General features: G+C 35.5%; 3 protein-coding genes across 3 annotated transcripts in view; 1 reads left to right on the forward strand and 2 right to left on the reverse strand.

Moving 5' to 3' along the window:
* LOC110450311 (chitinase-like protein PB1E7.04c) overlaps window positions 1–2,227 on the reverse strand; it is a 7,786-nt gene extending 5,559 nt beyond the window's left edge. Inside the window, exon 1 of the mRNA XM_021497773.1 lies at window positions 2,218–2,227. Coding sequence (XP_021353448.1) covers window positions 2,218–2,227 — 10 coding nt within the window. The remainder of the gene's footprint in view (window positions 1–2,217) is intronic.
* Window positions 2,228–15,128: 12,901 nt separating this feature from the next.
* On the reverse strand, window positions 15,129–42,000 carry LOC110450309 (neuralized-like protein 4). Its single transcript, XM_021497770.1, has 26 exons — window positions 41,830–42,000; window positions 40,544–40,916; window positions 39,797–40,080; window positions 39,412–39,523; window positions 38,461–38,549; window positions 38,035–38,290; window positions 35,244–35,340; window positions 34,617–34,884; window positions 33,838–34,000; window positions 31,141–31,383; window positions 30,502–30,580; window positions 28,519–28,688; window positions 27,433–27,567; window positions 25,830–25,969; window positions 25,300–25,512; window positions 24,852–24,950; window positions 23,102–23,236; window positions 21,349–21,522; window positions 20,552–20,710; window positions 20,024–20,203; window positions 18,590–18,671; window positions 18,166–18,270; window positions 17,939–18,077; window positions 17,509–17,624; window positions 17,041–17,188; window positions 15,129–16,495 (listed from the first exon to the last, which is right to left on the reverse strand). The coding sequence occupies exons 1-26, from the start codon at window positions 41,998–42,000 to the stop codon at window positions 16,291–16,293; spliced, it is 4,335 nt and encodes a 1,444-aa protein (XP_021353445.1). The 3' UTR covers window positions 15,129–16,290.
* Window positions 42,001–42,464: 464 nt separating this feature from the next.
* On the forward strand, window positions 42,465–55,642 carry LOC110450310 (inhibitor of growth protein 5-like). Its single transcript, XM_021497771.1, has 7 exons — window positions 42,465–42,543; window positions 46,687–46,758; window positions 46,888–47,054; window positions 48,495–48,606; window positions 48,980–49,067; window positions 49,781–49,943; window positions 51,697–55,642. The coding sequence occupies exons 1-7, from the start codon at window positions 42,507–42,509 to the stop codon at window positions 51,796–51,798; spliced, it is 741 nt and encodes a 246-aa protein (XP_021353446.1). The 5' UTR covers window positions 42,465–42,506; the 3' UTR covers window positions 51,799–55,642.
* The last annotated feature ends 6,361 nt before the right edge of the window (window positions 55,643–62,003 follow it).

Genomic DNA, 62,003 nt, shown 5'->3' on the forward strand with positions numbered 1-62,003 from the left:
TACCAATAGAACAGCTAACACTAAAGAGAAAAACCCTTCGTATTACACAAAGAAATCGTTTATTGCTAATGAGATCCTGATTCCCAACCCTACGGTATTTACATATCGCAGTTCATTCGGTATCCAAAAGCTTGCTCCGATTATCATGACCTCCGTGATAGATGTCGACTGCTGACGGACAGACTTACATCACAGGGTTTCCATGATAGATGTCGACTGCTGACGGACGGACTTGCATCACAGGGTTTCCATGATAGATGTTGACTGCTGACGGACGGACTTGCATCACAGGGTTGATAGAAGACTTAGCACTGGTTTTATGGTCAAAGTCATGTTCTGATGGGTATTTCTTTGTGTGATATAAAGGTTGGTGTCTTTTATTGTGGTGTTAGTGTCACTGCCAGAGTTCTCTGCTTAAGGTTGTGACATTACTTGGGTTTTACCTACTTACAAGGTTAGTGTTTAGTCGATGCAACATAACACGCTTAAATATCGGGAAAAATTCTTATTATATTCTTTGCACTTTTTCAAAATTTTCCTTTTATATTTTGCCCTTGTTCCAATGATTTTGTGTTCAAATGATCGTTTCATTGATACTTCGGTATTCTCCTTGGGTTTTTTCCATACAGAATATGCTTTATTTGTTCATCCTTCTTGCGGGAAAACAAGGGACTTAATGAAATTTATTAAAGATAAAATTGGGTTTATGATTTAATTCCTAGTTGACAGCATCTGTGTTGAGATCGGCGACAAGATTTTCCAGCAGAAAAAGTTACATAACAGGGCTTCAAGAAATGCAGCTTCATGAATTTTTATGGTCAATTTTTTATGATTTCTTTTGGAATTTATGTTTCCTTCTATGATATGAAGGTCAATATCTTTGACTATTCTCATCAGTATGTCTTGTGAATACATTTTCACTACTTCGGATCTCGCTGTGAAAACATTACAAATTTTGATTAGGCCTAAATTCACATGGCCGACGTTGTCGATGAGTAAGAACGTATAATGGTCGCCAGTTATTTCTACTGAACATACTTTGTCATGTTTCACAGAGATTTAGTTTACACTACAGTATTCTCTCCTCCTTGTGACACAAATGACCTTATTTGTCCTGTAAATTTCGAATGAACTTGTATGGCTATTTAATACTATAGCTTGTGGACTTTTTGACCGTGTAATGCGATTTTAGCAAAAAAGCTGGCTGGACATCAAAATGCATGCTTGAGCATGAGAACAGTTTCAGGAATACAGGTCAAGATCGCTCACACAAACTGCTGAAAAATAACACGTGTGTAGAATAATGTTTATCTTAGTTTTTAATTCTTTTCAAAGGTAAAATGGATTCCAACAAAATCCAAATAATCAAAATTATCACATGATCTGACAATAGCCAATTAAATTATTTAACACAACAATGATCATGAAGCTGTGCCACTTGACTCAAGCTCAATAATAAACACACTATCATTCATAGCGTTGTATGTCAATACAGCAGACGTACTCACATTCCTAGGCACATATCTCAATACTTTACATGTAGTCATTTCTTATGGTTGAAAATTGTATAGAAAAAATAATCTCTTATTTGATGAAATTAGGTCACTGCATTTAACTGATGGTAAATTGATTAGTTCAGTATTTCTATGGCACATCAATGCTTGAATAACGTAATAATAATAATTTTACTAGAACAAGATTTAACCTTAATGGAGACATGTTTACTATCGTAGAAATGAATTTATTATTGCTAAACAGAGCCATATCTTTATTAAGCAGTTTTATTTAAGATAATTTGTTTTCATCAAGTTTTCTCCATCTACTAACAGATTATTTTAATTTGTGCTTCATTTCTTTGTAATTGTAAAAAACAAATCTGACACAGAAAAATACTAAAAGATCAATTATGTACAAAAAGTGTAAGTGCGAGAAATGTGTCAGGGACTGCTTGATTAATTAAATAGAGAAGAAGGAATTGTAAAGGTCTGCTGTATAGATACACATGGAACTCAAACATACTCTATAATCTACTAGGCTTTTAACCACACAAGCACACAAATTATATGGAATATTGGCACACATATATAGCATCTTACAAAATATTACCATGGCAACGCACAAACTGTTAACATCAACAAATACAGTGTGTGTGTGTGTTGAGTATTGTCTATTGAAAGTCAATCATTATAACTTAAAAGTCAAACTACATATATCTACCTTTAATCATTCCAACTACTTACATGTACTCAACATTCCTTCATCTTTGCTTTTACAGCTTCTGTAAATGATATTTTTTTCAATAACATATTCCTGTGGATCTGGACTCACAAAAGGAACAACAGCTACCCTGAGTTCCTTTTTTGTGTCTGAATAAACAAGATATCTAACCTCACACTCTATGCTCCTTATGAATAAAGAGCAATATAAATGTACGGAGAATATAAGTAATACTGAAAATTGTTCAAGAGGAATTGAAAATTCCAGTTGTTGCAATTCATGCATACAATAACAGGAAATCTGGTAATGTCTGCCTATGTATGAAAACGATGACCAGATCATTCAGAACAAGATTCATTAGTTTGGTATGAATAATTATCGCTAAGTTTGTTTTTAACACAAACAGGAATTGAAAACCTATTTTAGCTAAATAATAAATGTGCAAGTTTTCAATTCCTGTTTTTGTTAAAAAAAACTTAGCTTTTATAATGACCAGACTAATATATGATTTTCATTGGCCATGAGCTGAATATCAGGTGTGATCAGATATCATCTAGTTCGTTGACAGGTATGACCTGCATATAAAGATAAGACAGGTTTTCTCTGAAATCAATTAAATACAAAATAAATGGACCATTTGAAAATTTAAGACAAACAAGATACTTTAAACATACTTATTTTAGCGCACTAAAATTTTAGCTTATTATCGAATTTAAACAGATTTGCGCATTGATGAAATGGCTCACCCTCAATACATTCAACAGAAAAATAACATACAAAATGTCAATGAGGGCAGCCATATCTTAGCTCAATAATAAAAGCTCAAAAACACAACTAAAATAAGATAAACGCTAACATTTGTAGACTTACAGTAGATATTTTAATGACACGTACGTTAGAACCTGATGATGTTGAGTTGCTTACCATTTAAAGCAGGCTGGAATAGCTGAACATATCACATAAATAAAGCACTTATTTACAAATGCATGTGTTGAGTTCTCTAAGCATCATACTTTGAAACTGAGCTAGAAAACTTTCATTTAAACATTGAGAAAAAATACCCAAGTTCATAAATCTGACTGTCCTACAAATTCAGGTAAATTATTATTTCTTTAGACTCTGGAGCATAACGTTAAAACCCAATTGTAAGTTTTGAAAAATGTTGTTGAGTTTTAGGCTTTCCTAATACATTGGCCCTCCTGACACATAGAGGGGGTGGACCATACTGAAGACAAAGGAGACGAACATCTTGTAATATCTCTTTACATAATAATTATCATTTTCAGTTATCTCTAATCAATACTATGTTATTCAAAAAATCTTTTTGGTATAATTACCAAACACATAATTTCAAACTAAAGGTAGCTAGAACACTGACAGGTCAGTAAGGGCCCCGTCTTGTGGCAATATATTCCCCATAATCATCAAGAAGCAATCTGCCCATAAAGCTGAGCTTGACGTTTGACATTTGGACTTCAAAAAGGAATCCCAAGGAAGCAAAATATACATTTTACATGAATTATGATGTGAGTCTTGTTTCCTTTCTTGACTTTTGGACCCAAATGACTTTGACCTTTAACCCAGATCTTTGGTCAGTTGATTTATTCTTTAATTCCAACCAACTTTGCTTCATAATATCATAACAAATGTTCATCAGTGAAAAATACAAAACTTGACCCTGACCTTGAACTTTTGGACCACATAAGTTGGACCTTTGGTCAGTTGACTCTGTGTTAAGTTCTGAACAACTTTGCTTCATAATAACATAAAAAAAAATGTTCATCATTAAAAAGATACAAAATTTGACCTTGACCTTTGACCCAGTGACCTTGACCTTTGGTCAATTGACTCCTAGTTTAATTATGAGCAACATTGCTTCATAGTGTCATAACGAAATGTTTACCAGTGAAAAGATACAAAATTTGACCTTGGCCTTTGACCCAGTGATCTTGACCTTTGGTCAGTTGACTCTTTGTTTAATTCTGACCAACACTGCTTCATAGTGTCATAACAAAATGTTTACCAGTGAAAAGATACAAAATTTGACCTTGACCTTTGACCTAGTGATCTTGACCTTTGGTCAGTTGACTCTTTGTTTAAATCTGACCAACTTTGCTTCATAATGTCAGAAAATGCTCATTAGTGAAAAAGATACAAAATTTGACCTTGTACTTTGGCCCAGTGACCTTGACCTTTGGTCAGTTGACTCTTTTTTTAATTCTGATCAACTTTGCTTCATCATGTCATAACAAAAGGTTCATCTGTGAAAAGATACAAAATTTGACCTTGACTTTTGAACCTAATGACTTGACATTTGACCTTGACTTTTTACCTCAGTGTATCTCTTTGTTTAATTCCGACCGACTTTGCTTCATAATGTCATAAAATGCTCATTAGTGAAAAACTACAAAATTTGACCCTGATCTCTGACCTGATGACCTTGACCTTGGGTTAGTTGACTCCTTGTTTAATTCTGATCAAGTTTGCTCCATCATGTCATAACAAAATGTTATTCAGTGAAAAAGATGCAAAAGTTGACCTTGAACATTGAACCTAATGACCTTGACTTTTTACCTCACTGTGTATTTTTGCAAACTGAACATCTTGACCAAGTTTCATGTAAATCAGTCAATAAATACCAAAGTTATCAGCCAGGAACAAAGTTTATGGACGGACAGACAAACAGACAGAAGGACCGACAGACAGTGATTACTATCGACCACATGTATTGGAAATAATAACATAAACATATTGTTAATAGCACTACTTGTACAGGTGACCCTATCATAACAAAATATTATGATAATTTATTTAGCAGTACACAATTAATTTCGCCTTTCACATTCAATGAATATGTCCTTGATGTCGTTAACTAAAGTTTGCTGTTATGATAAATTCGCCTAATTCCAGAGGACGAACAAGGCGAAAATCAAACTGGAGGGACAATTTCCTGGTATACAGTATATATTGTCTGTCTTCTACTGTCAAGATATGTTTAGGAAGTATTCTGCACTATTCCTTGTAAGTCACAGTGTAAAAATGAGTAAGATGCTTGGAAAATAATTCCAAGGATAGGAGAGATATTTTCTAACAACTTGAGCTGTGATATACACACAGACTCAGCTTATGGAGAAATGCTGACATTATTGTATAAAAGTTAGATACATGGCAAAAATACATTAGCATCGTTTCAAAGCACAACACTGTTCTAACACATCATTGGACAGAAACGATCACATAACAGATATCATAAATGCAAATTACACAATAAAAGTATGGTATTTCTTTAAAATAACATGTATTAAACATTTATGTAACACTTAACTAATTTTGAAGTATTGAAATTTATAAGGTCAGTTGTAACATTATTTCATTTAATCTTCTTGAAATACAGGTTGCATTTATGGGTGGAAATATTTGATAGGTATTGCCTTGTATGTATATTTCAAATGAATGAAATAGGGTTTTACTTTGTACATATATTGTAACTGTTTGAAATATTAAATAGGTTTTACTTTGTGTGTATATGTTATTGGGTAAAAAGTTCAAAAGGTACAACTGTATTAACTTGTGTGTACATTGATAAAAAATACTTTGTGCCAATATTGTAAAGTGTGAAATGTCTGATATGAATTACATTGTGAGTATATTGTAAGTGTGTAAAATCTTTAATAGACATTGTATTGTGTACATTGTGGGTATATTGTAAGTGTGTAAAATCTTTAATAGACATTGTTTTGTGTACATTGTAATTGTCCAAATTGCTTGATAGGAATTACTTTGCATGTGTAATGTAACTGTATAGCAGGTTGTAAAATTTTTACTTTAATACATGACTTAATTAAATTCAGAATTGTGAGTCAAAACACTATCACCCGAGAGCCCATAACTGCAACATTTGCAGTAAAATTGTGGAGGGTTGAGGAGGGGGAGGGGGTATTTAACCCCTCAGTCTCTGGAGGGTTGAGGAGGGGGAGGGGGTATTTAACCCCTCAGTCTCTGGAGGGTTGAGGAGGGGGAGGGGGTATTTCACCCCTCAGTCTCTGGAGGGTTGAGGAGGGGGAGGGGGTATTTAACCCCTCAGTCTCTGGAGGGTTGAGGAGGGGGAGGGGGTATTTAACCCCTCAGTCTCTGTATAATAAAGTGTATGGCAGATGGACAACCAACAGGTGCATGATTCAGATTATTTCAAACTATTTTATTGGAAACTGTTAAGAGTTTGACACTTCACTCCTATGTAACCTTACAGACTCTACCGTGAATTTATCTAGATGAGTCCATTACGGTCTACATTGGTGAAAGGATCAAAAGTTATTCCACAGAGAATTATACTTGAAGAGTACAAGTCCATTCATTACAAATGTTAGTTCTAGATGGCAAATACTCTACTTCCCCATAAACATTAAATGTTTTGGATGTTATGAAAGGCAAAAATTACTGTGTACGGATTGATTAAAATGTAATAATACAATTTTTTACAAAATGTGACTTTATATAAAAGCTGGTGAATACATTAGACAGTTGAATTTTGTCAAACAAAATGTTCCTCATTTTGTTTCTAAAGCTATGTGATCAAGTTATAGAAGATATAAATCAGTTCCCCTCCCTCCCAGAGAACAGAGACTTTCTGATTGAGTAATTGCCATTTTGTGGTCAATCGTATTTAACACTGCCATAGACTTGTAAAAAGACTGGAACAGCATTGACAGTTAAACATTTAATGCTATTAGTAAGTGATTCATATTCTTTTCCCTGATCATAGCAGCTCATAATGGTACCACTCTTTATTGGGTATTCTGTGATTGAAAGATAATATCAAGAAAAAAGCAGTTTTAAAGTAATGCCTACAAAACTGAGCATCATCTCGTCGCCATCAAAACTGATCCTGAATACATAGAGGAACTGGGTTTCAAAACCCAAACCTGTGGAGGTATGTCATTCTTAGCCAATGAAAACTGTTGTTACATCTATATACAGCTGCTTCACTGTAAGGTGTCTGTATCTCATACAAAACCCAAACCTGTGGAGGTATGTCATTCTTAGCCAATGAAAACTCGTTACATCTATATACAGCTGCTTTCACTGTAAGGTGTCTGTATCTTATACAAAACCCAAACTTGTGGAGGTATGTCATTCTTAGCCAATGAAAACTGTCAGTATGTCCTTCTTAGCCAATGAAAACTGTCGTTACATCTATATACATCTGCTTCATAATAATAATTGGGTTTGTTTTGTGTAAATGGAACCAATCATGCCAACGTTTGATCCCCTTGATGTACAAACGAACACAGTGGAATTTTACAGTTAGACATCTTGATGGCTTTGGCAGAGTCAATTATCGGAGATGTTTCTGACTGCCTATAGTACAGAATACATTATGTATCGGTCATGTTTCTGACTGCCTATAGTACAGAATACATTATGTATTGGCGATGTTTCTGACTGCCTATAGTACAGAATACATTATGTATCGGTCATGTTTCTGACTGCCTTTAGTACAGAATACATTATGTATTGGCGATGTTTCTGACTGCCTATAGTACAGAATACATTATGTATCGGTCATGTTTCTGACTGCCTTTAGTACAGAATACATTATGTATTGGCGATGTTTCTGACTGCCTATAGTACAGAATACATTATGTATCGGTCATGTTTCTGACTGCCTTTAGTACAGAATACATTATGTATTGGCGATGTTTCTGACTGCCTATAGTACAGAATACATTATGTATCGGTCATGTTTCTGACTGCCTTTAGTACAGAATACATTATGTATTGGCGATGTTTCTGACTGCCTATAGTACAGAATACATTATGTATCGGTTATGTTTCTGACTGCCTATAATACAGAATACATTGATTATTGGCGATGTTTCTGACTGCCTATAGTACAGAATACATTATGTATCGGTCATGTTTCTGACTGCCTAAAGTACAGAATACATTATGTATCGGTGATGTTTTTGACTGCATATAGTACAGAATACATTATGTATTGGTGATGTTTCTGACTTCCTTTATAGTACAGAATACATTATGTATTGGCGATGTTTCTGACTGCCAATAGTACAGAATACATAATGTATCGGTTATGTTTCTGACTGCCTATAGTACAGAATACATCATCTATTGGTGATGTTTCTGACTACCTGTAGTACAAAATACATTATGTATCGGTTATGTTTCTGACTTCCTATATCGTACAGAATACATTATGTAGCAGTGATGTTTCTTACTGCCTAAAGTACAGAATAAATTATGTATCGGTGATGCTTCTGACTGCCTATAGTACAGAATACATTACGTATTGGTGATGTTTCTTACTGCCTAAAGTACAGAATCCATTATGTATTGGTAATGTTTCTGACTGCCTACAGTACAGAATACATTATGGATTGGTGATGTTTCTGAGTGCCTAAAGTACAGAATAAATTATGTATTGGTTATGTTTCTGCCTGCCTATAGTACAGAATTCATTATGTATCGGTGATGTGTCTGACTGCCTATAGTATAGAATGCATTATTATGTATTGGTGATGATTCTGAATTCCTTTATAGTACAGAATACATGATGTATTGGCGATGTTTCTGTCTGCCAATAGTACAGAATTCATAATGTATCGGTTATGTTTCTGACTTCCTATATCGTACAGAATACATTATGGATTGGTGATGTTTCTGAGTGCCTAAAGTACAGAATAAATTATGTATCGGTGATGTGTCTGACTGCCTATAGTATAGAATGCATTATTATGTATTGGTGATGCTTCTGACTGCCTATAGTATAGTATAACCCTAACCCTGTGTGGCGATATTGTCACACAAAGTATCTCAGAATACATTATGTATTGGTAATGTTTCTGACTGCCTAAAGTACAGAATACGTTATGTATCGGTGATGTTTCTGCCTGACTAGAGTACAGAATACATTAAGTATTGGTGATGTTTCTGACTCCCTTTATAGTACAGAATACATCATCTATTGGTGATGTTTCTGGCTGCCTATAATACAGAATACATGGATTATTGGCGATTTTTCTGGCTGCCTATAGTACAGAATTCATTATGTATCGGTGATGCTTCTGACTGCCTATAATACGGAATACATTGATTATTGGCGATTTTTCTGGCTGCCTATAGTACAGAATGCATTATGTATCGGTCATACTGCCTTTAGTACAGAATACATTACGTATTGGTGATGTTTCTTACTGCCTAAAGTACAGAATGCATTATGTATCGGTCATGTTTCTGACTGCCTAAAGGACAGAATGCATTATGTCTTGGTGATGTTTCTGACTGACTATAGTACAGAATACATAATGTATCGGTTATGCTTCTGACTGCCTATAATCCAGAATACATTATGTATTAGTGATGTTTCTGACTGCATATAATACAGAATACATGGATTATTGGCGATTTTTCTGGCTGCCTATAGTACAGAATGCATTATGTATCGGTGATGTGTCTGACTGCCTATAGTATAGTATAACCCTAACCCTGTGTGGCGATATTGTCACACAAAGTATCTCAGAATACATTATGTATTGGTGAGGTTTCTGACTGACTAGAGAACAGAATACATTAATTATCGGTGATTTTTCTGACTGCCTATAATACGGAATACATTGATTATTGGCGATTTTTCTGGCTGCCTATAGTACAGAATTCATTATGTATCGGTGATATTTCTGACTGCCTATAGGACAGAATACATTATGTATCGGTTATGTTTATGACTGCCTATAATACATAATACATTATGTATTGGTTATGTTTCTGCCTGCCTATAATACAGAATGAATTGATTATTGGGGCTTTTTCTGACTGCCTATAATCCAGAATACATTATGTATCGGTTATGTCTGGTGATGTTTCTGACTACCTGTAGTACAAAATACATTATGTATCGGTCATGTTTCTGACTGCCTTTAGTACAGAATACATTATATATTGGCGATGTTTCTGTCTGCCAATAGTACAGAATACATAATGTATCGGTTATGCTTCTGACTGCCTATAGTATAGTATAACCCTAACCCTGTGTGGCGATATTGTCACACAAAGTATCTCAGAATACATTATGTATTGGTAATGTTTCTGACTGCCTAAAGGACAGAATGCATTATGTCTTGGTGATGTTTCTGACTACCTGTAGTACAAAATACATTATGTATCGGTTATGTCTGGTGATGTTTCTGACTAACTATAGTATAGAATAGTATAGAATACATTATGTATCGGTGAGGTTTCTGACTGACTAGAGAACAGAATACATTAATTATTGGTGATGTTTCTGAGTGCCTAAAGTACAGAATAAATTATGTATTGGTTATGTTTCTGCCTGCCTAAAGTACAGAATGCATTATGTATTTGTGATGTTTCTGACTTCCTATATAGTACAGAATCCATTATGTATTGGTAATGTTTCTGACTGCCTATAATACATAATACATTATGTATCGGTGATGTGTCTGACTGCCTATAGTATAGTATAACCCTAACCCTGTGTGGCGATATTGTCACACAAAGTATCTCAGAATACATTATGTATTGGGGATGTTTCTGACTGCCTTTAGTACAGAATACATTAGGTATTGGTGATGTTTCTTACTGCCTAAAGTACAGAATACGTTATGTATCGGTGATGTTTCCGACTGACTAGAGTACAGAATACATTAATTATTGGTGATGTTTCTGCCTGACTAGAGTACAGAATACATTAAGTATCGGTGATGTTTCTGACTAACTATAGTATAGAATAGTATAGAATACATTATGTATCGGTTAGGTTTCTGACTGCCTATAATCCAGAATACATTATGTATCGGTGATGTTTTTGACTGCATATAATACAGAATACATTATGTATTGGTTATGTTTCTGACTGCCTATAATACAGAATACATTATGTATCGGTTATGTTTCTGACTGCCTATAATACAGAATACATTATGTATCGGTGATGTTTCTGACTGCCTAAAGTACAGAATACATTATGTATCGGTGATGTTTTTGACTGCATATAATACAGAATACATTATGTATTTGTTATGTTTCTGACTGCCTATAATACAGAATACATTAATTATTGGCGATTTTTCTGACTGCCTATAGTACAGAATACATTATGTATCGGTGATGTTTCTGACTGCCTATAGTATAGAATACATTATGTATCGGTGATGTTTCTGACTGACTATAGTACAGAATACATTATGTATTGGTGATGTTTCTTACTTCCTATATAGTACAGAATACATTATGTATTGGTGATGTTTCTGACTTCCTATTTAGTACAGAATACATTATGTATTGGAGATGTTTCTGACTGCCTATAGTACAGAATACATTATGTATTGGCTGCCTATAGTACAGAATACATTATGTATCGGTGATGGTTCTGACTGCCTAAAGTACAGAATACATTATGTATCGTTGAGGTTTCTGACTGCCTATAGTACAGAATACATTATGGATCGGTTATGTTTCTGACTGCCTATAATACAGAACACATTGATTATTGGCGATTTTTCTGACTGCCTATAGTACAGAATACATTATGTATTGGCGATGTTTCTGACTGCCTATAGTACAGAATACATGATGTATTGGCGATGTTTCTGACTGCCTATAGTACAGAATAAATTATGTATCGGGTATGTTTCTGACTGCCTATAATACAGAATACATTGATTATTGGCGATTTTTCTGGCTGCCTATAGTACAGAATACATTATGTATCGGTGATGGTTCTGACTGCCTAAAGTACAGAATACATTATGTATCGTTGAGGTTTCTGACTGCCTATAGTACAGAATACATTATGTATCGGTGATGGTTCTGACTGCCTAAAGTACAGAATACATTATGTATCGTTGATGTTTTTGACTGCATATAATACAGAATACATTATGTATTTGTTATGTTTCTGACTGCCTATAATACAGAATACATTGATTATTGGCGATTTTTCTGACTGCCTATAGTACAGAATACATTATGTATCGGTGATGGTTCTGACTGCCTAAAGTACAGAATACATTATGTATCGGTGATGTTTCTGACTAACTATAGTATAGAATAGTATAGAATACATTATGTATCGGTGATGTTTCTGACTGACTATAGTACAGAATACATTATGTATTGGTGATGTTTCCGACTGCCTATAGTACAGAATACATTATGTATTGGGGATGTTTCTGACTTCCTATATAGTACAGAATACATTATGTATTGGTGATGTTTCTGACTTCCTATTTAGTACAGAATACATTATGTATTGGTGATGTTTCTGACTTCCTATTTAGTACAGAATACATTATGTATTGGTGATGTTTCTTACTTCCTATATAGTACAGAATACATTATGTATTGGTGATGTTTCTGACTTCCTATTTAGTACAGAATACATTATGTATTGGAGATGTTTCTGACTGCCTATAGTACAGAATACATTATGTATTGGCTGCCTATAGTACAGAATACATTATGTATCGGTGATGTTTCTGACTAACTATAGTATAGAATACATTATGTATCGGTGATGCTCTGACTGCCTATAATACAGAATACATTATGTATCAGTGATGTTTCTGACTGCCTAAAGTACAGAATACATTATGTATCGGTGAAGTTTCTGACTGCCTATAGTACAGAATACATTATGTATTGGTAATGTTTCTGACTGCCTATAGTACAAAATACATTATGTATCGGTGATGTTTCTGACTGCCTACAGTACAGAATACATTATGTATTGGTGATGTTTCTGACTTCCTATATAGTACAGAATACATTATGTATTGGTTATGTTTCTGACTGCCTATAGTATAGAATGCATTATGCATTGGCGACGTTTCTGACTGCCTATAGTATAGAATGCATTATGCATTGGCGACGTTTCTGACTGCCTATAGTATAGAATGCATTATGTATTGGTGATGTTTCTGACTGCCTATAGTACAGAATACACTATGTATCGCTGATGTTTCTGACTGACTATAGTACAGAATACATTAATTATCGGTGATGTTTCTGACTGCCTATAGTACAGAATCCATTATGTATCGGTGATGTTTCTGACTGCCTATAGTACAGAATACATTATGTATTGGTAATGTTTCTGACTGCCTATAGTACAAAATACATTATGTATCGGTGATGTTTCTGACTGCCTATAGTACAGAATACATTCTGTATCGTTGATGTTTCTGACTGACTATAGTACAGAATACATTAATTATCGGTGATGTTTCTGACTGCCTATAGTACAGAATCCATTATGTATCGGTGATGTTTCTGACTGCCTATAGTACAGAATACATTATGTATCGTTGATGTTTCTGACTGACTATAGTACAGAATACATTATGTATTGGTGATGTTTCTGACTGCCTATAGTACAGAATACATTATGTATCGTTGATGTTTCTGACTGCCTATAGTACAGAATCCATTATGTATTGGTGATGTTTCTTACTGCCTATAGTACAGAATACATTATGTATCGGTGAAGTTTCTGACTGCCTATAGTACAGAATACATTATGTATTGTTGATGTTTCTGACTGCCTATAGTACAGAATCAATTATGTATTGGTGATGTTTCTGACTGCCTATAGTACTGAATACATTATGTATTGGTGATGTTTCTGACTGCCTATAGTACAGAATCCATTATGTATTGGTGATGTTTCTGACTGCCTATAGTACAGAATGCATTATGTATCGGTGATGTTTCTGACTGCCTATAGTACAGAATACATCATGTATCGGTGATGTTTCTGACTGCCTATAGTATAGAATGCATGATGTATTGGTGATGTTTCTGACTGCCTATAGTATAGAATACATTATGTATCGGTGATGTTTCTGACTAACTATAGTATAGAATACATTATGTATCGGTGATGTTTCTGACTAACTATAGTATAGAATACATTATGTATCGGTGATGTTTCTGACTGCCTATAGTATAGTATAACCCTAACCCTGTGTGGCGATATTGTCACACAAAGTATCTTATAGACAGGAGCCGTTAACATCATATTCAAGACATTGCTAATTTCAATAACAGAATATGTTCTTTATAGGGGCATTTGAATGCGGATTTGAGTTCCATTTTTTTTTTAAATAAGGGACTAAACGTTTAGAGGTGATCAGGTGGTGCACTGCATAGCACACTTGCCTTTTACCAAGACAGACATGGTTTGATATCCGATTGGACGTGAACAAGTATTCGGTCAGTTTCCTCCCACACAAGTGATGAATATAAGTTGAAAAAAAAAAATTGGTTCAATATTCAATTGTTGTGAAATAAATAAAGTTCATATTTTTTGACCGAGTGTTTCATAGTGACCTAAACATCTTTCTAATGTGACACTCTCAGACGCATAAACCAACATATCAGACATTCAGTCTCATTTTACTGGTAGTGATTTAGGCTTGACATGGTCATGATGTAGACTGACATGCAGTTCCTGTGTTGATGTAATTGTAGCAAGTTATAAATCTCTGAGACATCTTCAAAAAGACTCATCAGTTTGGAAATATCAAAGTTTTAAACACAAAGTATGTATCAAACGTGTGGCAAAGTTTCAAGTCTAGTCATATCTTGACAAAGGGACAAGTCTAGTCATATCTTGACAAAGGGACAAGTCTAGCCATATCTTGACAAAGGGACAAGTCTATTCATATCTTGACAAAGGGACAAGTCTAGCCATATCTTGACAAAGGGACAAGTCTAGCCATATCTTGACAAAGGGACAAGTCTAGCCATATCTTGACAAAGGGACAAGTCTAGCCATATCTTGACAAAGGGACAAGTCTATTCATATCTTGACAAAGGGACAAGTCTATTCATATCTTGACAAAGGGACAAGTCTAGCCATATCTTGACAAAGGGACAAGTCTTGTCATATCTTGACAAAGGGACAAGTCTAGTCATATCTTGACAAAGGAACCAGTTGACCTTGAAACATTGCAACACATTGGATACTTACATTGTTTGTATATAAAAAAGAAGAAGATACATCTCTGAGGTAGTCTCATATTAGCACAGTCAAAATGTAGAACAGATCTCACATGAGAAACTTTGTTATTATACAATCAATATGATTGGAATATTGTACATTATCACCGTGCCTTACTTATGAGATACAGACACCTTACAGTGAAGATCTAACATGCTGATGGGTATCACTGTGGTCATGGAACATCTACTCTCCCATCCTGATATATATTAAGGATCCCTGTCACACTGAAGGAAAAACACTAGAGAGTTCCACTGTAGTTTATGATACATACAGTTACCTCCCCTTAATTTTGTTAGTTAGAGGGGCTGTATTATGATGTAGATCGACCTGGCCAGGGTAGAACTGTTGACAAGGTACCCGATCAGTTGGTTAGAGGGGATGTATAATAATCAGAAGTCCAGGGTTCAAATCCTGGTCTAGCTCTGGTGCATTTTATATTAATAACATTGTTGCTGTTTATTCAACCTTCACTACCTCTACCTTTTTCTAAGAGTTGCAAGGTATATTTTTTTTCCAGAAATCATTTATCAAAGCTATAGACATATCAGAAATATACATGTTTTTTTCAGTGGTACTGGGATCCTTAATAGTACATTTTTTATAAGACAAAAAAAAAATCCTTAATAGGAAATTTGAACTTATGATGGACATTTTAAAATGGTACGGAGGTCTCCATGTAGTGGAGGAATATATCATCATACTTTAATCAGGTTCCCCATTATTATCAACTATTTCAGGCGTGTGCAAACAGCACTCAAGCTGAGGTGTGGTCGGTGAATCTAGCTGTCTTACACATCCAGTTTTACAGAGACACAACACATTGACACCTTATCATCCATTGGTACCTGTACAATTCTGTGGTTGTCTGAAGCAGTCATTTTATAAAATTTCTGCTGTTAGTACATTTGTGAAAAGAGCTGATAATCACGAAAGACCCTTAGTTTTATAATTCTTACAAATATTTAAACCTATATCAACATAGGCAAGAATCATGTAAAAAAAAAAGAAGATCTTTGACCTTGTACAACTTATTCTATCTTGACGAGTAGTCCATCCAGCATGATGGAGCCCCGCTCCTTTGTTGACCACTCAAGTTCATTGTTGCTAATTTTGGGATCAATTTGTTCATTAACACCGAGTGACTGAGGTCCCACCTTGTACGACCCCGGTTTCAGCCACACCTGGAATGCCACCCGTACATGATATGTCTTCCTGGTCTTCGGGTCCACCATTCTGTACAGATAAATGTAGATATAGCAGGGGGGTTCAATATCGTCATTAAATATCAATTTGATTTTAGATAATTCCCCTCTTACAAGTGCAGCACTTGAACCAACTGTTTCAAGCTTGTTCATTAGTTTGTTTGCCCGTTAACGTTGAGCCTTTTGAGATATCGGATCATATCTGCTTTTAATAATCAAGAAGATATCTTTAAAATTCAGCTTAATATATTGCATGTTCGGTTATAATACATTTTTACAAAGACTCTGGTTCCAATGGAGTAAAGAATGAACTTAAATGAATTGGATGTCACAGCCTAAATCACAGTCTGGGACCATGGTAAACTGTTTTAATACTCTAACCCTTTGCTGGTTAGACAACCTCAGTGGTCTATGACCTCGATCAATAATTAGTTCTGCGGTGGTAGACTACGTTTAATCACAGATTACCCACAGCCAGTTGACTATTTCAGTTGTCAGCTTCAATGTTTGACTAATTGCCCGAGGCAGTACCTGTTGCTGGCAGGAAAGTTACCTATTTCTAGAAAAGAGAATTACCTATATTTTGGAGAGAACTCATTGCAGCCTGCATATCTGATGGTGGGGGAGAGAAATATCTGTTTGAGACCACAACCATCAGGACTGGATTTCTCTGTGACAGGTACAGGCTGGGGGAGAAGTATGCTTCCTCCTGTTGCAATTTCACCTATAACATACAACAGCACATCATTCTTAATGTTATTTTGGTTACATCACAATTGGTTCTTTTTAAAGACTTCCATTTCTTTGTCCTGATTCCTAACAATAAAAATAATCAAAATATCATCATGGAAAGGATTTATTTATCTTTCACAGATCAAATTGATAATTTCTGTTTGATTCAGTGCATTCACTAACATGCAGTAACATGCAGTAACATGCAGTAATTTTGCAATATTTTGAGTATTTTTTTTTCAAGTCAAATCACTTCTATTAAGCTTACATGACATTGGTAATAACATGTCTTATAGAGTTGTCTGCCCTTACCCACAGCATGAAGATCTCCACTGTCGAGAATTCTTCGTACAGCTTCCATCCGGGCCCCATAATAACCAACATGCCACTTCTCAGCAATATTTAATGCATTTGCTTTGTTTAGTAACCTGTAAAAAGCAAAAGTATTTATATACACACAAGTTTATGAATTGTAAATAAGTACATCTGAAGAGGTTATGAAATTAGTGATGGTTAAAATCTAAATTTCAGAATTTTAACAGAATATTATATTTAATTAAATAGTCTGTGTTTAGATAACTGAATTTTGTGTTTATTCATTAGTCAACAAAGTGGATTTTACTGTATATATAATCCTCCAAAAACACCAGAAGGACTGTCGAAATTCAACAGATCAGATGTAAGTAACAAAGGCTTAGAGATTCAAAACATAAAACTTAATTCAAGGTTTAAAGACTCTCACCTAATAGAGAATCTGCACCAGCCGTAGGGTAGAGCATACTCCCGAGGAGGGTCCCCACGCTTGTGGTACACCTCCTCCCGTCTGATCTTATGACACGTTTCACAAAAACACACGTTACTCTGCACATCAAAGTAATTTTCTGTAAAATAAAACAGAAAAATGTACAGTGTATTACATCTAATACCTAAATGTCCAATAAAGGTTTCATTAACTATTGATTAACTAACCTGGCAGTCCCAGTTGAGATTTGATCCTGGAACAGATATTCTGGTATTCACAGTTCCTAGTGGTGTTAACATCGCTACTCACACGGTGTAACTTCTCTTTAACCACTGAAATATAAATTATATCATAAACAGAAGGGAGATAACTCGTATCAAACTCCATACAGTGCATCACATCACAACGCATTTCAGAGCTGACCGTCAAAGGATTGTAAAATCCTAACTTTGTAAAAAAAAAAAAAAAAAAAAACCTTATACAAGATAATTTCATTGTTATAAATATAGCTTTGAGCACAACCCAATTGCGAGAAATGTTTCAAGATATTTCAAGAAACTCTCTTATCTGGCTACATTAATCTATTTAATTATATAATGTGATCTGGTATAAACTAAACTTAACAATGTTCCATCATAATAAAGATCTCACCATCATCAATGTCTGCCTTTTCTCGCTCGTCAACTGTGCTGATTGGAGATGACACGCTTGTGTCCTCCATAACAACTGTGATCTGTACCAAATGATAATATGTATCAATTTTTATTAACAATGTAAGCTGGTTTGAAATCAGTTAAAATGATCTGGTAAATTGTAAATATTATTTTGGTAAGACAATCTGAAACGTGACAAAAACAAGCCAATTCGTGTAATTATATCCTGCGCTTTCAGGACATATTGTTGGTTAACATTATTGAGGTTAGGTTTAAACATGTGAGTATCGTGCTGTTGAGACATAATGTATAGCTTGAAACTTGAGGAAAAAATAAAACCTATACCTCATTGATTATCCGTAAATATGCACAAATCACATCGGTTGGCAAACTTTGCATGAGTCGGATGTGCATACAGAATTTGGTTGAAACATCTGAACAATATCTACAGCAATTATCACACAAAAACCACAGAGTGCCCGAGATGGGTGGAAAGCCAGAGGGGCCATAACTCTGCCAAATGGAGTCTGATTAAAGTGGTTGTCAAACTTGGCCAAGCCCTTAATGCGTTGAACCCTGTTACTGAGTTTAAAGACAATCGGATAATATTTGATAGAGTTAATGAACAGAAACGGGCGAACTTGGCCGAGCCCTTAAGGCATTTAACCCTGTGAAAATGTTGGAAGAAAATCGGTTAACATTTGTTGTAGTTACTGCACGGAAACAAAACGCAGCAGATAATGACATTTTTCCTTATTCAAGGGGCCATAACTCCGCTGAAAGTGGTCATCAAACTTGGCCGAGCCCTTGAGGCATTTAACCCTGTGACCAAGTTGGAAGAAAATTGGTTAATATGTGTTGTAGTTATTGCAGACAAATGGACAAACCCAAATTAATATCCCCCCGTTTCGGTGAAAGCGGGGGATAATTAGTAGTCTTCACCAAAACATGTAGGATCTGAGAAGCTAATTTTAAGTTGTTGACATTGACATGAGTTTGTATATTGTTTAATTTTTATACTACACCCCAGTGTAGCAAGTGTCCCACAATGAGGAGCATAGTGAAAAGAAACTCCTCACCATCCCATTATTCAGTGAACATTTATGAGATTCTTTTAAAGTTTTTGTACTATGTAACTGGAACTGCTTATGGCACTTACCCCCCTTCTCCTCCTCAGAATCTAACCAATGATTTCTAGGGTGAAGTTGAAATAAGACCTTGAGTTCAGGTCCTTGAAATTGATGTACTAAAATATTGAGTACTTGTATTAAGTATAATCCACACCGAAAGATAAATGATGCCAACAGAGCAATGATAAAGGTTTTCTATTTGCAGCAGTGAATTCACTACCTCAATAACCAAGCATGAAATTTTTTTATGTTCTGATTTCTAACATTATATCCTCTATTTATTACTAATCTTCTGTACCTACCTCCTGACACTGGCCGTACAGATCAATAAGAGCGAAACAAGGGTTGGGGACGTCCCGAGCTGCCACGCCCTGATCCACCCCATTAACGTACAAGTGAAGACACGCCTCCTCGTCTACTAACACGCCCACACAATGGCCTGACTGAAGCCGGTCAATGTTTGGGCCATAATGCTCCTTCACCTGTAACAGGTACATTACCAATAGTAATTACACATGTTTTTCATTAATTTAGGAAAACAAGACATAGTTTGTTGAATTTGTTTTACCAATTTTTATTTACAACTGATCTTTACAGTTCACTTGACTATTTCATACTTTTTTATGGATTTATTTTCTAATGAATACAGACCGAACAAGTAAACTATCAATGAGGTTCCAATACTGTAATTATAGCAATAACATATTTGAGGAAGGCAATATTGTAGGCATTAACACAAAAGAAACTGATTCCAAAAGGGGCCAACATTGCTGATTTTGCACCATGATGCAGTAATAATCTCTCCCTGGACCTGGCAGTCAACACCCTACCTTGCAGCCACAGTTGTATACGGAGTCCCCCTGGATAATCATACACAACTTTTTAATACAGATGGCCGACACAGGAAAGTTGTACCGATCTGGTGAGAAGCCTAACACTCCTATCATCAGTGATGCACTCCACATCGAGTTGAGGCTATTTAGCCGCACCTGCAAGAAAACAAATTGTTAATGCTCTTAATGAATATTGTGATTTTGAGATGGAGTATGAAAAAAGAAATTGTTAAATATAACAGCAGAGAAGACGGATATTTGCACCTTTTCATCCCAAAGCTACATGCCATTTTATCCATTCTGAATGCAGATGAAACTTTTCATTAATTGTAAGTAGATAGCTGTTGAATACCATAAACTCCTTTGAGATGACAAAAAGGTATGTTAAACAAAATCATTGTTATCATCTTCATGATGAAGACAGTCCTTAAATATTCAAGCCGGATGTGATGCAGAAATATTCCGCTAAACGAATGCACTTGGACCGAACTGTAGGCAGAGCTAAAAAGAAAAGGCACAGTTTCTGAGTTTCTTGACAAATAAATAACAATATTCAAGAATAAAATGTCCTTCTTTCAAGTGTCCTCTTTATAATATATCCAAAAATATCCTAGGTGAATCAACCTTGTTTTATAAAGAAATACTACAAACAAGCAATAGTCAGCATTTTAGTTTTGGTCAGACCTGTCTAGACTCATCAATATGCATGTGCTCAATATCCCTGAGGTCAGCCTTACTCAGATCTATAGTACCTGTCTGCAGATAACAAATTCAAAAGAAGTGTTAACCGTTACCTGGAAGAGTTTGTTGCGTTGTAATGGTCGACTAGATACGAGGATGCCCTGGTTATAGCTAGCTGTCCGCCGGGCTGTTAGGTTGTTGTTGCTAAGGAGGACATTTTTACCATGGTTACAGTGGAATTCAAAACTACAACATGTGTTAGTGTCCTGATCCTGGTCACGTTCAGTCTGAAATAAAACATAACACCAAATAAGTCTCATCTCAGTCTCAGATGTAGTAAGCTGGTGGAGATTTTGAAGCTTCACTTATCTGATTGTAACTTGGAATATGTCAAAAACACTGAAGAGCATTGTGGTACAATCTATAAGCCCACCTCCAGAAACAAAGGTAAAAGATTCTAAATTAGATACAACAATAACTCCATATACCAGCTTTGGGAGTTTCTCAGGGTTGTAGAACAGGTGTTAAGTATGGACTGAAGAACTCTCAAAACTAGAGCTGTCGCCAAGGGCTGACTAATACCCCAACTTCTGCCAAGTTATGTTTGAGAGTTATACTTAGCAGGATAAATAATGTTTTTGCTAAAGGGGCAGAACTCCATCAAAAAGGGTTGAAATCCCAAATTAAAATGCTGGTGCACAACTACATAAGATAGTGATCATTCATGCAAAGTTTCGATTATCCCCCCCCCCCCCCTAACTTCGTTGCGCGGGTATAATGAATCTACTCTTCATGATTGTCACTCTGTCATTTACCTGTACACAACTTTTAGTGGTTAGGGTTAGGGTTAGGGTTAGGGTTAAAGTTAAAGTAAAAGTACAGAAATTGTGTTCCTGGTTTCTACTTACCTCATTGTTATCTGTGACGTCAGACATGACACTCTGTGAGTACTACACTACAAACTATCTACGTACCTCATTGTTATCTGTGACGTCTGACACGACATTCTGTGACTACTACACTCCAAACTATCTACTTACCTCATTGTTATCTGTGACACCTGACACAACACTCTGTGACTGCTGCCTCAGTATCATCAGGTTGTCTGTGGAGACACTACAACCTATCTACTTACCTCATGGTTATCTGTGACGTCTGACACGACACTCTGTGACTGCTAACTCAGTATCATCAGGTTGTCTGTGGAGACACTACAACCTATCTACTTACCTCATGGTTATCTGTGACGTCTGACACGACACTCTGTGACTGCTAACTCAGTATCATCAGGTTGTCTGTGGAGACACTACAACCTATCTACTTACCTCATGGTTATCTGTGACGTCTGACACGACACTCTGTGACTACTGACTCAGTATCATCAGGGTGTCTGTGGAGACACTACAAACTATCTACGTACCTCATTGTTATCTGTGACGTCTGACACAACACTCTGTGACTACTGACTCAGTATCATCAGGTTGTCTTTGGAGACACTACAAACTATCTACTTACCTCATTGTTATCTGTGACACCTGACACAACACTCTGTGACTGCTGACTCAGTATCATCAGGTTGTCTGTGGAGACACTACAAACTATCTACGTACCTCATTGTTATCTGTGACGCCTGACACAACACTCTGTGACTACTGACTCAGTATCATCAGGTTGTCTGTGGAGACACTACAAACTATCTGCTTACCTCATTGTTATCTGTGACGTCTGACATAACACTCTGTGACTGCTGACTCAGTATCATCAGGTTGTCTGTGGAGACACTACAAACTATCTACTTACCTCATTGTTATCTGTGACGCCTGACACGACACTCTGTGACTACTACACTACAAACTATCTACTTACCTCATTGTTATCTGTGACGTCTGACACAACACTCTGTGACTGCTGACTCAGTATCATCAGGTTATCTGTGGAGGCACTGCTGGTTACGGACACCGTCTCCACAACGCCAAATAGGTCAATCACCGCAAACACATTCTGTAGATCAAGGTCATTTCATAGTAATGTTGATATTTGCAGTAATTTCATATCAAAGACTCTGGTTATGTTCATTAATTACTAGTTTGATGCTATAGAACAACATCTAACGACTGTTAATTTATCAATTGTTTTTTGAAAACCTGTAAAAAGTTTGAGACAATATTTTACTATTAATTATCTCTTTTTTATGCCTATAAATTTTAGATAATTCAAGATCAAAATTGAGTTAGGTGTCATCTACCTATAAACATAAGCCGGTTTCGTTTATTGTGATCTAAATGTTTGGACTTGTTAGACCAGAGTTGTTCATTTATGAAATAAGGTTGGACCTAGTAATATGATGCTGATTTCAGGCAAGCCTTGACAAAGCCTTGCAAGGCCTGCATAAACATTTGCAGGTCTGCCAGGATTTATTTCCGGAAATGTAAGGTTTAACAAGAGGCCCAATGGGCCTGCATCGCTCACCTGGTATTAATCTCACACTTTTAATCTTAAAAGTGGACTAAAATACAGCTACAGGCAGAATATCAGTGTTTGATTCATAAGAACCTATTAAAAGATTTAAACATATGACGCCTGTGACCTTGAATGTTGAACCAGGACATTAGGTTGAAAGTGGGCCAAGGTCATTCATTTGACGAACTTGGTAGCCCTTCATCCCAGCAAGCTATAGGCCCAATATCAGTATCCTGAGCCTTTTGGTTATTGAGAAGAAGTTGTTTGAAGATTTTATGACATTTTACCCCTGTGACCTTGAAAGTGGGTCAAGGTCATTCATTTGAACAAACTTGGTAGTCCTTCACTTCAGCATGCTACATGCCCAATATCAGTACCCTAGGCCTTTTGGTTATTGAGAAGAAGTTGTTTAAAGATTTAAAGACATTTGACCCCTGTGACCTTGAAAGTTGGTCAAGGTCATTCATTTGAACAAACTTGGTAGCCTTTCATCACAGCATGCTACAGGCCCAATATCATCACCCTAGGCCTTTTGGTTATTGAGAAGTTTGTTGAAGATTTTAAGACATTTGACCCCTGTGACCTTGAAAGTGGGTCAAGGTCATTCATTTGAACAAATCTGGTAGCCCTTCATTCCAGCATGCTACTGGCCAAATATCATCACCCTAGGCCTTTTGGTTATTGAGAAGAAGTTGTTTAAAGTAAAATATTGACGCCAGACACCGGACGGACGGACCACGGCATAAGCTCACTTGGCCCTTTGGGCCAGGTGAGCTAAAAACAAACAAATAGGTTGTTCTGCATAAAGGAACAGGCCCAAGTTCTTACGTTAACGTCATTACCAGGGAATACAGGACTGCTTTTGCTTATATTGTTCCAAACAGTTTGACAGGTTGGACCAGAGTTGTTCATTAAGAAATAGAGACTGACCTAGTGATCAACTTTTGGTTTTGAGCAAGCTTTGACAAAGACTTTCAAGGCATGCACTAATTATATTTTACAGATCCATCAAGATTTTCCTTTAAAAATAAGCAAACTGGTTGGTCTGCATAAACCAATAGGCCCTATGTATCTTAATTCAGAATTTTTTACTTTCATTTAAAACATTTACAAATCTATGATGATGAATGGCCATGTAATACATGTGAACTCTGACCTTTTGTATATTGGAGGCTGCTACTCCTAAATCCTCCCCATTCAGTAATATATGCATTGTACCGTCCCGACATCTCTTTACACCAACCTTGTCGCCTACCTATAATACACAAAACAAATTGGTACAGTAATATATAATTAACGCAGTCAATTAAAATAATTTATCAACTTCCAGCGTCATATGATCAGCAGTATTGATTAACTGATGTCATCTTAATTTTGTGAAGTCTCTACTTTTTGGCAATTTTTTGCTTTCGCAATTGTGCTTCAATTTTTTGCTATCATAAAGATTAAATAAAATCAGTAGTATAAGATATTTGAATTCATGATAGTTTGTCCTTCACAATTAACACAAGATGTATCCACACAACATTCAACTGGTTTACTGTATGAAAGTGAAAAACAAATTCAGTCAGAATCAATATCTACAGAATCTGTTATTCCCTCACCTCTAATCGTTCTAATGAAGGGGCATAGTTTTCCTTGATGACAACCCCCGATTTTCTGACCTCCGAACTTGTAACAATCCAGGTCAACTTTGTGGTCAAAGCAAGTGCAGATGAAGGAATGGATGAGATGGGAGTGGTGTCCGAGATGGCCAGAGTGGTCAGTCCGATGTGAAGTGACCCCGACCATACCTTTGACAACTGTTCCACTTTTATCTGTAAATGGATATAAAACCAAGCTATGTCAGTTCAGGTAAACTGAAGCATGGCTGTCCAGTGCCACTTTTGTGTCTCAACAGACATATAAAACTAGGCAAGGTGACGGTCTTGTTTGTTTTAGTATTTATAAACAGAGAAAAACATGTATCCTACTTCAATGAACAGTGTATGCAGTTTTCCTTGAATGACTTGGTAAGGATATCAAAACAAGGTATAGTTTGTAAAAATCTTATTACATATTCTACTGAATGTCAGCAGCTACGTATACCCAGTCAACAGTATAACTGCATGTAAATTACATAATGGTAACTAACTTCAAATAGTTCGTCTCGTCTCAATGGATCAGAACTGAAGATGAGTCCATGTTGGAAGTTGCGTGCTCGACAAGCCATGGCCCCGTTGTTTTTAATGGTTATGTTTTTCCCACAACAGTGACTGAACCTGTGGGTGATATCTGTAGACAAAAATAGATACTTATTAAATAACATCCTAACATTTTCGTTACCGAAACATATTTCAAGATTAACCAATTTTAATCTAATGAGTAGATACTTCTGAGTCCCAATCTTGTTCCTGAACCTGGGATTGCAACTGCTGAATACTAACATTTTTTCTCATGATTAGGAGAATTCTCCTTTACATTTAATACAAAAATCAAACAGGATATAAATATAAAGTAAAATGTCGCCACCTTACCTGTATTTACAGGTGAGACTACAGACTGTACTATATCTGTATGTAGTAGGTTATTGTCTGTAGGTAGTATGTCAAACTTACATGTATTTACAGGTGAGACAACAGACTGTAATGTATCTGTATGTAGTTGGTTATTGTCTGTAGGTAGTATGTCAAACTTACCTGTATTTACAGGTGAGACTACAGATTGTACCATCTCTGTATGTAGTAGGTTATTGTCTGTAGGTAGTATGTCAAACTTACCTGTATTTACAGGTGAGACTACAGACTGTACCATCTCTGTATGTAGTAGGTTATTGTCTGTAGGTAGTATGTCAAACTTACCTGTATTTACAGGTGAGACTACAGACTGTACCATCTCTGTATGTAGTAGGTTATTGTCTGTAGGTAGTATGTCAAACTTACCTGTATTTACAGGTGAGACTACAGACTGTACCATCTCTGTATGTAGTAGGTTATTGTCTGTAGGTAGTATGTCAAACTTACCTGTATTTACAGGTGAGACTACAGACTGTACCATCTCTGTATGTAGTAGGTTATTGTCTGTAGGTAGTATGTCAAACTTACCTGTATTTACAGGTGAGACTACAGACTGTACCATCTCTGTATGTAGTAGGTTATTGTCTGTAGGTAGTATGTCAAACTTACCTGTATTTACAGGTGAGACTACAGACTGTACCATCTCTGTATGTAGTAGGTTATTGTCTGTAGGTAGTATGTCAAACTTACCTGTATTTACAGGTGAGACTACAGACTGTACCATCTCTGTATGTAGTAGGTTATTGTCTGTAGGTAGTATGTCAAACTTACCTGTATTTACAGGTGAGACTACAGACTGTACCATCTCTGTATGTAGTAGGTTATTGTCTGTAGGTAGTATGTCAAACTTACCTGTATTTACAGGTGAGACTACAGATTGTACCATCTCTGTATGTAGTAGGTTATTGTCTGTAGGTAGTATGTCAAACTTACCTGTATTTACAGGTGAGACAACAGATTGTACCATCTCTGTATGTTGTAGGTTATTGTCTGTAGGTAGTATATGTCAAACTTACCTGTATTTACAGGTGAGACTACAGATTGTACAATCTCTGTATGTAGTAGGTTATTGTCTGTAGGAAGTATACATCAAACTTACCTGTATTTACAGGTGAGACTACAGATTGTCCCATCTCTGTATGTAGTAGGTTATTGTCTGTAGGAAGTATACATCAAACTTACCTGTATTTACAGGTGAGACTCCAGATTGTACCATCTCTGTATGTAGTAGGTTATTGTCTGTAGGTAGTATGCCAGACCCGCTTGTTATCGACACCTGAGCACATTGACCATACAAGTCGATCACAGCTGACACACCTGTTGGGGTAAACAAGTCGTTACATTAATGGACCCAACATTCAAACCATATCCATTCAATTTGGAAATTTTCACAACAAAATATGCCGTGAAGAATGACACCAAAGTTAGAGTTTTTATTTAGATGAGTGTGTAGTACTTTACCATTAAAACATCTTGTCATAATTAGGAAAGATATCCGGCAGAATGCACAGAAAAATCAGCTTTTAATATGTTAATTGTCAATGCATACATTCTGCTGATCTTCTCACATGACATACATCTTCCAACTATGCTCCTGCTTACAAAGTAGTATATCCATTTTATCATATTTACAGCAGGCATGGTGCAGAATGTCAAATCACTCTTATCATCTTTAAACTCAGTCTCCTACTCCCTTATATACATGTATATCCTGCCCATTAAGTTTCCATAAAAACTGATAATTCGTATAGTCATTGAGCAATTTTTGTAATTGATGAATGGACAGATGGATGTCATGTCTTAATAGGACCTTTTCAGAAAAGGGTGTAGCACCTAACAAAAAGGTCTTGAACTTGACCTTGAACCTAAAACCCTGAAACACAAATTTCTTTGAGGTATTTGTGTACGTACAGAATACCCGACTTAGATTGCAAAGTGAACAGAGTATAGCAACCCTGTCCTAGTGGAATGGACCGAAGTAAGCTCAGATATAGATAATGCTATATACACCCACCCATTACATGGAAGGACTGCCCTAGTGGAATGGACCGAAGTAAGCTCAGATATAGATAATGCTATATAAACCCACCCATTACATGGAAGGACTGCCCTAGTGGAATTGACAGAAGTAAGCTCAGATATAGATAATGCTATATACACCCACCCATTACATGGAAGGACAATAAAAATGATATATACATGATGAAACTAAACAATAGAAAGACATTCTGATTCAAACAAGTGATAAGGTAAAGGGAGGTAACAAACCTTGGGGAACGTCGGAGCAGGCTACGCCCTGGTCCATTCCATTGAAGTAGTAGTGTAATGTGCCGTCACAGCACCTCATCATCCCAATACGACAGCCAACCGCCATGATGTCGAGGTCGAGAGGATATCCGTTACGGATGGTTGAACCGTCCTGCATGATAGCGGAGCCACTGAAGACAAATTAACAAATGTTCTTATGAATATCCTGGAATCCAAGTACTGAATTTCAGGTTTGAACAATATGATTCAATTAAAGCAACATCGTCTGAAAAAACTGATTTAACACAAAACTTATGTCACAAGTATGATTTCTGAGATAACACGATTAAAAGCGGGTTTTTTTCATTTCTAAATCAATGATAAAGTTTTGAATTGCAATTTAGTATTTCAAACAATATATATCCCTAACAGTTCTTTTAGTAGACACTTGACAATTAGTAATTATATCACTGTGGAATTATTTAATTAGCTATTTAGGTATCAAGTGATTATTTAGCTATGTAGGTATCTAGTGATTATTTAGTTGTATTAATTAGCTATTTAGGTATCTAGTGATTATTTAGCTATATTAATTAGTTATGCAGTCATCTAGTGATTATTTAGCTATATTAATTAGCTATTTAGGTATCTAGTGATTATTTAGCTATATAGATTAGCTATTTAGGTGTCTAGTGATTATTTAGCTATATTAATTAGCTATGTAGGTATCTAGTGATTATTTAGCTATATTAATTAGCTATTTATGTATCACGTGATTATTTAGCTATATTAATTAGCTATGTAGGTATCTAGTGATTATTTAGCTATATTAATTAGCTATGTAGGTATCTAATAATCATTAAGCTATATTAATTAGCTATTTAGGTATCTAGTGATTATTTAGCTATATTAATTAGCTATTTAGGTACCTAGTGATTATCTAGCTATATTAATTAGCTATGTAGGTATCTAGTGATTATCTAGCTATAATAATTAACTATTGAGGTATCTATTGATTATTTAGCTATATTAATTAGCTATGTAGGTATCTAGTGATTATTTAGCTATATTAATTAGCTATGTAGGTATCTAGTGATTATTTAACTATATTAATTAGCTATGCAGGCATCTAGTGATTATTTAACTAAATTAATTAGCTATGTAGGCACCTAGTGATTATTTAGTTATATTAATTAGCTATTTAGGTATCAAGTGATTATTTAGCTATATTAATTAGCTATTTAGGTATCGAGTGATTATTTAGCTACATTAATTAGCTATGTAGATATCTAGTGATTATTTATCTATATTAATTAGCTATGTAGGTATCAAGTGATTATTTAGCTATATTAATTAGCTATTCAGATATATAGTGATTATTTAGCTATATTAATTAGCTATGTAGGTATCTAGTGATTATTTAGCTATATTAATTAGCTATTTAGGTATCAAGTGATTATTTAGCTTTGTAGGTACCTAGTGATTATTTAGCTATATTTATTAGTTACCACAGAAAACATCTCCAAGGAAAGAAACAAATACACTTCATTTGGAAGTTTATTCAAAACAATTGCCAAGTTATATATTTACAAATTTCATGTAATTATGTTCCTTTTAAGGGAATGAATAAGACACAATATCCTTTCACTTATATATACTTACTTAAGTATCTAAGCATCATACTCAATATCTGTCATGGTATTAGGAAAGTCTACTTACCTAAGTATCCAGGTATCATACTCAATATCTGTCATTGTGTTAGGAAAGTCTACTTACCTAAGTATACAGGTATCATACTCAATATCTGTCATGGTATTAGGAAAGTCTACCTACTTAAGTATCCAAGTATCATACTCAATATCTGTCATGGTATTAGGAAAGTCTACTTACCTAAGTATCCAGGTATCATACTCAATATCTGTCATGGTATTAGGAAAGTCTACTTACCTAAGTATCCAGGTATCATACTCAATATCTGTCATGGTGTTAGGAAAGTCTACTTACCTAAGTATCCAGGTATCATACTCAATATCTGTCATGGTGTTAGGAAAGTCTAGGTCCTCAGCCTTGATAAGGGTCACACCTTGAAAGATACATAACGTATACTTTTACCATGTTTTCACATAAATCTGCTGAGGCCAAATGAAACTCTCAGTTTCTTATTACTGTGAAACAAAACTGGTATCAATTGGTTGTTTAAGCAAACCATTCATTATCTGAACATTATTTATCTGTAAAAGATTACAATATTTTTTTTCAGTGAATATCAAAAGCATGCCCAAAAAATCAGGATTGTATCTCAAATAAAGGTTAAAATCTGATCATTATTATTTCTGGTTTTAACGTACTTGATATTTTTCATTAATTTTCTCAAAGCATGAATCTGAATTAATTATGCAATTATAATACATTCTGACAAATATGAAAGCTCAGTTAAAACCTTTACGTTAGAAATCAATCTTAGAGTTAACTAAAATCTACATTTATCATATTAAGAAATACTAAAAAGAAGAAAATAAAACAAGGACTTGTCTCTGTTTGTGCATGTTGCCCTTAACTCACCTTGTCAAAATCTTAAACCTTGACTTGACAGTGAATATAATAGCTACAATCTTCTATGGGATCTGAGATCTATTTCCTTACCAGCTTCTATAGATCCTGACCATCTATCCACCATTTTTTCTATGATCACTTCAAACAGTTCGTTATCTTTGAGTGGGCGGTTACTCATGATGATGGCGTCATTGAATTCCCCCGTGGCATTGGGTCGAGCTGCTGTTCGTCCATTGTTAAGGACAATGGCGTTCTGGCCATGCATGGTGTGGAATTTTAGTTCCTCGGTCTCCAGGGCACAACTTGAATCAGCATCAGGTGAACACAGGGATTCTGTAACAGTGTTTTATATATTAATGAGAAGGAATGTTCAAAGAATGTCGGCTAAATCTTACAATAAGGATTTGAAGCACACACAGGTTGTAAGGATGCAGCAATGTAACATTAGGACGACCCAGATCCAGCCACCAAACACCAAAATTCTACAGCCAAACTTCCTTAGTTATCACTTTGCTAACAACAAATTCCACAGCCAAACTTCCTTAGTTATGACTTTGTAACAACAAATTCTACAGCCAAACTTCCTTAAACATCACTTTGCTAACAACAAATTCCACAGTCAAACTTCCTTAGATATCACTTTGTAACAACAAATTCTACAGCCAAACTTCCTTAGCTATGACTTTGCTATCAACAAATTCCACAGCCAAACTTCCTTAGTTATGACTTTGTAACAACAAATTCCAAAGCCAAACTTCCTTAGTTATCACTTTGCTAACAACAATTTCCACAGCCAAACTTCCTTAGTTATCACTTTGTAACAACAAATTCTACAGCCAAACTTCCTTATTATGACTTTGCTAACAACAAATTCCACAGCCAAACTTCCTTAGTTATGACTTTGTAACAACAAATTCCAAAGCCAAACTTCCTTAGTTATGACTTTGTAATAACAAATTCCACAGCCAAACTTCCTTAGTTATGAATTTGCTAACAACAATTTCCACAGCCAAACTTCCTTAGTTATGACTTTGCAACAACAAATTCCAAAGCCAAACTTCCTTAGTTATTACTTTGTAACAACAAATTCCAAAGCCAAACTTCCTTATTTATCACTTTGCTAACAACAATTTCCACAGCCAAACTTCCTTAGTTATGACTTTGTTACAACAAATTCCAAAGCCAAACTTCCTTAGTTATGACTTTGTAACAACAAATTCCACATCCAAACTTCCTTAGTTATCACTTTGCTAACAACAATTTCCACAGCCAAACTTCCTTAGTTATGACTTTGTAACAACAAATTCTACAGCCAAACTTCCTTAAATATCACTTTGCTAACAACAAATTCTACAGCCAAACTTCCTTAGTTATCACTTTGTAACAACAAATTCTACAGCCAAACTGCCTTATTATGACTTTGCTAACAACAAATTCCACAGCCAAACTTCCTTAGTTATCACTTTGCAACAACAAATTCTACAGCCAAACTTCCTTATTATGACTTTGGTAACAACAAATTCCACAGCCAAACTTCCTTAGTTATGAATTTGCTAACAACAATTTCCACAGCCAAACTTCCTTAGTTATGACTTTGTTACAACAAATTCCAAAGCCAAACTTCCTTAGTTATCACTTTGCTAAAAACAATTTCCACAGCCAAACTTCCTTAGTTATCACTTTGTAACAACAAATTCCACAGCCAAACCTCCTTAGTTATGACTTTGTAACAACAAATTCCACATCCAAACTTCCTTAGTTATCACTTTGCTAACAACAAATTCCCCAGCCAAACTTCCTTAGTTATCACTTTGCTAACAAAAAATTCCACAGCCAAACTTCCTTAGTTATGACTTTGTTACAACAAATTCCAAAGCCAAACTTCCTTAGTTATCACTTTGCTAACAAAAAATTCCACAGCCAAACTTCCTTAGTTATGACTTTGTAACAACAAATTCCACAGCCAAACTTCCTTAGTTATCACTTTGTAACAACAAATTCCACAGCCAAACTTCCTTAGTTATCACTTTGTAACAACAAATTCCACAGCCAAACCTCCTTAGTTATGACTTTGTAACAACAAATTCCACATCCAAACTTCCTTAGTTATCACTTTGCTAACAACAAATTCCCCAGCCAAACTTCCTTAGTTATCACTTTGCTAACAACAAATTCCCCAGCCAAACTTCCTTAGTTATCACTTTGCTAACAACAAATTCCACAGCCAAACTTCCTTAGTTGTGACTTTGCTAACAACAAATTTTACATTTTTGAGATGATCTATCTAGGAAAGCTGTATTTATAGTGTACAAGATAGAATAAATATGTATATAAACAATCATTTCATCTGTCCACATCATAAATGCTATGTATTTCATGTTGTAAATTTCATCATCAGACTACCTACTCTCACTTTCCCTAAAACAGTCCATCAAAATAAATTAACATTCATGATTATAATAATAATAATAATAATAATAATAATATACAACATTTATATAGCGCCCTATATAATTTGTAAAATTACTCTAAAGCTTGACCTTCAGATCAAATGTGTAACAATTTTTATCATATTTGTGCAAATCAAAACTTTAAACATTAAAACAATGCTTCTACACATTAACAGTGCCAGGGAATAATTCAATATATATTCACCTGCCACAATTTTGTACAAAATTATGATCATGTAAGTAAAATAAAGAAACCCTGTAAATCTGAGTTTCATTCTGATCAGAAGGGAAAACAAAGGCTTTATGAGATTACAGCTTGTGGTTGAGTTAGACCTACCTGAGTGGTCAACCACAGTAGCCTGTGCTGCCTGTCCATACAGGTCAATGACTCCATACACCAACTCCGGGACATTGGTGGCGGCCTGGCCTTGATCTGTACCGTTAACATAGAAGTGGAGTGTCCCGTCCGTCTTCCTTCTCACACCCACACGGTCTCCAGTCTATACATGTAGAAAAACACAAACTGTGATTCAGTACAAACTATCTATAACTACTGTTTTTATGTTGCCATAAACGGAGACTGCGTACTATGACTGTCACTGGATCACCCTGGTTTCATTATTGTCAGTTGTAGACAGATTACATCTTGTACAAACTTCACATAGTATATGAAGTATACTGGAAGATTTTAATTTCATTTCGCATTGATGAAGTTTGCTGGAACACACAAATATTATCCATAAGAAGGATATTAATCTATTTAGTACAACTGTAATGCAATGATTTAAATCTGAGTCACCATGCATGGACCCAAGACAAATTCTGTTAGAAAATATAAAATATAAAGATGTTTTTGTCTTTTCCTGCCTAGTCAATGAGGTTGGATTCTCAGCTAATCAAATGTTGTGACTCAAATCCTCTGTCGAATCCCACTTGTGCAACAATCTTTTCACCTGTTCTTGACTAAAAGCATTTTGAAAGAAAAGTTGATAACAGACTGCATATTATTGTATAAGCTAATTTGGCCATAGGGGCAGGTGAGCGAAAAAGTCCCACTACCTAATGATGGTAGGCAAATCTAAAATTCAAGTTTCATTTCAAAGAATGTCTTCCTACCTTGAGCCTGTCCAGATTTTGTCCATACTCATCAATGATGGTCGTGCCATTGTGCATCACACCGTTTCCCGTCATCATCCAGGTACCAGATCGGATGTTGGTCATGGTAGAGGGAAAGTCAAGATCATGTGGGGAGTGCAAGGTCACCCCTATTTCTATTGACCCTGCCCACTTGTCAATCATTCTGTCTATCCGTACTTCAAACAGTTCCTCTGGTCGTAAGTGTCTGCTTGTCAGGACCACACCATTGTTAAAATCATCTAAGGCACTGTATACAAATATCATAGTGTTCATGATACATCTATGTCAATGTGAAAAATTTACATCGTTATTGATGATACACTAAATATCCAGATCACAGTGTTTGAGATATACTGTATGCCATATATAGTCAGGGTATAATACTAATTTTGGTTTAATACTGAAAAATATGATACACAATATGTTTCTATTTTAACTTTAAATCTCCACAAAAATCTTCAATGGTCACATCATAGATGCAAATTGGCTTATGGACAAAAAGCAAAAAATTAGATCTTTTTTGGGGGGAAATTATTTCACAAATTTGCATTAAAATTTTCAAAAATACTGACAATATTCGCCTCTGTCACATATTACTTGACTTACTTGGGTCTATGGGCTGTTTTTTGACCGCTTATGACTGCTGCGTGAGAGCCACAGTGCGGGTGAAATAGGAGCTTTTCCACACATCCCTCTTCCTCAGCTGCAAAATATGATATGAATAGAAATTAATATAATCAATATCCTCCTTACAGAACAGCTACTGAGGTTTTAGCAGACAATATCCCCTACAAAAACTTGATGATAGAATAACATTGTCTCCATGTCATATATTACATGTACATACAAACTTCAATGTATGTAGGTTAAAAATGTTTGATTGGTCCAACAGGACTCATTGACTTACATATAACTGTAGTGGGCCATGGCCAGAGTACAATCATTGTCCAGTTAGCTCAACTAACACGCCAGAGTATATTGATTGGAGGTCCAGCTAGCTCAACTAACACGCCAGACAGTATATTGATTGGAGGTCCAGTTAGGTCAAATAACACGCCAGACAGTATATTGATTGGAGGACCAGGGCTCCACTAACACGCCAGACAGTATATTGATAGGAGGTCCAGGACTCCACTAACCCGCCAGACAGTATATTGATTGGAGGTCCAGGGCTCCACTAACACGCCAGACAATATATTGATTGGAGGTCCAGGGCTCCACTAACACGCCAGACAGTATACTGATTGGAGGTCCAGGACTCCACTAACACGCCAGACAGTATACTGATTGGAGGTCCAGCTAGCACAACTAACACGCCAGACAGTATATTGATTGGAGGTCCAGTTAGCTCAACTAACCCGCCAGACAGTATATTGATTGGAGGTCCAGGACTCAACTAACACGCTAGACAGTATATTGATTGGAGGTCCAGGGCTCAACTAACACGCCAGGCAGTATATTGATTGGAGGTCCAGGACTCAACTAACACGCCAGACAGTATATTGATTGGAGGTCCAGGGCTCCACTCACACGCCAGACAATATATTGATTGGAGGTCCAGGGCTCCACTAACACGCCGGACAGTATATTGATTGGAGGTCCAGCTAGCTCAACTTACACGCCAGACAGTATATTGATTGGAGGTCCAGTAAGCTAAACTAACACGCCAGACAGTATATTGAGTGGAGGTCCAGTTAGCTCAACTAACACGCCATACAGTATATTGATTGGAGGTCCAGTTAGGTCAAATAACCCGCCAGACAGTATATTGATGGGAGGTCCAGGGCTCCACTCACACGCCAGACAATATATTGATTGGAGGTCCAGGGCGCCACTAACACGCCGGACAGTATATTGATTGGAGGTCCAGGACTCAACTAACACGCCTGACAGTATATTGATTGGAGGTCCAGGACTCAACTAACACGCCAGACAGTATATTGATTGGAGGTCCAGTAAGCTAAACTAACACGCCAGACAGTATATTGATTGGAGGTCCAGGGCTCCACTAACCCGCCAGACAGTATATTGATTGGAGGTCCAGTTAGGTCAAATAACACGCCAGACAGTATATTGATTGGAGGTCCAGGGATCCACTAACACGCCAGACAGTATATTGATTGGAGGTTCAGGGCTCCACTAACACGCCAGACAGTATATTGATAGGAGGTCCAGGACTCCACTAACACGCCAGACAGTATATTGATTCGAGGTCCAGTTAGGTCAAATAACACGCCAGACAGTATATTGATTGGAGGTCCAATTAGGTCAACTAACACGCCTGACAGTATATTGATTGGAGGTCCAGGGCTCCACTAACCCGCCAGACAGTATATTGATTGGAGGTCCAGTTAGGTCAAATAACACGCCAGACAGTATATTGATTGGAGGTCCAATTAGGTCAACTAACACGCCTGACAGTATATTGATTGGAGGTCCAGGGCTCCACTCACACGCCAGACAGTATATTGATTGGAGGTCCAGTTAGGTCAACTAACATGCCAGACAGTATATTGATTGGAGGTCCAGGCCTCCACTAACACGCCAGACAGTATATTGATTGGAGGTCCAGGGCTTAACTAACACGCCAGACAGTATATTGATAGGATGTCCAGGACTCCACTAACATGCCAGACAGTATATTGATTGGAGGTCCAGGACTCCACTAACACGCCAGACAGTATATTGATTGGAGGTCCAGGGCTCCACTAACACGCCAGACAGTATATTGATAGGAGGTCCAGGGCTTAACTAACATGCCAGATAGTATATTGATTGGAGGTCCAGTTAGCTCAACTAACATGCCAGACAATATATTGATAGGAGGTCCAGGGCTTAACTAACATGCCAGATAGTATATTGATTGGAGGTCCAGTTAGGTCAACTAACATGCCAGACAGTATATTGATTGGAGGTCCAGGGCTCAACTAACATGCCAGACAGTATATTGATTGGAGGTCCAGGGCTCCACTAACACGCCAGACAGTATATTGATTGGAGGTCCAGGGCTCCAGTCACACTTTTTGACAGTGATGCAGAGATCCATAAAGTAACTTACTGTATATTTTGATAGAGATATTGTTTTAAGTTTTAACCTAATCACATCACTATCTATGAGCCAAAAACCACATATCAAATCAATACCTGCTGGAAATGATTATCACACTGATTATCATATCTTAAAGGATGTGAGTTTTGATCATCATCTATGTTCAGCTGTTATAGTATTGTCTTTGGTTATCTGTGAACAGCTAAATGACCTCTCTATATAAGTTTATAACCTGACTACTTAATGACCATGCTTGATACTCCAGGGGTTATGCTCACAGTGAGTATAACCTTCGAGTATCGAGGATGCTAAATGACTGGTACTGTGACTTCGCTAACAGACACTTACCTTCTGGTTCCTCATCGTACATGTCTGGGTACTGCCTAAACACGTTGGTGTTGCGGGGAGCAGCCACGGGTAATGAGTTAGGATAGTTAGGGTCGTTCCTGTCCAGTATGGTCACCTTCACAGCCATACCATAGAGGTCCACTACCCCCCAAATAGTTAGCGGGGTTTCAGTAGAGGCCACACCCTGGTCTTGACCATTGATGTAGTAGTGGAGATGACCATTGGATTTCCTCATCAATCCAATTCTGTCTCCTTGCTAAAACGTAGATATTTTAAAATAGAATAAGAATAAACATATATTATGTTTTCCTACTTTTAAGGTAAGTCCTCTTTCAATAATTTATGTGTGAAACATCAACTTTTAGTATTTAAATCAACTAAACAATGTCCTCAGTTAGACATCTTCCCCAGCTTTATATCACTAACCTCTAGTTCGTCCAGGTTGTATTGTCCGTACTCTCGCCGCGTGCCTTTCCCATTGGTCAGGATCCCACACCCACTCATCATTATAGTACCTTCAATAAATGATGGGTATCACATAGAAATCATGTACCGCCCCCTTGAACCACCACCAAAAAGCTAACATGTTTGCATATTTTAAAACTAAAGTCAAAATGTTGCAAGAAAATAATTGTTACCATTCGTTTTTACTGCAAATACATGAAGTTACACATAAGTATACATCTAAAAACACTTCATAAGAAAAGATTATATTTGCGTATTAAAGCGATAATTTTTACCATAAATGTACTATAGTGTTCAAACTTAATGGCAGACCCCTAGACAATTGCCATGAAAAATACTGTTGGTCACTGCTTTAGAAAAAGTTACATCATGGGATTCAAAATTTAGTTTGAACATTAAAAGTTTTTTAATATATATATGACTGCTTACTTTTAAATTATCTTTATTTAAAACTGATGTATTTTCACAAGAATTTTCTCTCTTACAAAGTTCAGTACGCCCAGAGGGCCTGTTTTGCTCACAAAGCTATTTGAGCATTTCATTAAAAGTAAGATTGCAAATATTTCGTATTTGGGGCTAAGCCTCTCAGTACCCCTTTATGCAATCATGCTCCAAACTATATCCATTTAATCGTTCTCGGCAAACCGAGTTTTACAGACAAAGTTTGAGAAAAATGCCATGTCACAGCAAAGACTCTCTCTGTCCTTTAATTCAAGCAAGGCGAGCTAACAAAACAGATTCACATATCTTTATGGATCATACTGAATACTAACATTCACTATTTTAGAATATCAGAAATGTTTTGCAGTTGAAAGTTTGGCATTATATATCTTGTTAAAAAATTTCATAATACAGAGTACAAATTCAAAAATAACAGTTATAGTATGTAACAAACACTGTTACCATATATACCTGATCTCATGTTGGTCATAGTTGCGGGGAAATCTAGTGTTGATGGATTATGTGTTGTGATGCCGACTTCTATCGACCCTGACCACTTGTCTACCAAGATGTCAAGTCGGATCTTTAAAATAAAGGCTATATTGTAAAAGCTAGACATCAATAGTTAACTTAAATGTCAAATTTAATGTTACATGTATTGTCTACTCATTCTTTAGTAGATCTATGTTCAGGAAATTGTTGACATTATCCTTTTATTTTTTTTAATTTTCTATCACCATAACAAGGTATTCTTTTAGCTCCAAACTGTCAAAACAGTTAAAACACACCTTACTCATAGCAAATATCTAAAACACACTCAAACGCCAACAGATTAATAAAACTATAGTTTTCTTACTTCAAACATCTCATCATTTTTGAGTGGTCTGTTGGTCATCACCACTCCATTATTGAACTCGTCCAGTGGGCGTCGCCTTTCAGCTGTTCTGTGACTCTTGCTGAGTTTCACTAGACTCCCACAACGTTCATGGAATGTTAATCGTTCATTGGAGTGTACAACGCTCTCCTCAGAAACACTAAGGGCCTCAGCACCTCTTGTCAAATCATTCACAATCTGGTTGGATAATTGCGTCAAAAACTCATTTGCTAGCTGACTTGCTACATCATTGGTCACTGATACAGCTGTAATAGATGCATGTATAAACATTCTTTAATATATTGAAGTCTTTTTTAAAGAAAACTCCTGGTGTACTTATAGTTAAACCACAAATACAAGGTATACAAATGTTTATGCATAATCAATTAGATGTCAAAATTACAATATATCATCCAAAGTTGGCTGTGAGGTCTAGACAGTTTAACATTGTTTGAACCGTAATTTTTCTGGCTGAAGGCCTGAACTCGACTTCCAGAAGCAGGGGCAATTTGAAAATGCATTGTATAGACATTGTTTATTTCTAGATAGCCTGTTTGAATTTATCGATTGCTTGCATCTAAATTAGTGTTTTATGTTTGCATATATATCAAATATAATTCATTGTATAATCTTTATGGAATGCACTTCGTTTCAACTACAATACACAGTTTGGAAACAATTATATGTAAGATAAAAAAAATAATTCATCTCTGAAGCTCAGTGAATTACCATTTTGTTGATTTTCTGTGCTGACATTGGATACACTTTCGACGATAGACACTTGTGCACACTTTCCGTACAAATCTACAACTGCATACACGACTGATCCTATGTCTACAGCAGCCACTCCCTGATCTGCACCATTAACAAAAAAGTGCAGAAGGCCATGTGAAGTCCTCATTACTCCCACTTTGTCACCTTCAGACAGCTGATCAAGATCCGCTCCATACTCCTCTATCACAGAGTGTCCGTCCTTTAGGATGGAGCTACCAGACATTACCCATGTGCCTTCACGAAATCCTGTAGCACTTATTGGAAAGTTGAGATTGTTCGGATCGCAGGTGGTGACTCCAATCTCTATTGAGCCACTCCATGAGTTCACCTGAAAATATCAAAACAAGCAGAAATAAGCATTAAAAATTCCATGTCCTTTACTCTATAAACATGTTGTTATATATATAAACCCTACATTAAAATTGACACACCTCATGTTGTCCTGATCATCTCTTAAATTTAAATTAATTTAAAACTATTATGGCATTTCATCTTTAGTTTACACAAATGCAGCTTTCCTCTTATATCTCTAGATCTATATTCTATCTCCATTATTCGAAAACGTTTTTGTGCCCCATACGTCGCAGGATTAAAACAGTGAATATTCTTTTCTGACTTTGTTTATTTCACAGTACTTTATATTATCTAGCCAAAATGACACATTTGAAAGGCCGCATTTGAAACGTAATATTTGGTGATTTGTAAATATGCATTGCACATGCTCTATAAGTAAATATCAATATGCACCAGAAGTCATGTATTAGTATAGGAACATTAAAATGTGCTGCAATAAGCTACCTTAAACTTTCCATTGGTGTTGACTACTATATCAACTAAAATACATTAGCCTTTATCACGCGAAACAGTGGCATTGCGGCAAGTCAGACCCTTTGCTCCTCTGTGTGACTCGTTAGAGCAATAGCCTCGCCTGTTAATATGCTGTAACAATAAAACTATGGGTTGACAGAGAAGGCTAGTTCATGTCTCCTAATGTGGTTATATTACAACGACTATTGAATAGTATGACTGATGATTTGCAAGATTGGAAGTAAAGAAACAATACTATGTCTTTAATGATATACAAACATATTGGAGTGTTTTGATTCTTTAAGTGACATACTGTTTGAAGTATGCATACTTCGGTTATTGACATACAGACAATATGAGACATGCTAGGATCAATATATGTATTTTAGGAATCCTATCAAATAGTTTTCCAAAATATTGCACCATGACATCACCTTTTTATCTATTTTCACTTCAAATACTTGATCATCCTTGAGTGATTCGGCACTCAAAACAACTCCATTATTAAATTCTTGAGTTGGATGACTTCTCTGTGCTGTCCGACTGTCATTACTTAATGTGACCAGCGACCCTGTCCGACTATGAAATTTTGGCAGGGCCGCCATGTTTATGAATGTTTTATAAAATGCAGATGGCTATATCAAGTAAAACGAAAAACGTCTATAAAGGGACAATTTTATTAATTCATTGCTTAAAAAATATTTAAACTAAGATCTTTATATTATTTAAGGCAATAACTAAGAAGATAATTGAAAGAAAAAACTTTAGGCAATGAATATGAATCGATTTCTTTTCATTTCTTCTTAGTCGCAATATATAACAACATAATAATAAGTGCTCAACGATAAATGATGACGATTGTCTTCAATTAGGCCAAATATTTTCTATTGCTATTGTTGTGATTGTAAAAAATAGTGAAAGAATTAGAAAAATTGTAAATGAATAACGATATGTTAATGGTTATCATAAATTTTCTATTTTGACACTAACCCCCGGCCAATCTATATCACAAAGAAGATTGTGATCAATACCTTCTGATTCGCGTTCGTTTCAAGCGTTTGAGAGAATGAGCGATTATATCACGTGACACATGTAAAACAAATCTACCGAGATGGCGACTGCTATGTATCTGGAACATTACTTGGATAGTAAGTGTGCTACTCAACAAACCGAATGAATTTACGATGTGGAGATGTCAATTATTGGATACAGTTTTTAATATTCAACACCTCAAGATCATTGATTTGTACAGTTCAATGTCTTTAATTTAATTAAGTGACACACTTCCCGCCTCCGCACTTGACCGCCTTTCTTCATTCGTAAAATGCGCGGTTAGCATAATTAGACGGTTTTCTAATCAAGCGTGTTAATTATGTAGATTTTGAATCGATGTTTGCTAAAATTCCTCATGTGTAATTTCAAAGTCGTCGATGGAATTTGTCCATTTAAATTATGTTCGTTTTCAGTCATGAATAAAAGCCTCTCCGTCTCATTTTGACAGATCATGGAGGTAACTTTGACAGATTACATAAACCTGGTCAAAGGAGATGACATCTCTGCATGTGAATGCAAAAACAATGATAATGATAATATCCTGTCAATTTTTATTTAATACCTAAAAATTGTACGTCACAAAGTGTGACAGGGTTCTTCACGTTGTTTTTCATTCATAAGATGAAAGATGAATTTTAAATAACATATTGCAGCAGCCCAAGTTTCCTCTGGCCCTAACACCAACCTTAGACATTTTGACATATTAATGCCAGGTGTGAGGCCAGAGGGTACTCCTATATGAAAACGTGGAATTCCCTGAACTCTTAGGTATCGGAGAGTTAAAAGGTGCTGACAACAAAAATCTACTGTGATGCAACACATACCTCAAATACATATATAGATAAATGGATTGTTTATTGATCCAAATCAGCTCTTACCAGCAGCTGCTAAATTCTGTCAGTAGAGTCCTCGATTTTCAATCGTTCAAAATTTTCCACCTGAGCGTACGTCATTGATCCAGCCCGAAAACAGAATATAATATGACTCGGGCATTGCCTGGAGAGAGCGAAGCTCGTACATTTGTTTCGATAGTATAGTATAATTTTTGAATCATAACATTACCCATTTTAATACATACAAAATGTACCTGTAATTTTTTTTTTATAAAATACTTGAATCTGTTGCTAGGCAAAATCATTCATTTTGAAAACAGGCATTGCCTGAAACGAATGAAGCATCAAAATGCTTTTTTTTTCAAATCTTGCTTTCTAAATAACATTATTTAAAATATTATCTATTTATTCGTTTTATAGCGATAAAGTAATCAATGTAAAATTAATAATAAGTAAAGAAAAGCATTTGAATGAATTATGGAGTTCAAGAGAAAACGCAAATGCATTTGGTACTGTTGCATTTAATTCCCCCGTCTATGGCCCCAGCGTAATGTTGCGGAAACAGTGAGGCCCAGTAGAGGGACTTGTAGATGTATTGTTTATCAAATATAACTTATTATCTGTTATTATAAAAGTTAAGTATATTGGTGATTAAATTCCGATTTTATTTCTCGACATGATATACTTTGCCTGATCCCTCTAAATCGTGTAAAAAGAGAATCACAATAGCCCAAACATATCCGGATTTCCGTCTTGGTTTGGTAGTTACTATACACTCCCGGTTTGGGTGGAAAGAAGAAAAGACTGAAAATTTGAAAGAAGCTTCAGTTTCTATAATTTTGAATGTCATGAATTTACATAACCACAGAAAAAAAATATCTAATAAAGAGATATTTTTGAGAATGTGTAGCAAATTAAAGCTAAACAGCATTGTAAAAATAGGACCGCGGTAACTCTATACTAGCTACTTCCGTGACGAAGGATTTTGGAAGCATAGTATTTCGACGTTACCATGACTTTAATTGTTCGTACATGTTACCGGAAAAGAGCTTCGCTCTTATTATGCTTGTTTAGAAGATTTCCGGACCGCGTCTTTTTGTTGACTCCCCAAACCAAACAGTGTCGGAGAAAACCACGATTTCACATAGCAGTGCGCTTTGGCCCCACACCAGACATCTATATGTCTGGTGTTAGGGCCAGAGGAAACTGAGGCTAATATTGGAGGTGGACAATTGAAATGAAAATCTTATCTATTTGAGGTTTGCAATTATTTCATCCCCATATCCGTTTCAGTGGATGGTCAGGTGGCCCAGTGGATAACTCGCTCACCTTTAACCAAGGCAGCCAGGGTTGATTCCCCATTCTCCGGTTTCCCCCCACATTTAGACTCCCGCACATTAACACCAGGGCCAACAAGAGTAATTAATGAATAACATAAGTTGTATACCATATTGGTCAATCCAGCTACAGGACATCTACTTCACTTACCCAATTGTTTGGTCGCAGATCATAAAGTAATTTTTCATAATTGTTTTCAAATGAATGAAGTTTATATTTAATTATGAATCCTTTTGAAACATAGACTTTGATGAGGACCTCAATATATTTTCAAAAATTGCATTTGAACTGCAAGAAGATCTAGACTCGCCTTAATCTGAAGTGGACCCCATTAATGACAGTGTCAAAAGTCATATATCACATACATAGTACAATATATAGACTTTCTGTTTTAGATATATATCACATACATAGTACAATATATAGACTTTCTGGTTTAGATATATATTACATACATAGTACAATATATAGACTTTCTGGTTTAGATATATATTACATACATAGTACAATATATAGACTTTCTGGTTTAGATATATATCACATACATAGTACAACATATAGACTTTCTGTTTTAGATATATACCGCATACATAGTACAATATATAGACTTTCTGGTTTAGATATATATCACATACATAGTACAACATATAGACTTTCTGTTTTAGATATATACCGCATACATAGTACAATATATAGACTTTCTGGTTTAGATATATATCACATTCATAGTACAATATATAGACTTTCTGTTTTAGATATATACCGCATACATAGTACAATATATAGACTTTCTGGTTTAGATATATATCACATACATAGTAGAATATATAGACTTTCTGTTTTAGATATATACCGCATACATAGTACAATATATAGACTTTCTGGTTTAGATATATATTACATACATAGTACAATATATAGACTTTCTGGTTTAGATATATATCACATACATAGTACAATATATAGACTTTCTGGTTTAGATATATATTACATACATAGTACAATATATAGACTTTCTGGTTTAGATATATATCACATACATAGTACAACATATAGACTTTCTGTTTTAGATATATACCGCATACATAGTACAATATATAGACTTTCTGGTTTCGATATATATCACATACATAGTACAATATATAGTCTTTCTGTTTTAGATATATATCGCATACATAGTACAATATATAGACTTTCTGGTTTAGATATATATTACATACATAGTACAATATATAGACTTTCTGGTTTAGATATATATCACATACATAGTAGAATATATAGACTTTCTGTTTTAGATATATACCGCATACATAGTACAATATATAGACTTTCTGGTTTAGATATATATCACATACATAGTACAACATATAGACTTTCTGTTTTAGATATATATCGCATACATAGTACAATATATAGACTTTCTGGTTTAGATATATATCACATACATAGTAGAATATATAGACTTTCTGTTTTAGATATATATCGCATACATAGTACAATATATAGACTTTCTGGTTTCGATATATATCACATACATAGTACAATAAAGATCTAGACTCGCCTTAATCTGAAGTGGACCCCATTAATGACAGTGTCAAAAGTCATATATCACATACATAGTACAATATATAGACTTTCTGGTTTAGATATATATTACATACATAGTACAATATATAGACTTTCTGGTTTAGATATATATCACATACATAGTACAACATATAGACTTTCTGTTTTAGATATATACCGCATACATAGTACAATATATAGACTTTCTGGTTTAGATATATATCACATACATAGTACAATATATAGCCTTTCTGTTTTCGATATATATCACATACATAGTACAATATATAGACTTTCTGTTTTAGATGAAAGCAGAAATGGTACTGTATAAACCTTGTGGCTTTATATATTCTTTCAGTTGTTTGAATAATTATATGTAAATACATGTTTTCTGTCTGAAAGAAAAAAATCATGAAGACTTATAATTCTTCTTTATAATGCCATAGTTATATGTCAACAGTTTTTTCTAAAATCTGACATCAATTTTTCCATTTTTTTCAGGTCTTGAGTCCTTACCGACAGAACTGCAAAGAAATTTCAACCTGATGAGAGATCTAGATCAGAGATCACAAGGTAAAATCACAACAGCAAGTCTTTTTGATAAGATGTTTAATACTTTCTATTAATCTATTTACAAGATACATTATGTCTTATAAGGAATTGACTTCTAAAAGCTATATCACTTGCTTTCTTTGTTTTCAGACTTAATGAAGGACATAGACATATTGGCTGATGACTATGTAGTTAACGTTCGTGGCATGACAACGGACAAAAGAACAGAACACCTTGATTCAATCACAAATCTGTATTCCAAGAGTAAAGAGTTTGGAGATGACAAAGTTCAGTTGGCAATGCAGACATATGAAATGGTAAATATGAAAAATATTGTATTGAAGAGTAAAAATAATGTATCATGAAATTAAAATAGGAGGGTAAATTTACTACCTTAAAAAGCAGTTCTCCCCTTGAGAACCAGTTATATTTCGAAGTCAAAATGGCAGTAGCATTGGAAAGTGTTGTTACGTACCTTATAAATAAACACATGAATACAAGTGAAAAGAGGTGGATTCAGATCAGGGCAAGACAAATATTTTCAAATCCACTGGCCCATCAATATCAGGCCAGTGGATCTTAAAATGAACTTGCCCGAAGTAGAAATTTACTGGTCCAAGATTTAAAACCTTTTTTTTTTCAGCAAAAGTATCACTTTATATATTAAATAAAGACTTAATGCATCAAGCAGAATGTCCCAAACTTTTAAAATTATTACAGGACATTCAGGCAGGTAAATTATTGTTTTACAGGACCGGAAAAAAAATACAGCTTCAAAAACATTATATAAAAAAGATGAAAGTTTATTTTGAAACAAAAATGGTCATTAGGTAAATAATTCATCCATCCTGCCTCTTGTAAATGAAAACAGATTTATCCCAACAGACTCTTGGACAACAATCTTTCCTTTTCAGTTTTCATGAAATATTTTAACATTTTCCCCCTCAGTAGCTACAACATTAAAATGAGGATTATTTACTATTAAATTGCAGGTGATAGATTAGATTTACTTTATTTATTTATTGTAATATGTGTGATTGTTGTTTAGTTTTAAATTCCTGAAATCCGAGCCGGGATCTGTCCGCTTATTAGTCACGCCATTGCAACTTTCTTTTTGATAAACAGGGACGTTTTTCAAGCAAAAACGATGTCCCTCAGTTGTTACTAGTACATATTAGTAAGTAAATCCTTAATCTATCTCTCTTACCTTTTTAGCTTAAGTTTCAGTTATTTTCACCAGATTTAAATTATACAAAATCGTCTGAATTGATAGAAAGACCGATGGTAATCTACCGTCAATGTTTTCTTCAAAACGAAGAATGAAGTTTGTTTTTAAGAACTTTTTGTTTGTTTCATAATTGTTTAAGTGTATCTTACCAAACTACAGTCATTAATACATGACTTTTAAACCATTTGATTTTTCAATCCACCACCAAAATATTACTTTCCCGTCGGGCAAGTCTACAGAAATTTTCACTTGCCCTTCAACCAAATTTACTGGCCCCGGGCCATCAGGCTGGGGATATTTCGCGCCCTGCAGATTGATGTAATTCTAATTACTCAGGCGGTAGGTAATAATCTGCTTAAAAAAATTAAGAACATTTATTGATTTTGTGTACACATACTACGGTCATGAATATTTTCACCCACACAATACAAGATTGAGACACCATCATATTTATGTAGCTTCTCTCTCTGCTTTATTTAGAGATGTTAGGGGACTGCTCCAGAATGCAATGCAGAATTGTTTTTCACAGGTTGACAAACATATACGAAGGCTTGACGCAGATTTGGCAAGATTTGAGGCGGACTTAAAAGAAAGAGGATCTTCAAATGTTTCCAATACAGATTCTGATTCTGGAAAGAAATGTAAGTTTTGCAAGCTCTAATAAGTATTTTTTCTTGATAATTTTTGTCCTTATCAATAATTTCATCAAATTATTGATCATTACAAGCAATTTTGTGAGTGAAATATTTTACAGATATTTTTATGCCTTCATCAGAAATGAAATAACATTCTTTTTTGGCAGTAATACAAGATAAGTGTCACCACGTTGTACCTAGTCAATTATAGTATTTTACCTGGTAAGACATTATATAAATGGCTTTCAAAATCAAAATAAACGTATACATAGTATAAAATTCATCTGTCAACTAGATAACTACTAGAATCACCTTGATTTGAACAAGATTTTTCTATCGTTATATGTAGGGATATGAATAATACAACTTCTACTTTCAGCAAATAAAGACAAAGACAAGAAAAGAAAATCTATGAAAGACAAATTTGAAGATGAAATTCCCAGAAAGAAAAAGAAAAAAGGACAATCGTCAGTATTTAGTTTCATTTTGTTGCTAATTTTTGTAAGTGTATTCCGTCTTTGCGTATTGCAGAGTTATCTTCTCTTGGGAGCAGGTATTGATTGTTACGTCACTTGTTTGTGAGAGTAACGTCATCATTTTTTGAGAAAACGACGTAATTTTCTCACACAAACCAATGACGTAACAATCAATACCTGCTCCCAAGAGAAGATAACTCTGCAATACGCAAAGACGGAATATGTTAAAAGGTGATTCAGTGAATTTTAATAGCTGCATCGTTTTGTTTGAACGATGTATTGCAAAACATTCAGCTTAATTATAATAATAAACTCCATGAAAAAATCCTTTGGGGCCTCGTAGGTTATCTTTAGGCTGTATGAACAATATCAAAACTTTTTCATTATTGCATGAACTGTTTTCTACTTTGCCTTCTTTAAATTAAAGCAATCTTTAAAAAAACACATGGTAGTAGTCTCCTGATATAGCTCAGTGTTGAGTTTTCATTCTTACTGGAGAGAGTATTGCTGTGGTAAAGTGTCAGTTGTGAAATGCAGGAAAGGTACTTTTGTGAAATCAGTGTTTTATTTTAATGTGAGGCATTTAGAGGTAATTGTAGCATAACCCTAACAAAATTCTAACTCTCATACTATATCGTGACTTTGGAAGAGAATGTGTTATTGTGTAACTAGGCATCACACAGTCCCATTGTTTATGTTTACAGAGTACCTGAAGAAGAGGAGGCCCAAACACAAGTCACCATAATCCCACTACCTATAACACATCCCTCCGACGTCCTTGACATGCCGGTCGACCCCAATGAACCTACCTACTGTCTCTGTCATCAAGTGTCCTACGGGGAAATGATCGGCTGTGATAATCTTGAGGTACAGTGCCCATGTAATCGAACCTTGGTTGGGAAATGACATCCACTAATGAATTTAGGCAAAAAAAATACGTTGGTTTAGGTACATGGATGAGTAAGTTATTTTTAATTTGTATTAAAAGGGATTTTTTTTACCCATAATAAAGAAGTTATAAAATCCAAGGGAAAATATTTTCTGTCCCAACTTGCTCGGGCGAAGACAATAGTAACAAACTGAAAATAAGTCAAAACAAAAAGACCAAAAATAAACCCCAAAAACTACTCAGCTTTTGTGAATTTACAGACATTTTTAGCTCACCTGGCCCAAAGGGTATGGTCCCCCCTGGGGGCAGGGGGGCGTGGCCAAATAGGGGTAAAATAGGTAAATCTTTAAAAAATCTTCTTCTCAACCAATAAAAGGATTTGGACCAAATTTGTCCTAGAGCATCTTTGGTCAAATGAGCCTCAAGTTTGTATAAACGGAGGGTGTGGACCCTCTGGGGGCAGAGGAGTGGAGCCCAATAGGGGATTTACACCAAACAGGGTCTGAAGCATGATTAGGGGGGGAAAAACCTAAATTTGTTTAATTTGTATAAAAAGGTGCATGTGAGGCCCAACAGGGGAAATGGAGGAAAATTTGGAGGTCCAGTCCAGACAAATTCCTGGGGGCTACCTTGGTTTTCTTGGTGTCTTACCCACCAAAACAGATTTACATGTAGTTCTTCTTTCAACTTTGTTTCTTGTACTACTTTGATAAACCTGTATGGTACTCAACAGGTTTTAAATTGAAAATAAAATACCAGGTGAGCTACTAAGGCCCGGGCCTCTTGTCTAGTTTTATGATATGTTGTAAAACCCTTGCAAAGGATAAAAAATATACAGCTTTCAAATTAATAAGGGTATGTCTGATACGGTTTGGCCACATCTCTAGCACACACGCAGGCATACACACCTAGGGAGATATTAGCCAGGTGGCATAGGACTAGTTTTAAGCACCCGCGCAGGCAGCTCCTGCAAATTATTCAAAATTGTATTGATTAATGTATATGCTAATTGTATTAATTGTATATCTATGTACTGTAAAGTGCTTTAGAGTGGCTTATGTTAGCGAGATAAGGCGCTATATCAAATGATGTATATTAATTAATAAAAGCTGATCAGTCATATTAATGTGATAGGAGTTCACACAGTAGAAAATTGTTACAAATGATAGGTATGTCAAACAGATAATGTGGTAATGTAAAACCAGTAGAAAAGGAAGAGACAATTTATAAATTGTTGTACTGGATGATGGAGATTGATTTTGGTTTCATCAATGTCCCTTTAGTCTTTTCAAAAATCTTAAAGTATTTTTTGTCAAAGAAAAAATGCAATTCTGCAGAGGATCTCACAGTCATCACTTTGTGAACAGTTGAACGGTCATGCATGTTATGATTTGGGGAGGGGAGAGGGCAAAGAACTGCCTATATTTTCGTGTTGTTGAGTGATTCCACCACCAAATTTTTCAAGAAAAGTTTCTGGAATAAAAGATGCTTTTTGACATCAAAAGTAAACTCAAAACACCTGTCAGAGTAGCCATTCATGTTTTTATTTTTTTAAGTAAATAGAGCTCAAGATATAGACCTTTTTTTTCAAGTTAGGCTGTTGAAAATGGCACAGAACAGTTTAACTTACAAAACAACATGGCATATAGTATCAGATTCTGCAAACCAGTTGATGATCTGACAATACGAACATCTGTAATTTTTGAATATTTCTATGTTTATTTATTCCAGTGCCCAATTGAATGGTTCCACTTTGCCTGTGTTGGTTTAAAGACGAAACCAAAAGGCAAGTGGTTCTGCCCGCGTTGTACAGAAGAGCGGAAGAAGAAATGACCGACGTTGGTGTTATAGGATTCTCTAATACAGGTCTCTCCTACGAATGATGGCACCGTGACTTGTTGAACACGACCAGGGGGTGATCCCCCAGAACATTATCACCATTCACCTTGGTTAGATTCATCATGTTCTGCTCATCTCTCGAATGTGTTTTTCAAACATGTTGAGATTTGGCAAACAAAGAAGAAAACATCACCCTACATCATATCTCGCACCTTCCCCTACCATCATACACCATCATCCAGTGGTGTGCTATAGTGAGAAGTCCCATTGGGGGTGAAAGAGCTGGAGACAATTAGGTGTCATTGTACCACATATACTGTCAAATCCCAGCTATAGCTTATCCCTAGAAACTCATATTATAACTTGTAATACAAGTATAATGCATGTTTTGGAAATCTTGTTCTCATTTCAAGCCGGTTCCAGCAAAAGTATCTTGCTATTCTTCAATTTTGAGCTGGCTTGTTTGTTTGTTTTTAATGTGACATTATAGCATGTGAACATTCAAACAGATGTTCTCTTCAAGTGAACAACCTATTTCAAAATTTAGTAAGAACACTGATGACCAAAACCATTTTACTGGTTCCTAGTTCACATTATCAACAAGTATACACATTTACTGATAATTGATAAGTAGATATTTTTATAAATTTTAGCATTTATATTTATCATTACTGACCTTATAATATTACAGGAAATTCTCTAAAATATGGTCTCTACACAAAAACAAAATGACAATGTGTATGCTATTTGTTTGTCAAGTTAAAATAGTTCAAGTTTTAAAATATTTTTAATGCATATATTCATTTAAAACATACTCTGTTTAAATTGAACTCACAGACAGTATTGTGTTTAATTTGAATACAATATGTTTGCAGTTTTTGAAGTGATATCTATCTGGTTAATTTTCACCATATTCGTCTTCTCAAAATATAAATTCCTTTTAAGAGAAAAAACTGTGTAAAAGATGTTAAGTATAATTTGAGTAATGCATCACCTGTTTAGTATAATCCTCCCATCATCCCATCACCTTCACATAACTAATACCATAGGACCACCATCTACTTCATTGTTATACATTATTCCGTCATGCCATAGGACCACTATCTACTTGTTATAAGGTTTTCACCATTCAGTACTGGGCTCATTGTTGTGGACAAGTATTATTATTTAAGAAGGTAATAATTATACATTTATACATTGAAGCAATCACATTTGTAATATCCATGTTATTAAATTTTGAAATTAGGAAAAATGAACAGCGTTGTGATGGAGCTTGGTCAAGACCTTGGGACAAAGCAATACATTAATTTACAGGTACATTCAACACAATTTGTCCTGTTTGGATGCCGACGTGAATTTGGTTTGTAATTTCTACAGAACTGATTATAGAAAGGGGCTGTATCAGTTCCTTTTATAATGGTTCACTGGTAAATCTAGATAGGTGCTTTAGAATAGTAGTTTAGTTTTTTTCCTATTTTAGATATAACAAGTTGCCCTTAATTAATGATATTAAGCACTTATAATCTAGATCGAAGTGAAATTGGAAATAGACTGAGACTCTTCCCTCAATTGTTTTTAATGCATCAGAATTGGCTGTATGGTGTTGGTGAATATTGTTGTGTTTGAATAATTGTTATTTGTTGCAATGTTAGATTGTAGATTTACAGCCTTGCCTACAGCCATTCTGTCATCAAAGTTTTTACTCCAATGGTATTGATAGTTGAGACGATTGTAAAGAGTTTTTTGTCCGGATCCTCGTACCACTGCCAATAAGGACAGCAGTACATTGGTAACTTTTACAGCATCACTTTAGCTTGGATAGGTCCTCGTACCACTGCCAATAAGGACAGCTGTACATTGGTAACTTTTACAGCATCACTTTAGTTTGGATAGGTCATCTCCGAAAAAGAAAGAAACATTCCTTGCAAAGCTTTTATGAAAATATAATGCAGTTGATATAAAGAAACATGAATCACTGAGTTATAAAAAACAACGAGGCCAGATCAAGGAGCTGCCTTGTCAGGGATAATACCCTGCCTAGTCACATTATTATAGCCCAAACGAAATTGAGGAGAGGTAACTGGTCTGGATGTAAAAAATAATTCTGTACAATTTCTAGTGTTTTGTCTGCACTTAGAGCAGTGGGACAGGGATCCTTAAAATCTTGTTCGCTATTAACGACATAGTGGATACCATGTTTATTTTATTTCTTTGATACTCTACAATTACACAGATAAGTGTAATGTTAGCTGCACAGTTCACCCACATGATAGTTCAGTTCATATGTCAGTGCCAATACATGTGTAAAGATGTACAGATAATTGTAGAACTAGATTTATTTGATACTGATTAAATCAGTGATTTTATTTAATATTTAAATCTTTTTATTCCAATCATATTATGTTAATATGTAACACATTTAAATCTGACTGAGTTGGCTCTTTCAGTTCTATAAAGGTTCAAGTTGAACTTAAGACCTAAAGTATTAAATGTATGTCACACCGGTGTTGGGTCTGCATGAAAAAGAAGCACGTTTTCTTTTTAAAAAATATCTTTTCTTTTTCGCTTATATTGTAGTTCTTTATAAACTCAACATATCCCAATGAAAGTCCTCAATAATATTGCACTTTTCTCAAACTGGTGTTATTACCTCTATACAGTTATGCCTACATGGTTTCATATTTAATGCAGCTTAAGATAATAGAAATCAATATACTGTATACTTCGTTATATTGCGGGGGAATCATTTTTTGCCTTATTTGCGTTAACTAAAGATTGCGCAAATTTAAATATGCAGCAAATATCAAGACCCTGAATGATAAGTCTCCGTGAAAATATATACAGATGCAAAAGAAAAAACCTATTGCCAAATAATAAAGAAGATAAAACCACTTGATTTTGTGTTTTACTCTATAAAATAAATCCTATCACCCTAATACAAAAGTACCCTAATAAGTGCAATACTTTAACTTGGCCATGTTGTGCAAAATTTAATTCCCACAATTAGTTTTATTAGGGACAACCCCTAAATATTAGCCCTGTGAAATTAAACACAGTAGAATTTCCTTGAGAGAGTAATTCATTGCCACAGAAAGTAAAAGTTTATAAATCAAAGTTAACTTTTTCACTCTTTGTACATAAGGTAGTTTCACGGTCATGAAGTATGCGTTTGAATCTCATTAAATTGTGATTACATGTCATTTCCATATTGTGGAGCTCAGTTTGGTTTGGTTCTCCTGTCCTTGGTGTGAATGTTATTAGTATTTGATGGCACTTTATCATTTAAATCTCATAAGGATTGTTCCTCGTCTACATCTCCTTATCTTGTGTGACTCTTCATTAAAAAAAAATGTTTCAAAATCAACAGGAGTATTTATAGAATGGTTTGACTCTATCATAACTGTTCAACTCTGATTTTCTAATTAAGCTGTCACTCAAAGAGTGCAGTGTAGACTAAGCCTAGGAAGTTACCGACTTCACCTACTCGACCACAATCCATGTGCATTCAATTTGTTGGTACTTGTAAGTAACAACCTGTATTAGTCCCAGTATGTGTAAAGATGATACTCTCCACATTTTATAAGCATATTAAGCAGAGAAGTGCTATCTCTTTAAAACACTTGTTACGGGAAAATGGCTAATAAATTAAGTAAGTTTAGTTATTAAAATTGCAATTACACTTCAGGTGATTGCAATTGTTGCCTAGGAATCATGCTGTTACAGTTGAAGTGTTCTTATTTAGGAAATGTCTTGTTTTATTTGAAAATAATATCAAGCATTCATACCATTTTTAAAAGGACACACAAATGTTATAAAAATAATAAATGCCATTCTAACCTACATTTGTGTTGCTGATGTATTCACTGTAAAAGGCTCTTCCTCTCCAGTAAGTGCTCCAAAAGTATTGGAAAGTATTGACACTCTACATTCTAGTAATCTAGTAAGCACCTCTCTCCCATCCTATTCTAGTTAAATGCTCTCATTTATGAGATGTGCCAACAATTCATTAAATACGATAACAATTCAGAAAAATGACATTGTCTTCTGCCATTCGACAGTTTAGTTTGTCATATGTTCACTTTAGTTTTCACCTTATATTACTATTCTTTGATGCAAATTTATATGTCCTAGATTATTCTTACACATTTCAAGGTAGGAAGATTAGGCAAAAAATATTGTAATATGTATATACAGGGAAGTTATTGAGATTAAGATGCTGTAGATATTGGTCCACAGCTACAGCCTGTGTGTGCTGTAGATATTGGTCTAAAGCTGCAGCCCACGTGTGCTGTAGATATTGGTCCACAGCCACAGCCTGTGTGTGCTGTAGATATTGGTCTACAGCTACAGCCTGTGTGTGCTGTAGATATTGGTCCACAGCCACAGCCTGTGTGTGCTGTAGATATTGGTCTAAAGCTGCAGCCCACGTGTGCTGTAGATATTGGTCCACAGCCGCAGCCTGTGTGTGCTGTAGATATTGGTCTACAGCTACAGCCTATGTGTGCTGTAGATATTGGTCCACAGCCACAGCCTGTGTGTGCTTTATATATTGGTCTAAAGCTGCAGCCCATGTGTGCTGTAGATATTGGTCCACAGACACAGCCCATGTGTGCTGTAGATATTGGTCCACAGCCACAGCCTGTGGGTGCTGTAGATATTGGTCTAAAGCTGCAGCCCATGTGTGCTGTAGATATTGGTCCACAGCCCATGTGTGCTGTAGATATTGGTCTAAAGCTGCAGCCCATGTGTGCTGTAGATATTGGTCTACAGCTACAAAATAGCCCAAAATATTTAAACAACTTGTTATGAATAACCAAAAGGCTCAGGATGTTGATATTTAGTCAGTAGCATGCTGGGATCAAGGACTACTATGTTTGTTAAAGTGAATGACGTTGACTTATATTCAAGGTCACAGGAGTCAAATTTGTTTAAAATCTTTAAACGACCTCTTCTGAATAACCATGATGGGTCCCAGGATGTTGATACTTTGCAAATTGCATCCCGAGATGAATGGCTATAAAATTTGTTCAACGTAATGACTTTGTTTGACTTTCAATTACAGGGGTGGAATGTTAAAAATGAATTTTAATCATAAATACTGATATTTTGCCTGTAGCTTTATTTTAGTTCACTTTTAAGGTTACAAGTATGAGATTTATACCAGGTGAGCGATGCAGGCCCATTGGGCCTCTTGTTAGTTGGAAGCATTCATGGGAGGCAGGGATTCAAAATTGTACAAATGGTGGGGCTAACCCCTTGGGCTAAGGGGTGGGGCCAAAAAAGTGTATTACTTGGAAATGGTTGAAAAAGGTCTGGCCCCACCCTTGGAGACATAGTCCCTGGGTCATAACTTTGAAACGGTTGAGATCCCTACCCCAGAACTATATATACAAATGCTGGACATAAAGAGACAATGCAGTCATGATATTAGAATAGACCCTTGGGTCTGACCGAACCCCTAGGGACCTAGTTTCTTAGTCACAGCTTGGAAACAGTTGAGATCCCCACCTTATAATCATAGTTTACTGTTGAGATCCCCACCCCATAGCCATACATAAAATTGCTGTTCATGAAAAATCTAAAACAGATATATGCTACAAGGATTGGCCTTGGGGTCTGGCATATTCCCTTGGATCTCATTTGGAGAATATTTTGCCATGATTACTAAGATATCCAGGTGAGCGATACAGGCCCTCTGGGCCTCTTGTAATTTATATATGACATGACACAGGGACCTGAGAATTTGTTACAGCTATATTTGGACCTAAACTAAGGTGTTCAGAGTAATTAAACGTGTTTTAGGGGGTTAGATCGACTTTCGGAAAAAATGACCACCCATATGATGAAACATGTAAATTACTCTGAACACCTTAGTTTAGGTCCAAATATAGCTGTAACAACTTCTCAGGTCCCTGTGTGGCATGACGTAGAGTACGTAAGCGTGCTTGGTATCGAGATTGTTTACATTCCTACCTTGACCCACTTTAAGTATCACACTGGTTAAATGAATTTGTCAACACCATATTTAATCACTGTTGATCGACCCACGCCCTCTTGATTTCACCCATCTGTCGGCAGATTACTGTGGTATCCAAAATATATTTAGATAGTTTAGGTTAGGTTATCAGCAATCCAGCAACAACATTATTAGTGTTCTTCTCAATGGTACTAAAATAGTCCGCAATGCAAGCCTAAATTAAGGTATGATGAAGTTCTGTATATAATGTCAATCATGCTATTTGAAGCTTACCATGTCCGAAACAGGTAGGATAATCGATATTTGACACAATGACCCCCAACAGACCTGATATGGAAAAACGATGCCTACCCGTCTTTGGTCCTGATATGTCCAAACAAGAACTGATAAATTAACCAATCTTCACCCAACATTTCATAACTTCTTCCACAAAATGACCATGTTATTGTGTGTCAGACGATGGTCTAAGTAGGTCCGAGATGTGGATTGAATTCGGCCAGAATTGACGTTTTCCGATGTGTAAACATCTTGTTTGTAGCATGTTAAAATACTTGACATGTGTGAGAAATGTAAACGCTGACTCATCGATCACGGTCAATAATGTCGGCATAAAATAAGAATTTACCAGTGCAATTGAAAAGGTATGAAGGTGCCACCTTGATTGTTTTGGGGAATGACCTTTGCAATTTTAACAAAACATCGGAATCCATTCAGAACGTATATCCAAGTTAGCCCGAGTTTCCTCTGGTTCTGACACCAGACTTGTGACATTTGGAAACATCTATCTGTCAAAATGTCTAAAGTCTAGTGTCCGGGCCAGAGGAACTTGGGCTAATATCCCAGTACAACTGTACAAAGACAAAGATTTTCTAAACTTTATCTTCATATCAAGACATATGCTGTGCTAGATTTTACACAATAGCAACACCCGGCTCCAGTTGCTAAAGGTTTTGTCAGAGTTCGTATCGAATGATTGTATTCCTTGATATTAGGCATTGGGGATACAACGGCCCTTCTAGTACAGAAAACGTGCCAGTACGTTTCCTGAACACCTGAAAAAAGAATCCGCAACTTCTATTTAGTATCTTTCCCCTGATACCGCTACACCCACCCCAGACCATTTTATACCCCACCTGAGTTTTGGAGTTGTGTGGGCAGGAGAAAAGCACTTTTTCTAATATTCCATGCGTACGGCGACTTCGGGGATCGAACCCCGGCCGCCTCTTTGGAAGGCCGGAGTGTTAACCACTCGACCAATCCGTATAATCGTATAGTCTGCACGGTGTATTTATACATACGGTAAATATATGTAACCATTGATATGACACCTTTTTGACATTTCTAAATGATCATGACAACTCTTTTGGCCGTACTTATTGCTACTTCAGCTAATTCCTGACTAGGATGGCCCTGCTCAGGAGCATTAGTGACTATGGAGCACAGAACAATGTATATAGTTATAACGTCCCCTCTTGCGACCGTATAAACTACTATCTGCATTTATTTTGTCAATAAGCGTAGAAAGAAGTTTTGTTTTATTCCCTGATAAAAAAATCGACCGTATATATTTCCACATATTTCCATGGTGCTACTATAGCATGGAAAACACTCCTATTTTATTTCCTGATTAGTTTGTCCCTGGTCAGAACCGTACGTGCGCCACTGATATAACTTTGAGTTATATTTGAGCCTCTAGCTGCATTTGTTTTATAAATAAGTATGGTTTAAGAACCCCTATCATGATGTCCCGATCAGTATCGTATAAGCTATCCGATGTGTTTAAACGGCATATGTCCCCAGGCCGGGACATATACCAAAGTCCTTAAAATTAAAGTTGTTATTCCCTGCTTAATGTTCAGCATTAAGGGTAATGGCAACAACTGGTTCACCCATTGTTAGTATTATGTGACCGGGCGGAATGCTGTGCTGAATGCCTTCGGAAAGGTATTTCAGTGAGATAGCACTATTAAGTCGGCATCAGATCCGCTATCGCAAGGAGGCAAATTAACCCTGCCTCCACCACCGTACATACATCCACGCATACATGACACAGAGAGAGGCACGTCCTTAAATGACCTTAGATGTTAATAGGTCGTGAAACAAAATCTGACAACTAAACCAAACGTAAACGGCATTTAAGTTTTTTAGCACTGATATATATTTGTTTAATTTCTAAATCATTTTGAAACCTCTTTTACCCGTATATATTGCTACCTTTATTTATTTGATAAATAACTACGGAAATAATGTTCATTTTATTCCCTGACCAGGATGTCCCCAACCAGTACCATATGCAGGCGGCGAGGCTAATAAAGAAATATATATTTATAGGCAATAGGACATAGCATTATTTAAATAGCTTTGATTTCTATTTCAAAATCCTGATGACCCATCTTGTGACCAACTTACTGTGAATCCTCTCTCGACCTATGTAACACTATGTTACAAAAAAAAAGGTTAGATGTTAAACTTAAAAAAATCGTCACGTAATTTTCCTTATTTTCTTGATTCTATATTATTGATGTTATCACGGAATTAGATTAGTCCGTGATGTTATAAACAGATTTGTTGTTGTTGTTGTTGTGATATAATAAAGATATCAGTACATGTATATAGTCGTATGTTTCTATTTGGGTAAATATTGTGGTAGTTTTACTTTATTATTCATCTTTTTATTCAATTTGTGTAATTATATTGCTTTAAGATTAGTATCAATCCGCTTTTGACCGAAAACGGCATGTACATATGATATAAAAACAACAACATTGAAATCATTGGGATTTTTATACCCAAGTCATACATCACACATTTTAGACCAGTTTATTTTGTTGTGGTTGTTATGCGAGTCCGTGGTGAAATACGTATGTAATGTTGTAAGGAATGTAATCGGGAATTCAGTATTTACCAGGTATTAGCATACCATGTACTGCGTTGTGTACGGTCATGAACATTGCACACTTAGCAGTGGAAAGGATCCAAGGGAAGTAACTTTTTTAATTACAGACGTTTCGCCCCAAAACCGTTACGCCCAGACCATTTCGCCCAACTTGGATCTTTTGAAACTGGCGGTAGTTATTGCCAGTTAACTGTTTCACTTAAATATTACTGATTAGGAACACGTTACCTTAAGACTGCAATTTTTTGTATTTATTTTTTAATGTTCGTGTAATTTATATTTAAGACATTAAATGAGTTATCAGTTTGCATGTTCAATGATGAATGAGATCGTCAGTCAATTTGTGAAAAGTAGAAGATATGTCGAATGATGTGCCACTTTTGCCCGGGTTTCATCAGTTGAGAAGCAAAAATACTGTTCTTACCCTAAACATATTGATATATCAGCATAAATGTCAGCTATTTCAAATTTTCCACGATGAAGAACGAAAATGATTAAGTTGGTTTGAAATGTTTGGGAATGGATTAGATGCTATTTAAGTCCATGGAAGAATGTAACTTGGCAGAACCCGTTATAGATTGATTTTTATAGTATTTTATTTTTAAGTACTCAATGAAAAAAAAAAATACTTATGCTGAAAAAGAAGTAGATCTATATATATATACATTAACAAGTATAAGTACACACACTCTCTCTCACTAAAATGCAACACACATAACATTGAGTTCACCAATTTCACCACTTTCAATCGAAAACTTAATAAATATTGTATATCAATGTCTGAGATTTTAATTTGTTTCTCCATATAACCAAAATTTGTTACTGTCTAAATAGACTTCTTATCTGAATTATATCAATATTGAAGAGTATGCTATATTAGCGTATAACTATGTCAGTTTTTATTGTTTGCTATATTAGCATGTATATATATTAGGCACATGCCATTTAATTGATGAAATAACTTTGCATGAAACTTTATGAATTCTGTGATACTCTTAACTAAGGTAACTGTGATTTCACTTTATATATGTCGATTGCATCAATATATAATAATATACAACATTTATATAGCGCCCTATATACTTTGTAAAATTACTCTAAATATATAATAATATACAACGTTTATATAGCGCCCTATATAATTTGTAACATTACTCTAAATATATAGTAATATACAACATTTATATAGCGCCCTATATAATTTGTAACATTACTCTAAATATATAATAATATACAACATTTATATAGCGCCCTATATAATTTGTAACATTACTCTAAATATATAGTAATATACAACATTTATATAGCGCCCTATATAATTTGTAA

The sequence above is a fragment of the Mizuhopecten yessoensis genome, unplaced genomic scaffold (assembly GCF_002113885.1).
Source record: "Mizuhopecten yessoensis strain PY_sf001 unplaced genomic scaffold, ASM211388v2 scaffold5151, whole genome shotgun sequence".
In the NCBI taxonomy this organism is placed as follows: Eukaryota; Metazoa; Mollusca; class Bivalvia; order Pectinida; family Pectinidae; genus Mizuhopecten; species Mizuhopecten yessoensis.

Bases quoted from the DNA above. Each gene is read 5' to 3' on its own strand.
- LOC110450309 (XM_021497770.1), bottom strand. From the start codon at position 42,000: ATGGCGGCCCTGCCAAAATTTCATAGTCGGACAGGGTCGCTGGTCACA. The intron at 38,550-39,411 runs GTATATATGGTA...CATTTATTGAAG, and splicing joins TATGACCAACATGAGATCAG to GTACTATAATGATGAGTGGG. The intron at 38,291-38,460 runs GTTAGTGATATA...TCTACGTTTTAG, and splicing joins ACAACCTGGACGAACTAGAG to CAAGGAGACAGAATTGGATT.
- LOC110450310 (XM_021497771.1), top strand. From the start codon at position 42,507: ATGGCGACTGCTATGTATCTGGAACATTACTTGGATA. The intron at 47,055-48,494 runs GTAAATATGAAA...TGTTTTTCACAG, and splicing joins CAATGCAGACATATGAAATG to GTTGACAAACATATACGAAG. The intron at 49,944-51,696 runs GTACAGTGCCCA...TATTTATTCCAG, and splicing joins TCGGCTGTGATAATCTTGAG to TGCCCAATTGAATGGTTCCA.